The sequence below is a fragment of the Benincasa hispida genome, chromosome 2 (assembly GCF_009727055.1).
Source record: "Benincasa hispida cultivar B227 chromosome 2, ASM972705v1, whole genome shotgun sequence".
Taxonomy (NCBI): domain Eukaryota; kingdom Viridiplantae; phylum Streptophyta; class Magnoliopsida; order Cucurbitales; family Cucurbitaceae; genus Benincasa; species Benincasa hispida.
In genome coordinates this window covers 37,637,204-37,709,292 of record NC_052350.1, presented here as the reverse complement: position 1 = coordinate 37,709,292, position 72,089 = coordinate 37,637,204, and the positions used below count along the sequence as shown (strand labels likewise).

General features: G+C 32.9%; 1 protein-coding gene, 1 non-coding gene and 1 pseudogene across 2 annotated transcripts; 1 reads left to right on the top strand and 2 right to left on the bottom strand.

Moving 5' to 3' along the window:
- Positions 1-20,443: 20,443 nt before the first annotated feature.
- On the bottom strand, positions 20,444-42,255 carry LOC120072079 (annotated as a pseudogene).
- On the top strand, positions 23,576-23,647 carry TRNAG-UCC. The gene has a single exon. It is a non-coding gene; the product is annotated as a tRNA-Gly (tRNA).
- An 801-nt stretch (positions 42,256-43,056) lies between the features above and the next one.
- On the bottom strand, positions 43,057-45,146 carry LOC120072215 (expansin-like A3). The gene is made up of 5 exons (XM_039024627.1): positions 45,026-45,146; positions 44,747-44,859; positions 44,457-44,635; positions 43,509-43,641; positions 43,057-43,395 (listed from the first exon to the last, which is right to left on the bottom strand). The coding sequence occupies exons 1-5, from the start codon at positions 45,138-45,140 to the stop codon at positions 43,150-43,152; spliced, it is 786 nt and encodes a 261-aa protein (XP_038880555.1). The 5' UTR covers positions 45,141-45,146; the 3' UTR covers positions 43,057-43,149.
- Positions 45,147-72,089: the final 26,943 nt, after the last annotated feature.

Here is a 72,089-nt window from a genome sequence, read left to right as displayed (position 1 = left end):
TAAATATGATGGTGACTTTAATTCAAAAGTAATCCACATATTGATTTAGGTATATTTGCAGATTGTGTCAATTATCTACTTTTTAGACTTTTATCTAATTTTTTTTTTTATTATGTGTTTCCTTCGAGTTAAATAACCTTTGACAATAAAATATTTAGATTGGTTTGGTTTAGATTATCAAATTATTTATTTAAATTGGTTTTCAAAAAAGAAGTAAAATGTTATAAGAAAAAAAACTTATGTAATTATTTTCATATATTGAATTAAAATTAGTAACTAAATTTTTTATTTATACTATGAAATTTTGCTTTTTAAACTACTAAAAAGATAACTTTTAGAAGTTGTTGGAGAATGATTATCTAAAAAGTTCACAAAATTAAAATGAATATATGTATAATCATATTGTAAGAAATAAAATATATATTTTAAAATTAACAATAAGTTTGAATTTTTTGGGGTCGATTTGAGTTATTTTACCAAAAAGAAAAAATAATATTTATCATAATCGATGTTCTTGGTAAACGCAGTCGTCGGAATAGGATGTTCTTGGTAAACTCAGTCGCCAGAACGACTGACAACGGTAAACGCAAGCTGACAAGGCTGAAAATATATATTTTAAAATTAACAATAAGTTTGGATTTGTTTGGACATTCTTTACCGTTGGATAAGCCCTAACTGTCCCGTAAATGCAGTCGCCGGTGCCTCCCCAGCCCTAGCGCACACAACAGTTCAGCTCTCACGCTTACCGTCGGAACCCAACGTCTGACCAGCCGTCGTCGCCATCGTCCGAACGTCAGATCTTCCATCTGCATTAGCTGACCGTGCCTTCTATCTCCATCTGAATCCGTCGTCGGTTGAGCCTCTCTTCTTGACGACATTGTGCTGATCCTCCAACTAGTATCGTCCTTCGTATGTTGTGTCTTCTTTATTTTTCATGCCATTGCCAAGCCGATGCTGCCAGTCTGTCAGCCTTGTCAGTCGTTCTTTCTTTCTATCACGATCGTCGCCGTCGCCATCACCGTTTTTGGGTTTCGCCGAAATCTTGGATAATTTGGGTAAGATTTGAGTTTTAGGGTTTTTCTTTGAAGATTTTGGGTGTCACTTTGTTTTGGAATCAATTTGGATAAAACTCATTGTGTTTAGACTTTCAGAATAAAGAGTAGGAAGATTTGAGGATATTACTTGTCAAGGAAGAGACCAAATTTTGGCATAACAATTGTTAAGGTTTGATAAGTTTTGGGTGAGTATTTGGTTGGTTATCTTTTGAATTAAGAGCAATTGTGGAAAATTAAGTTGTCAATTTTGGATTTAATTTATGATTAGGTTGGCCATTTGAGTTGAGTTTTGGAATTTATTTTAGACGAAGCCACAACTTTGAAAGTTAGATTGTGGGACATTTGGGATAATTTGGTTAATTGGATTTATACCACACAGGATAAATTTAAATTTTGGATTTTTATTTTGGGCCATGAGTGCTAAAGTAAAATTTGTAATTTATGTGATAGGATTAATTCAAGTCTTCCAAGGATTTTAAGAAAATTAATTACTTGGATTAAGAATTATAACCAAAATTTGAGGAAAGTAATCTTACCATGAGAACCGTCTTTGTGTCAGACGATAATTTAAAAATAATTTTGAGGATTTTAAGATTGGTTGCATCGAAATGCATGAGGATAAATAAGTTGATTTTAATTGTATCTTGAAAAATGTTATGAGTGTAAGCGTTAACTAAATTGTTTTGTTTATATGATTTACTATATGAACATTGAGCATGATGATATGTATTTGCATGTTTGTGGGACTATGTTTTATAATGCATGTTATATTTATGAAAGCGATAATTATCCCTACCCGTCATTAGATACCCGCTGGAGGTGGTGATCTCGTCCAGGACTTCACTAGAGGTTTGTGTTTCCTTCGAAATTCACCAGAGATGGTGATCTCCTTCGGGACTTCACCATAGATTTGTGTTTCCTTCGGGATTCACTTGAGGTTTGTGGGTACATCTCCCTTATGGTAGGGAAAAATCAACTATCCACTAGATGGTCATCCCATGAATGTAAAAGTTTATGAATGGCCCACCAGAGATTGACATCTAAAGAATATAGATGTTTAGCCTCTTCCCAGTAGTGGGGTTACTTACTTTATACTCATTCTTTCTCATGTTTCTTTTTCAGATAAAGGTAAGAACACGATAATCTTTCCTTATTAAAAAAAAAAAAGAAAAAAAATTATGGGATGATTTGATTACACTCTTAATTTTAAACTTCAAATTAAACCATAAAACATTTTTATATTTTATTTATTTTGAATTCGATGATTTGATTATTCTCCTAATTTTAAATTTAATATAAACAAAAATATTATATTTTTCTATTTTTTATAAAAAAAAATCGTTAAAAATGATTTGATTATGCTTCTAATTTTAATTTGTTCTCAAATTTTAATTTAAACCAAATTATTATTATTATTTTATGCATAAATAAAATCTTAAAACTGAGTTTTTTTTTTCTTTGTGTAGATTTGCAATGATAATATTGATTTTAAACTTTATTTTGATTTTACAAATTATTTCAAAATTATACATAGATGAATAGATGTATATTTATAACAAATTTCAAAAGAGAAAAAAGTACAAAAACATGGAAAAACAATAAATTAGTATAAATACATTCATTGGTGTACATTTACAAAGATTAAAAGGCGAAAAAACTACAAAAGCATAAATTAGTCAATCAATCTTTCTTTGTTACTCTATTTGAGAAATTTTTAGAAAAAATTATTGAACCCCAAAAGCAAAATCTTCTTCTCTACCTCTTTAATATGTGAAGATCAATATGTGAATCTGTGTGCATAAAAAAAAAAAAGCTACAAAAATGCACCTAGAAGAGAGATACTTGAAGCAAAAAAATTGAAATAATACCTACTTCTAAAATAAAGCTTAACGAAGAAACAAGAAGATTAGGAAGGATGTTACTATTAACCAAAAAAAAATAATAATAATAAAATAAAAAAATAATTTACAAACAAAATTTCTAAAAAAAAAATGAGAAAGAATTTTTGTCTACCGTTTTTGCCCTTATATTTTTTTATAATTGTTATTTTACCCTTCCATTGGCCCACAATTAACTACCTTATTTAAATATTTTTTTTAAAAAAAAATTGCAACTCTCATGTAGTAAAAGAAAAAAGAAAATTTCTCACCACGTCAAAGTATAGTAACTGCCTTTTAAAAAATTCTCAACTAACTGCCCTACTTTTTTTTAGAAAAAAGAAAAAAAGATCCAATCACATAGTAACTTTATTAAATTAAAAAAAAAAAAAAAATCTCAACTACCTTGCTTATTTTCTTTCCAAATAATTTCATCACTCATTTTCAACAAAATTAAATCAAAATATCAAATAAACTACGTAAACAAAAAGATTGATACAAATTACAAATCTAACTAAAATAATGGTCCTCCATGAGAAGCAAAATAAAGTTTTCCTTTCCTAATGTTTATCATCATGTTACTAAACAACCTGCATTGCTATTGTCTCTTGATATCAATAGGACACGGTCGTTGGAGTTGATACTACTTTTCATAATTTACCTATAAGAAAAATTGTTGGTCAATATGCATAAAAATTATTTAAGCATGAGTTGAAACTTAAAAAAGAAAATGCATATTAAAATTTTCCTTCTTAAAGTTGAATTTTTCAATCTTTTAACTATCTTTTTTCTTAAATTTTTTGTGGGGTGCATTAAAATGTATCTTTTTTCCTATATGTTTTCTGAACTTGTTCTTCTATTAGAAAATTGAAAGAAAAAAAAACAAAATAAAAGATTATTGGGATGAAATTTAAGGAGTAGTTTCAAAGTATACCTTAGTTAACAAATATCAAGTGAAGTTATGAATTGTTTGTCGTCTAAAATTGGAAATTGTGGAGCATTTTGAGAAAGACTTCATAAAAAAATTGAGAAGATTTGAAAATTAATGTGGGAGTTGTTTTGAGATTTAGTTATTATATAATAGTTTTTTTTTTTTTNTTTTTTTTTTTTTTTTTTTTTTTTTTTTTTGGGGTTAGATATGGGTAGTTTCAAAATTGAGTAAGATATTTGTATAACTTATTAAATATTTTAAATTTGAATTCCATTATTTATTTCTATATTTCAATCAAATACAAACCCCTCTAGTACATTTTATGTTATTCATACTTTCTCTGTTTACTGTAAATTTTCTTTAATATTTAATGAGATTATAAAATTAATAAATAAAAAGAAAACCGTTTATTCCATAGAGAATACTAACAAATGATCAAGCTAGCCAAACGAATAATAAATTTTAAACTTTCATTTCGAAAAACAGCAAAAAAAAGTTTTAAAACTTGTAAAAATGGTAGAATAGATTATAATATTAGAAAATAATAATTAGTAATTGTCAAAGAACCCACATGCATAACGTTCAAAATTCTAAATGTTAAGGATTTCAAAACTATTTTAAAACAGAAAATACCCTCTATCTAAGCAGCTATCATGATGAACAATGCATTCTGACAAGCGTCTAGTCTAACCTTATTAACACCTTAAACAAGACATTCATTTAAATTAAAAACCCAATCAAATCTATTGCCAAGAAAATCAAATTAGGGTTTTCAAAAGGCTTAAGGCTCTCCCAAAATAGCTTCAATGGAAGAAAGAAAGCATTTATGGTGCCTTAAAAATAGCTTCATCGCAGAAAAATAAAGACGTGCTTTCGTTTCACTTAAATCATTAAGCCTCAAACACAAAAAGACCTTCTCCCCAGGTATTGACTCCTAACCATTGCCGAATATTTCTTTACCACATCAACGTAAAGAACCTACTTTAATGGGAATACCATATTGAAAGGACTCAAAATCTTGAAAATCAATGACTTCAATGTTGCCCTTAGAAGGTTGAGAAGAATGATCAATTTATGTTATTTCATTATTCAAATATAGTGTACTTCTAGTGTTCGGGGAAACACATGAGACATGGTCAACCACTACACATAAATTGGGGACTCTGATAAAACTGACATCAACCACAAAGTATCTCTATCTTCAACAATCCTAATAAGATTCAAATGGGTGAAACCAACTTGGTACACTGTCAAACAAGATATAGTTAACTCACCTGAGGAAAAAAAGCTTACCTTGGATATATTCCACAAATTGTTGCAACGATGAATCTGACGGACTATGCACATCGAAAGCTCGAAAATCAAGAATTCTCACACCATCAATCATCAAACAGAAGTCTAATTCGTTGAAGCCATAGCAAAAATAATAGCTTGAGAAGAACTAGTCACTTTCTGCAGTAATAAAAAGTTGTTTTATGATAGTGATGGCTATTTTTTTTCCGAATCGTTAAACTAATATAATAGGGTAAAACTTTAAATAAAATAGTGAGTAAATGTGAAATATGTATAAGTGAATCTAATAACATATACAAAACAATTTAAACCTTAAAAAATATGAAAAAAAACATCCGGTTAATTTCTTAAGAATACGTATAAAATAATTAAAAACAATTCCAACATTTTATTAAATTTAAATTTGATTAGTTAAAATGAATTTTGATAATATATGAATATTTAAAATATAAATTATTGGGTTGTATGTCCTAAACCTCACCGTTTGTAATATTAAACATATTCTATTTACAATAAATACACCATTGAGGTTTATTCAGTAAATATGTTATTGAATATGTAAATTGTACTTGTAAAGACTAAATCTAATAAACTAAAGATTCATGACTATTACATGAGTACTTGGACTTTATGTAAAGATATAAGAATGGATCAAGTTCAAGTAGATAGCCAAAACAGTCTATAGTATACAAATAAGATCGAGTACCTTATTTTGATAACTCTATCGGATGCGGCCCACTTTGTATTTGGTACAAACGATGTGATCCTGAATCTTTCATGTGGAGACATGTGAATGGGGGCATCCTATGCAATAAGTTTGTGTAATACCAAACCAAGAAACAAGTCACTCTTACTTTATAACGTCATTTACTGTTTAAGACTGACTATTTTAAATCGATGACTTAGGTAACTCGACCTTAATCCTGAGCTAAATATGAACTCTTGTTTATTTAGGATTATCTTTAGATCTGAGGGTTGGCTCAACAACACCGTCTCTATAAGCCTCAAACTTTAGGGGTAAGATCGAGTAGATAATAGGAGACATAGAGTGCAAGATGAAATTCACTCCTATCTGCGTTTAGGGATAGTAGAGAGGTTGTTCTCTTTGAGTACTGATTTCAGGTTTTAAACAAGGGCCCCACCCTCTCATTGGCCTGAGAGGGACTCGATTTAGTGATTGGATCACAAACCAATTGTCCATTAGAGGATCAGTGGGACTTAAGGAGCAAGATATAATATCAGATTAAAACAACATTTGACCCAACCATTATTACGAACAACCTTTGAAAGGTCGACTTACTGATTATGGTTAAATCAAGTGGATAGAAATATATCTACGGTCAGAGAGGAGTGCAACTACTGGGCTTTAGTGGAGTCTCGGTAGTTAACGAATGTTGATTAATTTGGTTTAAAGAGTTTAGCCAATTAATTTTGGATCGTTGGAGCCCATGATCTGTAGGTCCATTAGATCCCCTATTAGCTCACAAACGGATTAAATCTTGAAGCATTCAAATTCAAATTAAAAAAATTAGTAATTATATACAATATAGTTACACGTTTAATCGTCGAATTAAACCAAATTGGATAATTGGATAATGTTTAAATTTGATTTAAATATTAGCTACATGAATAGACTTCATGATTGTGGAATTGGTGTTTTATTAAATATATTGGACATTAAATTATTTTAATTAATTAAATAAATTTTATTTAAAATTAATTATTTGAATTAGTTTTATTTAAAATTAGAAATTTGAATTTTGAAAAATTAAAATATTCAATTCAATTTTAGTTTTAATTTAATTTTCTGAAAATTCAAATGAAAGAAAATTAAATCTAACAAAATAGAATTTTATTTTGAAAATTAAAAATCTAGAAAAATCCACTAGGTGGGACTTTCCCACTATTGATACCCAAAATTCCACCCATCTATTCAAGTAGGTGGTGTCAATCCATAGTGAAAAGGAATGACATGCTAAATTTGGACCAAAAACCAGACTGGTTAGCTGAGTTGGGGAGCCATATTTTTGGATTTTCAGAGTTGGTTGAGTTGATGAAGAAGATGTTCTTCTCTCTCTAGCTGAAAACCAGAAAAATCTCCTCTCTAATTTTCCTAAATTTCAACTCATTTTGAATCTCATAATCCAATCTAAGGTCCTAGAAAATGTAAGGAAGATCAAGTGGTGGTCTACATCTTACTAAAGCGAAGATTCAAGCTCAATTTAAAGATAGAAGAGTTGTACAAAGGTATGTTTCAGAAACCCTTTTTTTTTATCTTATGAACATGCTTATTTAGATGCTAAAGTAAATTTTGTAGAAAAATCTGGATATTTAATTCATCTGAGACTAATTCAAAAAGTCGTTAAACAGAATCTAAATTAATAATAAAATCTGTTTTGAAACGTTAACTACGTTAGGAAAATCAAGAAGGGTGTATTTTGAGGAATACAGCTTTTTAATTTTCAATTAATCAATTAGAGGTAAATTGGGTAACTAAGATATTAGCAATTAGTCTATATACTGAATCTGTCATTGTTTATGATTCTACACATACCATGTATTTGTAGTTTCATCAATAACAAAAGCAGTTTGAAAATTTGTAGCCATGTACATGTCATTAAAATCTACCATACGCTCCAATTTGCGTTATTTTTTTCCCTTTTAAACTAAATAAGTCTTATTTCCTTTTTTTCAAAAGAAATAGTAAGTTTTTTTTCCCATAGTTTTTATGTATAAGACTCACAAAATTTTTTTAAACAAAAAACTCCCCCACATCAATATTTCTTATAATGAATAAAATTTTCAATAAATATAAAAAAATGAGAAAATTCACATATATTTCCTTATTCATATATATATATATAGAACTCTTCTTTATGAAAAAAATAGAAATAACAAAAATGAAAATAAAGATTTTAAAAAAACAATGAATCTCAATATAAATTATAAAATCAACATTTTAAATCAATTAAATTAGTATAGTGTTTTACCATTTTTATTTTTGTTAAATAACTTAGGAATGACCCTCTATATTACAATTTAAAATATAATATATTAACTTCCTATAAAAATAAGATAAAATTGTAAGAACTATATATAATAATAATTATTATTATTTTTGTTAGTGAAAAAATTAGAAATGGAAAAGACAAAACTAAGGTGGAGGAAGAAGGAGATGACTCACCAAGGTAGTTAAGAATTTGTTTACCACTCAGTAATCATGTGATGCCACTTGTAATATTCTTATTCTTTTGTATCATTACCACTTGTAAGAATTTGTTTACCACTCACCAAACTAAGGTTGTAGCATTTAATATTGATTCATTGGAAATACAACAAAGAGAAGAGAAAAGGGGAAGTCCAAAGGAAATTCGAAATTCCCAGCCTACATTCAATCTTCAACTTGGTATCAGAGCCAAAAATGGCCGACGCCGCCTTCATCGGAAACAACTCCTCCACCGGACCAGTCAAGTTCACCACACCACTTCTCAATCAACTCCTGAATCAACTCACCACCATAAAGCTTGAACGAGGGAACTTCATGTTGTAGAAGACCCTTGCGTTTTCGATCCTCCGGAGCTACAAGCTCGAAGGTCACCTCTTCGGTCAGATGCCCTGCCCACCAATATTTATTCCAACCACCTCTGAAGCAACTTCAAGTTCTCAAGTGGCTAGCGATGACAAAGTGAGTTCATCAGAGTAACGATCACTCAACCCACAATATGAAGCTTGGCTTGCAGTCGACCAACTCTTGCTGGGATGGCTTTACAACTCGATGGCACCAGATCTGGCTGTCCAACTCATGGGATATGAAACTACCAAGGAACTGGAACTGTGGCAAGCTATTCAGGAGCTTTTCGGAGTTCAATAAAGAGTTGAAGAAAATTACTCAAGATAGCTATTCCAACAGACAAGAAAATGAGGCCAAAAGATGAGTGAGTACCTCAAATTGATGAAGCTATACTCCAACAATCTAGCACAAGCCGGCAGCCCTGTGTCGACAAGAGCCCTCATCTCATAAGTCCTTCTCAATTTAAATGAAGAATACAACCCGATGGTAGTAGGCATCTAAGGTAAACCGGGTATATCATGGTTAGATATGCAATCTGAGTTACTATCTTATGAAAAATGACTGGAGCATCAAAACTTTATCAAAATACATAGTTCTTTTGCACAATAACCCTCTGTTAATGTAGCATTCAGCAGGAATCTGAATGGTGGTAAGCCACACTTCAATCCTTCATACAATGGAAGTCGACAGCAAGGGAACAACTCTAAAGGCAGTAACAACAATCACAATCCATTTAATGGACAAGGAGGTGGTCGTGGTCGAGGAAGAGGCCGCAACAATAACTCAAATAGACCAACATGTCAAGTGTGTGGGAAGTATGGTCACTCAGCCCTGGGATGTTATCATCATCTTAACAAAGAATATTCACAAAGCACTGAACAAGGTAGAGGAAACCAAGGGTCAGTCGGCCCTAACAACAATACTACTGCCCTGTTCACGTTAGCTCAACCCTCTAACCCCTTCATAGCCACACCAGAAACAGTAACAGATCCTAATTGGTACATTGACAGTGGGGCTACCAACCATGTTACTCCATACTATAACAACATTAATAATCCAACTGAATATGAAGGTAATGAACTGGTAACTGTAGGTAATGGTGAACAACTACACATATCTCACACTGGTCAGTCTTGCTTGTCTGATGGAAGGAATGAATTTATCTTGAATGATGTCTTGTGTGTGCCTAACATAGCCAAGAATCTCATTAGTATATCAAAGTTAGCCCATGATAATGTTGTGATTGTTCAATTTCACACTAACTGTTGTGTCATTAAGGACAAGGATACGGGCAGAACGTAGCTGAAAGGGGAGCTTGATCGAGGGCTATACAGACTTCAAGGGGCTGGAGTGATACATGAGACTACAGAAGGTCGAGGATCTGCTCAGTACAAAAATAACAAGTCAACTGCCTTAATTCTGTCTCTTATACACATCTAGATGTGTATAAGAGACAGGTACATAGACAGTGGGGCTACCAACCATGTCACTCCAGACTACAACAACATCAATAATCCAACCGAATATGGAGGTAATGAACTGGTAACTGTACAGACTTCAAGGGGCTGGAGTGATACATGAGACTACAGAAGGTCGAGGATCTGCTCAGTACAAAAATAACAAGTCAACTGCCTTAATTCTATCAGGAGTTAGGATTAATGTAGTTGAATCAAGAGCTGTTTGGCATAGGAGACTAGGACATCCATCAGAAAAACCATAGATTATGTGATTAGAGAATGTAAACTGCTTGTTAAATCAAATGAAGGAAATGAGTTTTGTCAATCATGTCAATTAGGAAAGTTATCTGCCTTACCATTTCCTAATTCTCAATCTCATGCTTCTAACACACTTGAATTAATACATATTGATGTCTGAGGGCCTGCTTCTATTGAATCTATTGATGGATATAGATATTATATATCATTCTTAGATGATCACAGCAGATATGTGTGACCATATCCTTTGAAACATAAAATTGAAACACTGGCAGCATTCCAACACTTCATACAACTAATACAAACTCAATTCAACACTAGAATAAAGAAATTATAGTCAGATAATGGGAAAGAATATGACAAAATATACCATCTCGGTCAGTCCAAAGGAATTTCAGTTCGAAAATCTTATCCTTATACCTCAGCACAAAATGGTAGGGTCGAGCGCAAGCATTGACACATCATAGAAACAGTGCTCACGTTGCTTGCACAGGTATCCATGCCCTTAAGCTTTTGGTGGGAGGCATTCTCCACTGTTGCCTATCTCATTAATGGTATGCCTACCTCAGTTTTGGAAAGTAAATCACCCGCTGCCATTTTATTTGGTTCTAACCTTGATTTTCTTAATCTGAGGACCTTCGGGTGTGCTTGCTACCCATACTTACGACCTTATCACAGTAAAAAAAATTCCAATTACACTCGGAGAAATGTGTGTATATTGGTCCCAGCTCGCATCACAAAGGGTACAGATGCCTCAGTCCATCAGGCAGGATCAATACAAGCAGACATGTTAAGTTTGATGAAAGGAAATTTCCGTTTGCAAATCGACCGTGCACCACGATCGTCCAGACGACCGGGTTAACGATCGCTAAACAACCATCGTTTAGTCCGATCACCCAGACGACAAACCTTACAAGAGACACCACGATTGCTGAGACAACAGATTGCACAGACAACAGACAATACGTTCGTTCAGTTTCCATTGTGTAGAATGATCGCCCAGATGCCAGACGATACGATCGCTTAGCACCCACCGTTCAGAACGACCGCTCAGACGACAGACAATATGATCGTTCAGTCTCTATCATTTAGAACGATCGCTTAGCCGAAAGACAACATGATCATTCAGAACTCATCGTATAGAACGATCGCACAGACAAAAGACAAAGCGATCACTCAGTCCTCATCGTGTGACCGATTGTGCAGACCAAAGACAAGACGATCACAGTGAGTCCATTGATCATGGACAGTCCATCGTCTAACACGATCATCTAGGTGACAACCCCACCCATACCTACACACCTTAATGACTCAATAGTCTCGAGCCTTCAACCAATCCTCAATTCCCTACCTCAGTCACCATCTCTCCCTCAAGCACAACCAACCTATCAACCAAACCACACCTTACACTCCACAAACCAGACATCTTCACAACAGCATGCATTACACCAACAGCCATTAGAGACCCTACCTCAAACATTCTCTGAAAACCATATCAGTCTAACCCTGCCTCACATATTACATCCTAACACTACCTCAGCCTCTGCAAGCCCATCACAGTTTACCATCACTGCTCGCCCCCCACTGCTCTGACTCATCCCATGATCACCCGAGAAAAAGCTAGCATCTTTAAATCAAAGGCTTGGATAATAAGCAAATCAACTGATTGGTCTCAAACAGAGCCCACCAAGATCAATACAACACTTGCAACCCCTCAATGGAAAAAAGCGATGGATGAAGAATACATGGCACTAATGAGAAATAAGACATGGACATTAATTCCTCCATCTCCATCTCAAAATGTTGTTGGGAACAAATGGATATTTCGCCTCAAGTGAAAAATGAATGGCACAATACAAAGGTATAAGGCCCGACTGGTAGGCAAGGGCTTTCATCAACATCATGGAGTTGATTTCTTTGAAATATTCAGCCCCATGGTGAAGTCCTCAACGATCCGGGTAGTCACCAGTGCTGCTGCAACACACGGTTGGATGCTGAGGCAACTTGACTTCAATAATGCATTCTTAAATGGACGACTAATTGAGGAAGTTTATATGAGCCAACCATGGGAATATGTTAGCACTCAATATCCAAAGCATGTTTGCAAGCTGGACAAAGCAATATATGGTCTGAAACAAGCACCACGAGCCTAGAATACTACCCTCAGCTTAGTTCTCAAACAGTGGGGATTCTATCAGTCAAGATTCGACACCTTTTTGTTCATCTACTGCAAAGAAGGCTCGGTAATATATCTTCTTGTCTATGTGGGTGATGTCATGGTACAGGTAACAATAATAAACTTATTGAACATCTCATACAAACACTGGACATACATTTTGTACTTAAAGACCTCGGCCAACTTCGATAATTCTGGGAATTCAAGTACACTATCTTGAATCTGGCCTTCTGATAAATCAGTCAAAGTATGTTAATGATTTACTACACAATTTAATATGTCAGATGTGAAACTAGTACTCTCGCCAACAGTCCAAGGTGTACAAAGCTGCTGGCCAACCTCTATCTGAACCGTTTATATATCGAAGTACTATAGGAGCTCTTCAGTACTTAACGCACACAAGGCCGGACATCACGTATGCTGTCAATCAGCTCAGTCAGTTCCTTCAATCCCTAACTGATGTCCATTGGCAAGCGACAAAAAGGGTACTTCGGTATATCAGTGGCACCAAACACTATGGAATATACTTTCAACCGAGCCCGAACCTATACATATTTGCCTACTCGGATGTTGACTGGGCCTCTAACCTTGATGACGAAAAATTAGTGGTAGCCTATTGTACTTTTGTGGGAAATAACATCGTCTCCTGGGCCTCGAGGAAGTAAGCAGTGGTAGCAAGGTCGAGCATTGAATAAAAATATAGAGCATTTGCTCATGCCACCTCAGAAGTCCTCTGGCTTTAACAACTACTAGGTGGGATGGGATTACAATCCAAAACTAGACCAACTATATGGTACGACAACCTAGGAGCAGGAGTCTTAGCTGCAAATCTGGTGTTTCATTCTCGAACCAAACATATCGAAATTGATCTTCACTTCATTAGAGACCATGTTCACATCAATATTTCCTATGTACCATCGACCGATCAACTTGTTGACTGTCTCACAAAGCCACTCAACAACACACATTTCTATACATTACGAGCCAAACTAAAAGTACTTAAAGTACCCTCTGGTTTGAGGGAGGATGTTAGAGAAGAAATTAGAAATGGAAAAGGCAAAGCTAAGGTGGAGGAAGAAGGGAATGACTCACCAAGGTAGTTAAGAATTTGTATACCACTCACCAATCATGTGGTGCCACTTGTAACATTTTTATTCTTTTGTATCATTACAATTATAACAATTAGGAAAAAACTTGTATAAAGGAAAGGGCTGTAGCATTTAATATTGATTCATTGGAAATACAACAAAGAGAAGAGAAAAGGGGAAATCCAAAGGACATTCAAAATTCCCAATCTATATTCAATCTTCAACTATTTTTTTGTTTTTACAAACAAGAAAATTTTGCAAAATCTTAACATACCCACCCCTATAAATCAAATAGAATAGTTACACACCTAGCCTTTTATACAAGCTTAAATAATTATTTTTTTAAAAAAATCTATCTTCTTAATTTCAATAATCGAAAATTGACAGATTCAATATATATTTTAGTTATGAATTTTAATTTTATCAATCCATCTTTTTTTTTTTTTTTTTTGTTTCTCTTTAGTTACTTTTAAATTTTATCTAATCAAACTTAATATAAACAAAATAAAATCAGATTACGTATTTTACCCTACTATTTATGTTACAGAGATTTTAATTAACCCAAGACAAAATATACACAATTTTCTTTCATTGTTTTTCCAAATAATATCAAATCTTATTATTTTAAATGAATAAAAAAACATATTGCATTCAACATTAAAATTTTATCTTAAAAATCTATATCTAAGAAATTTAAATCACGTGCAATGCACGTGTTTGATCACTAGTTAAATTAAAAAAGAAAAAAAAAGAAAAAAAAAGTGAGTTACCTGATGGAAAGATGTTTAATTTAACTATTTATAGAGAAAATGTAGATTTCAAATCACAAATTGTAAATAATCAAATATCATAGATAACCAAATTTTAAACCAATTAAAATAGCGTGAATTACAAACAAATTAGAATATATTAGTGATAACCAACTTTTAAACCAATTAAAATTACGTAAATTATACACCATTTAAAATTAAAACATTTATTTTACCCACGTGAATGATTAGTTTTGTTTTTTTTTTTAATGATAAAGTTTGGATCTTCAATCAAATATTAGAATCAAATATTAGAAATAATCAAATTCTAAACCAATAGAAATTCATGTGAATTGTAAACTATTAGAATCAAATATTAGAGATAACCAAATTTTAAACCAATTTAAATTACGTGAATTATAAACTATTATTTAATATTACTTTTTTTAATGATTTAAATATCAAATTACATCATATAACCTTATAATCAAGGAGCAAAAGAGAAAGTCAAATATTTCTCCCTCAAAACTTTTAGATAGTATAGATTAGTTGAACATGATCCACCTACATGTTAACTACATAATGTTCAAGTGCCATGTGCATAACCTTAGATTTTGTTATATTAGATTTAGTTACGCAAATTTAAAACACAAGATACAATAAAGGATCAAATCCATTAAACTAGAAACATTACAAGTATTTAGTAGACATTGTTCCTGAAACCTTTATTTTTTGTTTTGTTCCTATCTGGATTAAACTAGAGTGTGTTCCCCTGGAGTTGTGGATGGATAGGGGTTTAACAGTGTTAGCTAGTGTCGTGGGTAAACCTGTCTCTTTTGATATTGCAACAAGAAAGCGGCGACGGTTATCGTTTGCGAGGGTTTATGTTTAAGTGGATGGGGATTCGTTAATGCCCTCTTTAGTCACGTTAGAATGCGGGGTCAAGAGTTTATTATTCCAGTAGTGTATGAGTGGAAACCTCGTAGGTGTGTGTACTGTGGATCCTTTGGGATTCTGGTGCTGTGTTGTAAGAAGCAGGGTGTGGAAAAGAGTCAGGAGTTGTGTATTGTGGCGGTAAATGAAGGGTCTTTAGGGGAGAATGGGGGTATTGAGAGTATGAGGAAGGGGCAGGACGTGGGTATTGGTGAAAGGAGAGATAACCAGTGGTTGGGAGTAAGGGTGTGGGAGTGTTGACGAGTTTACTATGGTCAGCCGTCGTAGGCGCGATAGAGAAGGTGTAGGCCATAGGGATGGCAGTGGGTCACCGGACTCGGTGCCTTGAGGAACAGAGCAGTATATGGGTCCCCTGGAATTACAGGGTTTGTGAAGCATGTTGATGATCGTAATAAGTTTTATATTTTGTGTGATGAGGAGGAAGACTCGTTGGCTTTGGTTTTAGTATAGGCAGATCCTGATCCTATGTCTATTATGGATGAGATGTTCGAGAGTTTGGGCAAAGGCCCAGTGGGAGGTGGTAGGTGTGATCTGTTACCAGGTCCATGATTTGGTGGTTCCTGGATTGTTAGGGGGTTGAACGACCCTGTTAAGTGTAGGGTGGTGGAAGACTTTCTGGCTTCATCCTCTGTTACTTTCTGTTGCTTGTTTGAGACGAGGGTTTGTCGTGAAAATTTTGGTATGGTGATGGGTAGGTTTGGTGATGCATGGAGTTTTGTGTGTAGCTATAGTGTGTGGGGAGTTGGGAGGATCTAGGTAATGTGGCAGAAGTCGATGAGTTTTCTATTGATGTCAGTAGGGATCAGTTTATTTCTGGGACCTTAGTGGATATTGTATCTACTTCTAGGGTACATATCGGTGTTGTGTATGCCTCTAATCATGTGAACGAGAGGAGGAACTTGTGGTCTCAGTTGATGAATGTGTGTGTCTCGTGGCAGCTTCCTGGAGTTGTTTTGGGGGATTTTAATGCCATTCGTAGTAGTTCGGAGGATTTTGGTGGTTGCCCTAGCTTGAGAGACATGGAGGAGTTTGATGGGGCATTATTGGAGGTGGATTTGGTTGAGTTGGGCGTGACAGGTAACTGGTTTACTTAGACTAGTAAAATTCAGAGGAATGGTATCTTGCGCCGATTGGATCGTTGCTTGTCTAATTAGTCGTGGAAGGTAGCTTTTTCGTATTCGGAGGTTAGGGTTGGTCAATTTCTGATCATAACCCTCTTTTGGTATCTACATGGGAGACGAGGAGTAGGCCGCCTCCCACTTTTCATTATTTTTAGTATTGGGCGGAGTCTGAGGGTTTTATTGATACTATCAGATCAGTGTGGAGAAGATCTGAGGATGTGTCCCCGATGGTTAGTTTTGTGCAAAATTTGAAGGCAGTGAAAAGAGTTTTACGTGCTTCATTTGGGAGGCGTATCTCTGTGTTAGATGATGAGGTGAGGGCGGCTAGGCAGGTTATGGAGATTGCTTAGACGAAGGTAAAAAGGGATCCTAATTCAGAATCGGTGTATGCAGAGGCGGCTCAGGCCACTGAGGTGTTCTGGTCAGTGGCGAGATGCCAGGGTGAGGTGGTTGGAGTTAGGTGATATGAACACAGATTTCTCTCATCGTTGTGTTTGTTCTCGATGCAGCTGCAGTGTTTTATTTACGATCATGGATGCTGGAGGGACTCACCAAATGGTGCATGACAGGGTGGCAAGGGTGGCAGTAGAGTTTTTTCGAGGATGTTTAGGGTCTCAGCCAGTGGGGTATACGGATTTTACTGCCCGAATTGGGGATATTGTGCATTTCAACTGGTCCGAGGAGGGGCTGGAGGCGTTTGGTCGTACAGTGAGTCGGGATGAGATTAAGAAGGTTTTATTCTCGATGAAGTCTGGGAAGGCTCCTAGGCCTGATGGGTTTTCGATTGATTTTTACAGAGCTGCTTGGAATGTGGTTGGGGATGATTTCTGTGATGCTGTGCTGAATTGTTTTGAGTTCTGTTACCTACCTGATGGAGTTAATTTTATTGCTATCACTCTTATCCCAAAGAGGAGGGGAGCAGGACGTATAGAGGAGTTTCGTCCTATTTCTTGTTGCAATATTGTGTATAAGTGGATCTCGAGAATCTTAGCTGAGAGATTACAGTTATGGTTGCTAGAAAGTAACCAGTCTGCGTTTGTTCCGGGTAGGTTGATTTTTGAAAAAATTTTATTGTGTCAAGAGCTTGTGGGGGGCTATAAGGAGGGCAAAGGGAAGTCACGTTGTGTGTTGAAGGTCGACCTTCAAAAGGTATATGATTCGGTAAATTAGGATTTTTGTTTAGTGTGTTGCTGACTATAGGTACGCCCCTTCAGTTTATTAGTTGGGTGAGGGCTTTTGTTACTTCACCTATGTTCTCTGTGATGGTTAATGTTTCCCTTGAGGGGGTTTTCCTGGTAGGAAAGGGTTAAGATAGGGGGATCCGTTGTCTCCTTTTTTGTTTGTGATGTTGATGAAGGTCTTATCTAGGTTGTTGAATAAGCCTCCTGTGTGGTTTAGGTTCCATGATCGGTGTGAGCGTGTGGGCTTGACTCATTTGGTTTTTGAAAACGATTTAATTTCTGTGCAACTGAGAAAAAGTCTTTGGAGTTTGTGAGGCAGGTCCTAGCAGATTTTTCCGGGTTGTCTGGGTTAGTTGTTAATGTTTGAAAGAGTTCCATGTTTGTTGCGGGTGTGGAGTCTGGGGAGACAGAGGAACTAGCTGCATTTATGGGTTTCTCTTTTGGTTCGCTGCCTGTTAGGTACTTGGGTTTACCTTTATTGGTGGGTCAGTTGAGGGATGAGGATTGTGCTCCTTTGATTCAGAAGAATACAGCTCGTATTAGGAGCTGGGCAGCGTGGTCTCTCTCATTTGCTGGGAGGTGACAGCTTGTTAAGCCTGTCTTACATTACAGCTTGTTAGGCCTGTCTTACAATCCTTTCAGGTATTTTGTGTAGCATCTTCTGTGTGCACTGCGTGTGTAACTCATGAGGTTGATTGTTTGTTTACGTAGTTATTTATGGAAGGGTAAGTACAGTGGGTAGGGGAGGAGCACGGGTGACTCGTGGGATGAGGTGTGCTTGTCTTGGCGAGTGGGTGTGTAGAGGTTGTTGAAGCTGTGGTATCTTGGACACAGGCTGCTATTATAAAGCTCTCTTGGTTTTCTTAATTAAATCAGGTTCATTATGGGTGGCGTGGGTGGAGCTTATGTTTTGCATGGGCGTCTCTGTGGGCTGTTCGGAGTGAGTTGGGAGGTCTTAGATATTGAGGGCTATATTGCGAAATAGAGATAGATTCAAGTATTTGGTTTGTTTGATGGTTGCGATGGTCTTCCTTGTTTTATTTGTGGGATCCTTGGCTGTCGCGGGTGCAATTTTGGATCTATGGGTCTATGTGGTTTATGTTGCAGGGAGTAGTTTGGAGGCACGGTTTTTTTCGGATTTCATGTGGTGAGGAAGGTTGGAGTTGGCCTACAGTGTTTGGAGCTTATTGAGATTTGGGTTCTATTCAGGCATGGGCCGAGGGTGAGGGGGGAGGATTATTGGGTGTGGGTACCGGATTGTAGTGTCGGTATTTCTATCGTTTAATGCGTGGGAGTGTTTTGCGTCCTCATCGTCCTAAGGGTGTCTTGGAATTTTTTTTTTGTGGGTGGAGGTTGGTATTCCGCATCACTCCTTTTGTGCTTGGTTAGCTGTAAGGGACAGGTTGGGTACATGGGATTGGTTGAGGAGTTGAGTGTGTTGTCAGAGGGGGGTGCTTTCTGTGTGGGGGAGGTGTGGAGTTGCGAGATCATTTATTCTTTGAGTGTGTGTTTGGGAGAGAGATGTGGTCTGGTGTGTTGCATCAATTAAGCTCGTCGCATCGGGTGGCGAGTTGGGATGTGGAGTTGAGTTGGTTGTGTCGAGTGGGGTCGGGTAAAGGGGTGCGTAGAAAGTTATTCTGTGTTTTTTGGTGTGCTTCCATATACTACATCTGGCAAGAACGCAATCGACGACTGCATGGAAGTAGACCGAGGTCGGTGTCAGCTTTGGTTCACCTTATGGTCTCTACGGTTCGTGGCCGTGCTTCTTCCTGGCGGGTTGATCTTTTTGATCTTTTATAGTGTATTTCAGATGTTTTTCTTGTTGTACTTCCCGTTGTTCTTTGTTTTTTTTTTCTCTCTATGACTCTCTCTAGTGGTCTGCGAGTTTGTTTCTTTTGTGTTGGTATTGTTCTGATCTTATCTTGTAGGCTTTGTTTTTGGGTTTGTTACCCTATCTTTGCTTGTGCTTTGATGCTTTGATGCCTTGATCTCGGGCTATGGGATCCCCGTTGTTATTGTATAATAATATCACATATTCTAAAAAAAAACATTACAAGTATTTATAGGTAAAAACAAAAAATAAACAATTAACACAATTACTATGAGTTACACATTAACTTACACCACTAAACTTAAATTTTTTATCATATTTCAACTTGACTATCCTAAATAAAAGCTACTAACGTTAATTCAAAGGGAAATTCTAATTCATTACTTGCAAATTAAGCTTGCACTAACTTTCAACAAAGTCTATAAATATGTAATTTTTTTTATCAGTTATATATATACACAAAAAAACACAAAGAATTTCTTTGTCCAATTCTTTTTCCTTTTCTATGCAAGTAACATACCATAGCGATCGTTGAGTCTTGTGGTTGAAATGCGAGACAATTGTTTAAGATAATCTTGAAACCATAAAAGAAACAAAATAGTCTTAGAAAAATAATGTGAATTCGTTAAGTTTGGATTAATTGTTTTTATTATTTCCTTATTCTCTTATAATACTTTGCTCTAACGCTGTCAAATGAGTTTTTTTCCATAGATTATTCATTTCAATGAAAGGAAACCATAATTCAAAACATCCCAAATATTTCATTATTTATGATATAAACCGAATTCTATTGAATTCTTTAACATTTCATTATTGTTTTAATAGTAGAATTCTATTGAATTCTTAAGAGACACTGGTATACAAATACGAAAGAAATACACATAAATTTGGTGAAGTTCCTTCACTTCCATGGCTCGTCTCCACATTTGTAAGGTGGACAATATTCAGCAGCAATATCTTTGATTTGAATTCCAGTGTCATAAATTTCTCCATTTCTCCAAGAAGCAGGAATAACATAATTTGCATAAATCCATCTCTTATTATATCCTGAAGTTATCATCATTGATATTTGTAATGCTCCTCTTGGTACGTCATTGCTATCCCAAATAGCACCTTGATGCTTTTTCATAGGGCTCCATTTTGGAAAACGAACCTATTAAATAATTCAATGCACAAATAACAACAATATTTAGTATTTTAATTAAAAAAATCGATTATTGGTGAATCATTACAATTAGTTATTGAGGAAGGTTGTACAGTTTCAAAGTGACCTGAGCTATATTAACTGCATGTATATCAGTTTGGCCACCTTGATATAAGAATTTGATAGCCAAATAGTATGGTTTGTTGCTCCATTCTACAATTTGCACCATCAAATTTTTGTTCTTGTATTCACATGGTATCCTGCCAAAAGGAAAAAAAAAAAAAAAAAAAGATTAGTTGACTAATTTTGAACTAACTTAGGCTCAACAAATAAAAAGTGCAAAAGTTATACATGAGATATATCTACCTCTTGTATTCGATATCCAGAATATCCATTTTCAAAAGTTCTTCAGCTTTGCCCTTTAAAGCCATGCTAGAGAAAGCTTTTCTACCCATAAAGAATTCTGTTTTGTTTTCATAATTTTGATCTGTCACAACTACTTTAGTCCCCATTGTGTTGCACAATCTGTTGTTCTTACATCTTACCTACATATTTATATTATGATATTTTCATTAATAGTTACAACCGTTAAAGTTAAACAATGTAAAAGATTAAATTGTATTAATTAGAATTTTTAAACTAATGGAGCATAGAAGGAGAAAATGGAGAGAAAACGAAGAAGAAGAAGTAATATAAATATATATATATATATATATATATAACCTTGATAGCATGCACCACATCCAACTCCTTTTTTATAAAAGGGATGGCCCAGCAGCTGTATAGTATCCTTGGAGATATCAAACTCCAGTTTCCATATCCACATGTCCCTCCATCTATTATATCATCATACCACTTCTCCAATTCAATTTCAATTTTCTTTTTACCAACTTTCTATTCTTAAAAAGATGTATCTTTCTATAAATTTATTCAAATTTTTAAATTAAATAATGCAAAACAAATAATTCAAAGTGAAACTTAAATCTTTACATGAGGTAGGTCTATTCGTCGTAATAATGAGTAGCCTTAGATTGATAAATACAACGATCACAAGCACTAACTGAAGAAACAAGAAAAAGAATAATAAACTAAGAAACCACCAATTTTATGAAGATATATATTGATATCTATATGATTTATGTAAAAGAATGAAGGAAGATGAGGTATATATAGTTGCTTCATAGATTTTTTTGTTAAAAAAAAATAAATGTTTGAATTTGAAATAATTATCAACAATGTTACTTCCAAGAAGGCAAATTGTATTTGATCAATTGATGTTATTTGTAGTTGGAATTATTTGAATTGTTGACTTTAATGCATGGCCTTAGAAAAATAAGACAAAAAGTTAATGGTTTGCATTTGAATAAAATGATGTAATAAATTAATATTCTTGAATCTAGGATAACCATGCTATCCAAGCTATAAATTATTGTAAGATTATTTCTCTTTGATCATGTTGGGATTCATGAATCAATTAAATTAATATTTGAATCCATGTGAAGTGTTGAAAAATAGAAATGAAAAGGTTAAATTTATATATTAACCTAAATAATAGATTAACTTGTGGGTCTATTGGTATTTGGAAACAAGGTTATAGAATAATAATGAATATAAAGATATATTACAAATCAAAATGATCTAATACTATATTAATAACAATTATTTAAATGGAAAGCTTTCTTTTTCTTTCTATTGTTCAGCCCATTGTATATATAAGAGCAATCCATGGGTTAGCAATATTATAGTAATATTGGTGTATGGGTTTTTTAAAAATTCATGAACATGCACATGGTTTTGAAGATCCTACCAAACTATTAATTATTCAGGTATTATATCCAAATTTTGTCAAATTCTTCAAAAAAAAAACCCTTTTAAAGGGTTAGAATACTAAATAATTATCCTACTATAATCTAATTAGCGATCAACTAATTTCATTAATATCACTTTGTTAGTTATATATTATTGTCTAAAGTTCATATATATATATATATATATATATATATATATATATAAAGTTTATTATTTTGAGTTAATGAATTTATGTATTTTTATATATATTATTTTAAAATTTTTATAATATTTTCATTTGTTTAAATTTTGTTTTTAACCTTTGAATTGTATGAGATTTTAGTTATTTAATTATGTGTTGTAGATAAATTTACATAAATTAATCCTGAAAAAAAAAAGTTTTAACCCGACAACCTAATATGAATTTAATGGTTGGGTTGAGTTGGATTGAAGATTTTATTTTGGGTCTTTTGGGTTGCCAACTCAACCAATCTAAATTTTCGGATTGGTCCAAAAATACCCTCAACCCAACCCATTTAAATATTTTAGATATTTAGAAGTTTTATTTGTATAAAGTGTAAAATCTCGACCAAAAAATTGGAGGTTCAAATCTTCCTCCTATATAATGTAACTTAAAAAAAAAAAAAAGTATATAGCTGATTAAATCATCTTTTAAGGTACAAGATCTTCATGATTTGTTGTAAAATAATAATAATAAAGAAAATTTAAATGCTTAGGATGATTCTATATAATTTATAGGAACATCAAGGTTTTGAATATATCTTTACCCTCAAGTAAGGTAATACATAAAAATTATCGTTGAGTATAATTTAAGCATAAATTACTACCAAATCAATGTCCTTAATAAATAAATATGACTTAGTAAGTAATATTTAGGTTAAAATAGTAATGTATTTATCACTTTGAGTTTCATTCTACTTTAGTTTCTTTAATTTGAATAAATCTTAAGTTTAATGATTTTAAAGTTAATTTCAATTCATATCAGTAAATAATAATAATAATAATAATAATAATCATAATAATAATGTAAGAAAAATGAAGAAAGAGTATAATTAAATCGTTTCTAATAGGCAGCATGTGGCGTTTGTAGTCCAACGGTTAGGATAATTGCCTTCCAAGCAATAGACCCGGGTTCGACTCCCGGCAAACGCATATTAACGATCATTTTTCTCCTTCGAGGTCTTATTTTGGACTTTTTTTTTTTGGGAAAATTGCATCGAGTAGCTTCTTTAACATGTATCTTGGTATCCATATCATCCTTTTTTAAAAAATTTCAAATATGGGAAACATATATAACAAAAAGATTTAGATTTTATTTGTTGTAGAAAATTTTTCTTTATTCCAAAATTACTCTCACAAGATATATTTCCCTAATGTTCATTGTGTGAATTGTCTCCTTCCACATTTTCCTTTCTCCTTTAGCATCAAAGTTTCTGCAACCAGTTGTAAGAATTGCAGTCAATTCCTTAGTCGATTTCGATTTTGCATTCAACTTTCTACCTTGTTTTCGAGTTTCTTAGGTTTTGATTTCTACTTTCTCAATCGATTTGTGGATTTTTTTGAAATCAAAGCTGAGAAATTCGAATTTGTGGATGGTTGTTACAACAACCAACCCTAAAAATTGTGCTCAATTGTTTCTGATTATGTTTTGATTCGAATACGTGAGGTTTGTTTTCGAATTTCTCAAATTTCGATTATGTTTTAATTTCAAAATTGTTAGGTTTTGATTTATAACTTCTCTGTCGATTTGTGGATATTTTTTTTTTCAAAAACAAACTTGGGATTTTAATTTTATGGATGGGTTTTTTCAAAAAACAACATGATATTATTGAAATTTGTGGAGGGTTTGTTTTTGAATTTCTCATTATCGATCTCTACTCTCTTATTCTCAATATCAAATCTCTTAATAAATTTGGAATAGAGAAGAATTTCTTAGTTTTTGGAGGGTTTGTTTTCAAATTTTCCAGTTTCTGCCTTCTTTATTTGTGATTTTTTCACAAATAGAGAAGAATCATATTGTTTCTTACTCTAAGATTGCCATTTGATTTCTATTTGATAATACGTAGTTTGTGTTTTTTATCTGATTGACATCTGATTTCTATTTAGTACTTAGTAATTAATGATTTTTATTTGATTGTTATTTGATAATACGTGGTTTGTGTTTGTTATCTGATTTCCGTTTGATTTCCATGTAAGGCAATCAGATTATGAAAATGAGTTATATATTATTCATTTTGTATATTTTGGCAGCATGTTGTAGTTATGGTTAAACTTCCAACCATCGTTTTACATAATGATCAATGGGATGATTGACAATGCTATGTAGGTTACAAATAAAGGGAAACCATTGAAGGTTTCACAGCGGAAGTAGGGACTGTTCCCAATTTTAATTTTTTATATGCATTATCAAATATAAATTACAACATGCTTTTGAGGGAAAGAATTAGAGAAGAAGAATTACTTACCCTTGAAGAATACATTCTTCGTGTAAATCCCTCGATCCACGATCATGAATATTTCGATCTAGATCTGATCTCCACACCAAGACACCACCACTTGAGAACCCTCTTTATTCTCTTGGGAATGAGAATATGCAGGAGTGGTGGGCTATGCACAAACTTTTGGAAGAGGGAAAGAAGATGAGAGGAAGAAGAAGAAAATGAGAATTTTTCCTTCTTTGTAATTTTCTTGGAAGAGAGAAAAAACCGATTGTGAGAGTAACCCACGTAACCCCCAAACCCATCAGATGAAGAAGGGGAAAAATAGGGAAGGAATTATTAATTCAAAAACTAATTAAATAATTTATAAATATATATAAATATAATAACAAACTTATTATATATATAATATATATAACTATATGTTATATCAAATATAACATATAACCTATAGTTATTATATTGTATCAAATACAGTATAACCTATAGTTTATATTTTCTCTCAACATTACACGATATTTAATATAAAACATATTTATATCAAATTCAATTATACGGATCTTATCCATATAATTAATATTCGAATCATATTCGAATATTTAATTTCTCTTAACTATTTATGGTATTTAACATAAATCATATTTATATTAAATTTAATTATATGAATCTCATTCATATAATTAGTATTTGAATCATATTCAAATCCTCTCAAAATCCTTTATATTATAATGTATCTAGTACATTATATTAATTATATCACATATAATTAATTTAAACAATTTTATCACATATAATTAATTTAAACAATTTTATCACATATAATTAATTTAAATAATTCATCATATATAAGTAATTTCCCTCAATTAATTTGAACACTTCAAATTAATCCAAAATTAATTCTCAATTTAATCCCTGATGAGCTACATAGGGGACTTTATGAACTTGTAGATTGAAGCTCCAATGGTACTTGGATAATTAATTAAGGATAATTAATAAAACTTTTTAATTAAATTACCCAACATTCTTTAACTGCTAGTCATTCCACTAAAAACTGACATCTGCACCTTTCGCAGTACATATATATTTCTGTGTCCATTGGATATAACCAGCCAACAGTGCGATGACCTTTCATAAAATACTCGTAAGTACAGTTGGGCAAAAATTATTGTTTTACCCCTATAGTACATCAAACTCCTTAAGTATCACTGATTCCTCTAATGAACAATAAGTCATAGTCCATCTATGGCTAAATCCCTCTCGGGTCAGGAGAGAGTATGCTCGCATTGTTCAAGCCCCGAAATCAACCCTTAAGAGAGAAATTTATCTACTTACCCAGACATCAGGGAAAGAGTAAGTTTCATCTTGTATAGCTGTATTCCCAGCTCCTCAATCAAACGAATCCTTAAAATAGTAGGCATATTGAGTTGGCAATCTGAGGACTACCTTCATACGCAGGAATTCAATACTCACTCAAGATTTAGGTTATGTCACCTCATCCTGGTGAAATGTAATTCTTTAGTATTAACGAAGTTATATAATAAGACTAATCATTTCATGGTCTGCTCTGATACAAACTCTTTGTATAGGATACTCCACTCATATGTCTCTGCATGAATGATCAGGATCAGATCATTTATAGCACTTTACAACACTTGTAACATCTACGAAGCGGACCGTATCCCTAGTATAACCAGGATAAGGTACCTAGTCTTATCCATCTACTACATACCATTTAAGTTATTATTTAAACAAGATCCATCTACATGTCTCTACATACTTGTTTAAATTATATAAAATAATCTAGGATCTTAGTTTATTGTATTGAGTGTATGCTCATAAAATAACAAATATTTTATTCATAATAATTTGTTTATACAATGTTTACAAACTATGAGAACAAAAGAGAGATTTATGACACTGGTCTCAACAATCTCCCACTTGTCCTAAAGTTAAGCGATCGTTTAGCTACAGAGGATATTAAACAATAACATGAAGTGCTAGACGATGGTGTTAAGTGATCGTTTGGTTCTATACGATAGAAGTAAGTGATGCGATGAAGAGCTATACGATAGCCCTGAGAGATCGCTTACTACGATCGTTTATCTTTGATTGGGAGCTAAGCGATGCGTCGAGTTGCTATGCGATAGCACTACACAATCATTTACCTCTATGCGGCAGCTCAGCGATGCGTCAAGTTGCTATGCGATAGCACTATGCGATCACATACCTTTGTGCGGTAGGTGGGCGATGCATTGAATGCTATGCGATGGCATTAAATGATCGTTTGCCTTTTTGTGCGCCTAAACGATTGGCTTCATGCGTTAGACAATGGACCTACGCGATAGTGTGTGACACTAAGCGATCGTGTAGCTTCCTTCGGCACTGACGATGACACTATACGATAGAAGGAAAATACTACACGATTGTGTAGCTTTGCTAAACGATCAAGCATTTACTAAACGATCAGGAAAAATGCAAGACGATGGTCGTCATTGCTAAACGATGAGACTTGGCGAGAATGTTTAACATGTGCAAAGGATGTCCGTTCGACCGGTTCTCTTATGGTCTGGTCCGGTTAAGCTTCGAATGGTTCTTAGCTTTTCCGGTTCAGACGGTTCGGGTCCGGTTCAAGCTACTTGAGTTCATTTTGGAGTGATTTGAGCGGTTCTGGAGCGGTCGGAAGCTGTTTTGTAATAGTTTGGCTTCTGTTTGCTTGTTTTTGTCAAAACTAAAACCATATCCGTCCGTGTTTAATTATTTATGCATTTGACATATGTTATAATTAAAAAATCTTGTTTGTGCATATAGTATGCCATTTAGATTTAAAATCCCACCATAGGAAGCATGTAACATGCATTGAAAGTATGTTATAATTGTTATAATATATAGTATACATGTTAGGGTTTCTTGTAGTTAATATAAATGTTATATTAAATTTGAATGCCTCATGTATGTTATGGATGAATAGCATGTCTAAAGTTTTATAAGTTGTTATAAAATTGGGTTAGACATTTAAAATCCATAAATGACAGCTGCGTGCTTATGTAGATTGACCACCTGTTTTAATTGTTAAAACTTATAAAACCTAGGTTACAAACTTAACCGGTATATAATCCCGTCTAAGGTTGGGGGTACTTAAGTTGACGGATTACGGAACACCTCCTACCTGGGGATTATGGCCGAATAATTGAGCATTGGTAACCGGTTTTATGAGCATACATGAGTGATGTGAGGTAATAAAATGATTTATCACCTAGACATCATAGGTTAAAATCCAATTATAAGAGTTATACTTGGATAAACCACATAGACTTAGGGTTGTTTTATTAGCCAAAAAGAACCTAAGTATAAATATACCCAAATAGAACGCTTCAGTGGCAGTTTAATAACTTTTATATGATAGAGTTATTAGAAAACTTCAGTGGGAGATTTATAACATATATGATACGTTATTTTTAGCTCTCACGTCTCTAAGAGTTCACAATCCAGATTTAAGCGGTACTTCGTGTCACCCTGGGAGTGACCTGCCTTCGAAAACTATTTTTTAGCTTAAATCTAGATTTCAGTGAATAAGAAGAAGTTGTTCAAATATAAGTCTATTATACGATAAATAGATTTCAACTACCACGTTTCCACATAGTTTACACCGTGAGATTCATATGACGCTTCGTGTCACCCTAGGAGTGACCTCCATTCGGAGATGTTTTGTATGAGTAAAAAATGGAGGAAGTAGTTCATAGTAAATGGGTGAAGAATATGTGTCAATATATCCTACGGTCTCCTCCATTAGTCTGAACCGTGAGATTCCTATGTTGCGCCTGCTGGTTTGTTTTAGGCGGCTCTTTGCTAGTCGTTTAGCGACGGCTATCCCCTCGAAGAGTTGTAACATAGGATTCGGAACAACACATGCTTCAGTAAAATGAATAGGGTCTTATAGTTTCGTCTTCTATGTTGTCTTCTATTTTTTAGGCAAGTTCAACCGTTCTATAAGATCCAAAAATGGCGGGTCACACTTACAAGAATTACTATGTTGTTAGTAAAGATCTTGGCCGAAAAGTATAACCAAATGACTATAGGAATAAGAGTTCTTCCAGAGACAACAGGAATAAGAGTATTCCGGGGATAGTGTAGGTCAAAATTGTTTGTTTTAGTGAATGAGTATCTGACTGCCCCTCGGTAGCACATAATGGTTATGGGTACATTGTTACTTTTTGGTAAAAATTTGATTTTGGATTTAGTTACAATTTGCTAATTAGAATTTGTTTGAATTTTATCAGCATGTCGAGTTCTATAATACTCACTTCCGACATTATTAACGGTAAAATTAAATCAACAAACAAATTACTAGCGATTGATTACACCAACAGAGTTTTAACAGAGGATTGTCCTCTATCTCCCAAGTCATCTAAAATTATGAATTGTGTAGATGAGAATGCTGAATTGGAACAACAAGATAAATATGATTTACTTGTTATTAAAGCATGTTTAGTGGAAAACGATAAAATCTAGATAATTGATTCAAGTGTTGTTAATCATGTATGTACTATCTCACAGGAAACAAGTTCCTATAGACAGTTGATAGAAGGTGAAACAATCTTTAAGGTAGGGACCGGGGAGATTGTTTTAGCCAAAGCGGTGGGAGATATGAAGTTATTTATAAGAGATAAGTATATTTATTTGAAAAATGTATATTATATTCCTTCTATGAAAATGAATCTAATATCCGTCTCTTGTTTGCTAGAACAAAATTATAAAGTTTATTTAAAAAATGGTGAAATGTTCATCAAAATGGGAAAATAAACAAATTTGCTCTGCAAAATTAGCAAATAACTTGTACATGTTAAAACCAATTGAGGTCAAAGCTATGCTGAACATAGAGATGTTTAAAACTAAACCAACTAAGGTCAAAGCTATGCTGAACATAGAGATGTTTAAAACTGTCGGGGCTCATAAGAAGAGGAAGATTTCTCCAAATGCCTATCTTTGACACTTGAGACTGGGTCACATAAATCTCAACAGAATTGAGAGATTTGATTAAGAACGGTCTTTTAAACAAGTTGGAAGACTGTTCATTACCACCACGTGAGTCCTGTCTCGAGGGTAAAATGACAAAAGGATCTTTTTTTGGAAAAGGTCTTAAAGCCAAAGAAACCTTAGAGCTGATTCACTCAGACATTTGTGGGTCTCTAAATGTTAGAGCTAGAGGAGGGTATGAATATTTCATCAGTTTTATAGATGATTATTCCAGGTATGGGCATGTTTACCTAATGCACCAAAAGTCTGAAACTTTTGAAAAGTTTAAAGAGTATAGGGCTGAAGTTGAAAATCAATTAGGTAAAAAGATTAAAACGTTTTGATCGGATCGAGGTGGTGAGTATATGGACATAGAATTCCAAAACTATTTGATAGAACATGGAATTCAGTCTCAACTCATAGCCCTTGGCACATCTCAGTAGAATGGTGTGGCAGAGAGAAGAAACAGAATCTTGTTGGACATGGTTCATTCCATTATGAGTTACACTCAGTTACCAAATTCTTTTTGGGGACACGTAGTTAGAACTGCGGTGTATATTTTGAACATGGTTCCCTCGAAAATTGTTTATGAAAAACCTTACGAGCTCTGGAGAGGACGTAAAGAAAATTTATATCACTTCAGAATTTGGGGTTGTTCAGCATATGTGTTGGTGCAAAATCCTAAAAAGTTGGAACACCGTTCAAAAGTATGCCTATTTGTAGGCTACCCAAAAGAAACTAAAGGTGGTCTCTTTTATGATCCTCAAGAAGATAAAGTGTTTGTATCGACAAATACAACCTTCCTGGAGGAAGATTATATAAAGAACCATCAACCTCGCAGTAAGCTAGTAATAGAAGAAATATCCAAAGAAGTGACAAATGTATCAACAAGATTAAGGTTCTGTAGTTTGTAATTGTATTGTACAAATATTTTATTTATTTAATAATATATGAGATGTTTTATTTGACGTTTAGTAGCATTAAACCCACAAACCAATAAACTAATATCCAAGGTTATCTTCTATAGCTTAAACATGTATGTATCTCAATTGTTTATAGTATGCTGTAATTTTTTATTTTTTCGAATGCATTATATTCTGTACTTTTCTGTAAAACTTTTAAACTTGTAAAATTTGGAATTTGGGTATGATTCCCTTTCCGCTCTAGGACCTTAACTGGTTCCTTCAGTATATGAGATGGATGTAGTCAATATGCCCATTTATTAGAGAATATCTTAGGAATGTTGGGTTTGAGAGATGGACTCATGTCTACTCTAAGCAAAGAAGATACCAAATGATGGCAACTAATAACTTTAAGAGTTTGAATTCAGTGTTGAAAAATGATAGAAATTTACCATTCGCTTCACTACTTGATGCAATCCGAGAGTTACTTCAACAATGGTTTTATGATTGAAGTAAATTAGATCATCTTTGAAGAGTATTTTGACTAGTTGGGCTGAAGGAGTGATGAAAAATCTAGCTGATGAATCACAGAGTTTCACTGTATGTAATTGCTATTTGATTTCTGTTTGATTACTGCAACATTATCTTATATTGATTGTTGTTAGATTGTTACCTAATTGCCATATTATATTGATTATATTAAACTTTATGAATTAGTTTAGGAGTTATTTTCATGTATATACCATGCTTATATTACTTATTTTGATTTTATAATTTTTTTAGGTTAATCCTATTGGTGATTATGAATATCAAATACTTAATGTAGGTAAAACCTTTTTGGTAAAGTTGAATTGTAATAGTTGCACTTGTCATGTTTTGGATTTGGAAGAAATACCATGTAGTCATGCTCTTATTGTTATTAGTGCTCTTGAATTAAATCCTTTTTCTTTTGTCACAAAGTATTATTTTACTAGCACATTGGCATCAACTTATAATTGTGTTGTTCGCCCTGTCGGTAACCATAATAAATGGAATATTGTAGTAGTGAATGACACTATATTGCCTCTGATTATTAAATATTCAGCATGAAGACCCCAAAAGCAAAGGATCCCTTCAATTGGTGAATTAGGAGAGTGCAAGAAGTGTACCCGATGTAAGCATAGTGATCACAATAAAAGAGCATGTAAAAATCAACCTATTTGAATGATCATATTGTGGCCATCAAAGATAGCTTTATAATTTGTTTTCATTTAAGTTTATTTTTTCTGATTTGAGTAAGAAAAGTCTATTTTTTTTAATAGGTTCAATACAATATTATATTGTTTTAGTGGTTTTTTAGTATATTAAAGGATTTATTTTGCATCTTTTTTTAGTATATGAATGATGTTGCTATTATCCTTTGAGTGAAACTCAAATTCTCTGCACCATATTAAATTTATATGTATGCAAGTCAAGTACTCTTGAATACATTAATATTAAAAGGTAATCAGATCGCAATATGACAAAGAACTATTATAATTTGTAATAGAGAAGAATTATCAAAAATAAAATGCAATCAAAACACAATCAGAATACAATTAGATAACTATCATAATACAATAAGAACGCAATCACATGACAATCAAAACGTTTTTTCGTTTCTTTATAGCAAATTTTCTTTCATAGAAATCTCCATCTCTAAACCTGTTTTCCAATCTTTAAATTCATAATCCACAAAGTGATATTACGCTTGAATATATTTCATTAAAAGTTAATCAGATAGTAATTAAAAAACAATTTAATAGCAATATCACTATCTGACAATGAATAACATTGCTATATATGTAATACATACAATTTAGATAATTAAGAACTTTTCATTCCCAAATAACGTATACATCTGTTTCACTATCAACATATGTGCTAATATCAAAGTCATTATCAACAAAATATTTTATCTGTCTAACATTATGTGACAAAATATTGTTGAAAAAATTATCAACAAAAAACTGACAGAAAACTAGTCTAGAAAGTCCACATCAGCACCAACGTCTACAAAAATTACAAAAAAATATTTGTTTCCATTTTGGTTGTGAAATGTTCAAATCAAAAGAAGGTGGAACAATAACAGTGCTTGTATTTCATATCTTCTTTGGAAATTTGTGTTTTTTCGCCATTTCCAAATCAACAGCCTTGGGTGTGGGTTTTAATTTTCTTCTTGATTGTTCATATTCCACTTCAAGCTTGTCTTGTGAAGACTTTCTTATCTGCGTTCTATTCTAAACAACCTAAAACAAATAGAGAATGAATTAGAAACAAATATAAGATAGTAACAAGAAGGTAATTGAAAAGCAATTACATGAAAATCCAAGAGCAATCAAATAACAATCCCATGGTAATCAAAAAATGGTTGTAATGAAGAGAATAATGTAAATCGATTTCTTTTCTTTGTCATGTTTTTTCTTTGTCCTTTTATCTTCATTTTATTTTTTGGATTTATCTTCTTCAACCTATTATCAAAACAAACATTTCCAAGTGTATTAATCAAAGTGTATCAGATGACCACTTAGTATGGAAAGAATGTTGTTACCTGTTTTTTCCCTTTGTCATTCTTTTTCTTTGTTCTTATATCTCTCTCTTCTTTTGTTTTGGTTCTTCTTCTTTTTTTCTTCTTCTTTAATATCTTTGACAAGCTATTATATAAAAAATCAGAAAATTGAGATTCTTAGTATTAACAATCAGATGGATTTTCAGAAGGTAATCAGACGAAAATCCGATGGAAATCAGATATAAAAAAACTGCTAACTATCTACCAAAAATAGAGATGTAATTGTATGGAAATCAAAATGCAATAAGATAGAAATCAAATATCAATTAGATGAAAATTAGAAACTAACTAATGCAATCATCTAGTTGATGATGACTATTTCATCAATTGATACGAAAAGATCTTCCAACTCTTCCCGTTCTTGTTGTTTTTTCCATCATTTTTTGGCACTTCTAGTTGTTGCTCTTCATCTTTTTCTCGTTCTATTTATTCTCCTTCATCTTCTTTATCTTGTTGGTCTTCTTGTATCTCTTCACTTTTATCTTCTTCCTGTTGTCCTTCATTTTCCCCATCCTTTTCTTCTTTCTATTCAGTAAGCAAAGAAAAGTAATCATTATCAATAAGTTAATGTACATCATATTATATTGGTAAGCAAATATAATAAATATTTTACCTCTTTGTTTTTCAATCATTGGATATTCATCTCATCTTCAATTCTTTGAAAGCTTGTTGTCGGAAGTCTATTAGGATGGATGGAGTCTTGAGATTGCTTCTCCATATTTTTTGTAGCTAATTTTTTATTCATGGAGTTGAACAATTCAAACAATGTAGCTGTATTTTTCAAAATCTCAATAGTTTCCTCCTTCAAAGATTCCAAGTTCTCTTTTATTTTTCCGATGTCCCCTTTAGTAGAACCATCTACACCCAAGCTTTGAACCTCTTGTTTATTCTAAACTTCTTTTTCATCATCCAAGCAGATTGACCTCTTATATTTTTATCTCTTCTCAATTATTTCTAGTGGCTCGTTTGCAAAATATTGGAAATAGTTTGAATGTAATTCATCTTTAGATGGATTCAAAGGGACAACTTTAAATTTTATAAAATGAACAAAAATGAATGAAGCAAAGAGTAAATTAAAGTAGATAACAATGAAATCACAATGGTTGATAAACTTACATTACTCGCTTTGAAGATGCACTCTTGGAGACGGTTCCAATTAGGCTTCTTTGTCGATCTCCATCTTAGCATTCTTGGGCACTCTTCATTCACTTGTATTACAATCCCAACATCTTGCCCATAAAGTTTTGGGATTATTTCATAGGCCCAACATAATAAGATTTGAGGGAATCCTTGTAAGGTACAATTTGTACTTTTGGTTTGAGTAGCCCTTCTAAAGAATTCTGCTGTCAAGGTGCAATCTGGTGTTTAAAATGTCATCATCTCATCTCTATATTCTTCTATTCCACCTTATTATGGTTTTGCTTACAGTTAAGAAAACGTTCTAAGATATACAATTTGGCAAGCTTAACCATTGAGTCATCGTCATATTTATGTATTGCTAAAGAAGGAACTACATTGTTGCTATTAATGACATCAAAGTTGTTGAAGACATTATCTCTCAACAAATGTGTTCTATCCTCCCGGTTACTTAATTTTATGGACTTTAGAAATGGATGACATCTAAAACCAGTTATCAAAGAAAAGACTTTCAAGGAAAATCAAACTTTATATCCTTCTAAATGAAATACCAGTCGTTCATCGTTGCTATCTTTTTCAGATAGTCTTCCTAATAGATGAACAAGTAACTAGCCTTGAAACTTATTTATCCCATAGTCTAAAAAGAACCCAAAATGGTCCACTTCTGAACTTTTGTTCTTGTTTTGGTGTGAGTGATTTAAGCAATTTTTCTATCATTTCAAATTTTGAATAATAATGCACATTATACTCATAAGGTGGAATGTCCTGTTAAAGTATGTTGATAATTTATTAGTTTTACTAAACAAGTGTAAGAAACAGTATTTAGTTATTACATGAAATAAAGCAGACGTAAATCAATAGGCAATTTACCCATGTTATAATATGCTAATTACTCCATTGTTCTTTTTGTTTGTTTTCTTTTATCTTTTTGTTGGTGTTTCACCTTTCTCAAATTTTCATGGTCCTTTTTATGTTTTTTTCTTCTTCCTTGGCCTTCCTATTTTTTTCAATAACAAAAAATAAACATATATCAATCACAATAGAATTAGTTGACTATCAAAAGTATGAAATAGTTGAGAAAAAATAGAAGGTAATAAGATAGTATTTGGTTGTCAATCACATGGCAATATTACGAACTAATATTATGCATCAACACATCATCAAATCCAATCAAATCTAACTCACAAACACCCCTATCTATTACCTCCAAAACCAAATCCAAAAATTCAGAAGATCAACAACGTCGAACATCTTCCGAATTGAAAGAATAGAAAAGCCAAAAAAAATTAGTGAACCTGTAACATCCCGAATTTCAAGAAAATTTAAGTTAATTATTTAAAATTATTGAGTTTAAATTTTCCTTTTATTTAGATAATTTGGGTTAAATTGAAATGATTGAAAAACTTTTATTGGTTAAATTGAATTTAATTGATTAGATATTCGAATTGATTATCTTGAAAATATTGAATTTTGCTTCCCTTTGATTTTGGATTTTAGGGCCAAATTAAAAAAAAAAAAATAAAAAAAATAAAAGAGTTAATTAATTTTATGTAGTTTTGAATTGATTTAAATATTTAGAATGATTTAATTTGTATCAAATTGATGGATCTTATGCTCTTTAATTTTGGTTTTTGAAGCCTAAATTAAGATAATTTGAAAAGTGAATTGATTTCTAAATTTAATAGAATCTTTGGAGATTTTGGAGATATTGTGATAAAATATTTTATTTATCTTTTCAAAATTTGGAAAAAATAAAAGAATTGAGATTTTTTTTGAAATTAAATGAGAGTGAAAAGAGGTCAAAAATTGGTGGAGAAAGCAATTCGGTTTTTCAGCTACAACTTCCACAAAATTGATCGTACTCAAATTTGGTCAGCCTGTTCGAGACATATAGAATTTCATTTTGAACGGTTGGATTGTTGTTTGAATATTTTATTTGTTCGTAATCGCTGCTGAATAAAATCTGTAAACTAGAAATTCCCCTTCTCTCCCACCCTCCAACCCTCCTCATGCAAGACCCTCACTACCAACCGCTAGCCTAAACAATTTATGCCGTCCGATAGTAACACACGCTACCTATCTATGATAGCCACAAGTCAATGCGCCGCGGCCGCCATTGTCCCGATCTTTTCCGAATTTTTGAGGAAAAACCTTAGGTAATACTTATTTTTCCTTATAATTTGGGAGATGAAGTTCACCCCTTTGATTTTGGGTTAAATTAGTAACCTCTCTTTGATTTGAAACTTAGATTCAAGGTTTGGAAGTTTTGAGGCATTGACCATCAAGCTAGATACCATTTTGTTTTGCAAAAATTGATGAAGATCGTTAAGTTTTATAAGTTGTTGGATGGTTATTCTTTTGGATTGAAAGTAATAGTGGGAAAATTAAGTTATTGATTTTGGATTTAATTCATGATCAAATTGGCTAATTAAATCGAGTATTGGAATTTGTCTTGAACCAAGCCACAACTTTAAGTTGATTCAAGTGTGCTAAAGAAGTTCTAGGGAGATTTTGTTTTGAGTTTTTTTATCAAGTTGAGGTAAGTAATATTACTATTGGATCCGCCTTTGTGCCGATAAATTTATGATTTATGTTGGGGATTGTTAACTAGTTACCAGGATAATTTTGACTGTTATGAAATTTAATGGACTATTTAGAAAAGATATATGAGCATGTGATAATATGTCTGAAGCATGTTAATGTACGAGCATGATTTAGAATTTTATGAGATATATTAAAAAGACGATTGAGCATGACCCTAAATTATGAGTTAAGCGACACTACTACGGGAATGTCTTAAAGTTAGGTAAAAGTTGGAGCATTTTGTTGATGTGCTTATTTATGTGATTTATTATGAAAGTGTGTAAGCTATATGATGTATTATGAAATTTCAAATGTTTGATTATTTACATGAGTTAGTGCATGAAAGTGATGTACTAGAGTGGATCTATTAATACTAGATTAATTCCATATGTTGAGGTTAATTAGCATGATCAAGACCTTGATCAGGAGATTTTAGAGAATTCATGATTATGTGAACGTTATATATAATATGAGGTTAGATGCAATATCTTTTCATTTCCAAACTATGTGACTACATGAAAGTGATGCACATCCAAGGGCGCTAGTACATGAAAGAGATGTACTAGGGCTGGTGTGTATGAAAGTGATACATACCTAGAGGGTACTAGGGTGTACGAAAGAGGTACATACTCAGTGGGCTATGTGTATACAAAAGAGGTGTATACATAACTATGTACGAAAGAGGTAAGCATCCTTACATTTATAGAGAGGATATAGGGTGTACGAAAGAGGTACATACTCAGTGAGTTATGTGTATACGAAAGAGGTGTATACATAACCATGTGTACAAACGAGGTACACATTCAGTGGGTTATGTGTATACGAAAGAGGTACACATTCAATGGGTTATGTGTATACGAAAAAGGTGTATACGTAACCATGTGTACAAAAGAGGGTACACATTAAGTGGGTTATGTGTATATGAAAGAGGTGTATGCATAACCATGCGTACGTAAGAGATTGTGTTTCCTTCGGGATTCACCAGAGGTTGTGGGTTCTACAGGACTTACTAGAGATTATGGGCATGCTTAACTATAGTAAGATAGAAATAAGTTTTTCATATATATGTGTCCCATGTAGATTAGAGCAGTTTATATGTTCCACTAGAGGTAGGCATCTAGAGGACATGGATGCCTATCATGATCCCAGTAGTGGGGTTACTTACTGAGTATTTTATACTCACCTTTTCTCATGTTTATGTTTTAAGTAAGAGTAGGGAAGTGCCAGCGAATGACAAGCGGAATTCTTGAACGAGCCACTAGGACCAATTTTATGCTTTCGCTCATGAGATTTAAACTTCTTTTCATGTTTTTCTTAGCTTTCAGTGTTGATGTTTAAAACTTACTATTTTAGAATCGCTTCTAGATTTATTTATTATCATTTATGATTTATGGGTACCCTACCGTTGTTTTTTAATATTTGGAATTAAATGCAAAGTCTTTTAAATTTACCTTATTTAATTAGCATTTATTTCACCATAACAGAGTGTCGTTTTAAGTTTCATGCATGCATGTGTTTAGTAACGGCCTAACTTAAGTCCTAGGGGGTCGGTCGTCACAGAACCCATCAATCTACACCATAAACAACAGATTTAGAACAAGTGTACATAAAATCAAAATCTCATAGTATAGCTAGTTAGTTACCTGGCTAAAAAACCTATGAACTTAAAACCCATATTGCTGAAATAGAGTCAAACTTGACAGCCATATGGGGGATGAGAAAACAAAAATAAAATAATAAAATAAAGATTTGAAACTAAAAGTACATAATCATAAGTTGAGAAGAATGAAGAATCATTAATAATCTCAACAACATATTGCATGGCAGGAACAAAGAAGCATGAAATTTCTAGTAGAAATTTAAAAATATAAAAATCGCACCTCATTCTTCTTTGGAACTTCAAGCAAGAACAGTGGCAGTAAGTACAAAATCAGAAGAGAAAGAAATCGGAGGAGAATGAAGAAGAAACCAAAGGGGAATGAAGAAGAAATCGAAGAACAATCTGTCGAAGAAGAAAGAACCGGTTTCCTAAACTTTAAACTTTTGTGAAGATGAAGAAGCTAAGCATGAATAGGTTTTCGATCGTGGGGGTATTTTTTGGACTTTTGCTTATTAATCCATCAGTGAAATTCGGCTAGGCTTATGTATTTTTCCATTTTTGAGAAATCCATATAACTGAAACTATGACCTAATTTGAATAATATTGTTAGACAATTGGCCTTTTTTTTTTTTCCTCTATTTTTTGGTAGGTATGTGCTTGGATAAATTTTGATAGTTTCGATCTTCTATTGAAATTGTAGGTTCATAATCAATTTTGTTGAGATGGTGTAATAATTTTTTATTTTTTTTAAAAATAAAAAAAAATTTGATATAATATGGTAGTAAATCTAGATTGATTGAAATCCTTATAAAAATGAATAAATCTAGTTTAGTTGTTTTCCTATAATCAACAACTAAACACCTTCTCTGATGCGCCCCCTTTACCCTGTCATGCATCCTGACCTCGCTTCATCGTTTCAGAATAAAAACCCAAAAAACTTATGTTACGAAAATATTTAAATGTATGTACCAACTGAGACAATGTCAAAGTTTTACAATATGAGTTAAAATTAGTCCTAATAGTCAACATTTTTTACCAAAAAAATGTAGAAATGTAGAAACTAAGAAATCCCAAATCAGTCTAATAGCTCACAGTCCCTAATTCACAGAAGATTTTATTTTTATTTTTTTCAATTAAACAAACTCAGATAAGATCATAACTCAATATTATCAACAAAGATGTATAAAAACTTATAAATGCATAGAATCGATAACAATTAAGAAATTTACTCCAAATTCCTAGTAAAATTTGTGAAATACTAACCAACGTCAAAAAACTTCTTAGGATAGATTGACGAAATTCGAAATCGAAACCGGATGAAATCCGACCGAAAAGTTGAATAAAAATTGAATGGGATGTGAGAAACTTGTAACATTCTACGAGGGGAAAGGAAGAATGAGTTTTTAATATTTGATATCAGTAAAATAAGGATTGTAATGGTCTTTTCATATGCCTAGTGAAAATCGAGGAATCAAAAAGACAATGTTTATTAAAAAAAAGTTGTATTTTCCAAATTAAAACTCTAATTTGGTACACTTTGTACAATCGAGCAGAGTGTCCCCATCTCTCCACAAATGCTATCGTAGGCTTAGATTTTGGTTCATTTTTGCAGAAATATGCTCATTGTTGCTTTATTGGTCTAATTTGTAGGAACTGGGTGTTTGGACTAGAAGGGCTAACTGGAGTACAAAATGACGAAGATACATCTTAGAAAGGCCAAAGTATGCCGTAGGAGAAGAAAATGGATGGAAAGGGACTGAAAAAGGCATGCATAGTGCAACAACCCCAGATGGTGAAAGTAAAACAAGCAGCACTACAACATTATGGAAGGTTAGTGTTTTTACAAATGGCATCACGGCGCTGTGTTAGAGTTCTTGTTATTTAATTTTCACATGCCATCATTTGAAGGAGAGATCGATTAGAATTTCACGAGTGCTTCCCCACAAAGGCTAAGAGGTGGCTATTCAGAGAGATTCTAGAGCTTAAACATCATGATTTATCGGATGTGGATCGTGAAGAAAATATTAATGTGGTGCCGATGACGAATATAGATCGATAGCTAATTCCCTATAATCTCTTGTTTTTCCTTTTATATTTAAGTATAGCATGACTATGTCGATTGTATTAGACATGATAAATGACTGATTTTATTCTAGTTCTAGGATTAGATAGATTTCAATCATGGTTGTAGATTCTTCTTAAATAATTTTATTTATTATTATTTTTTTTATCATTCTTCTTTTTACTAATGAAATGCTTGATCAACATTTGATTGAATCAAAACTACTAACAATTGTCGATTCCCTAAATAAAATTAAGATGGTTTCTAGCTTATAACTAGTAGTACCAAATTGCTAGTTTTCAAAAGACGATACTCTATCAAAAGGCCATTTTACTATACTAAACTCAATGCGTTCACTTACGCATGACAATACTAAGAAGGATGAATATCCCAAACTACTTGTTCAATAGATGGAAAAAAATAAGGGTAGAACTTGGAAACTTAAAAGGTATTAAACTCATGATAATACTTGTCCGATTTACTTTGTGCATTACAAAATATAAATATATTAATTGTTCTTTCTTAGGTCGAAGGTTTAATTCTCTGAATCTATAATTATTTTAACTAAAAGAAAATGTCAATTTTAATAAACTAATTAAACTCTTTGCATTGCCAAATTAGAATTTTTTTGCAAAAACTTTCCATATTTTGTCTAATGATATAGGTGTGCGATTAAGGGTTATTTTCATTTTAAATTTTATTCAGATGAGCAAAAGCCATTTAAAACATCCTTTCAAACATTTTAATTTATTTATACTTTTAAGTTCAATTTGATATCTATTTCACTTTTGTAGATTATACGTTTGTTTTTCTCATAAATTTTTAATAAACTTTTCATCTTAACCATCATAGGTTGACTTAATGATAAATAAAGGATATGAATTTTATAAAGGACTAAGAGGGAATAAATTCAATCTATAGTGGACCACCTACTCAGATTTAATATCGAGAAATTGCTAGGATTCCAAGACGGGAAACCTAAAAATGTTCATTTTTTGAATGGTATGATTTTGGCTCCCCATATCTAACGTTTTTTCTAACTTATTAGGAGAGATTTTGTTGGGATTTACTTTTTAATTGTTAGAGATGATTTTAAAATAAATTAAAAATATTGGATATCTCATATTTTCTCCTTCCTAAAATTTTTAATTTATATATTTTAGTTTCATATTATATTTTTAGATCTTCAATATTTATTATTAGAATTTAAGAAAATTATTTTAAATGGTAAACTGTTTAAAATATTTAAAAGATATAACAAAATTTTAGAATAGCCAATTTATAAATATTTTTATTTATTTTTCTATATTTAAAAACCGTCTTAATATTTATTTAAGTGATAATTAATTTCCCATTTGCTCAATCTTCAACAAACAAAGAACCCCTTTTCTCTCCTCCATGTTCGAATCACCTCCCTCCAATCATGATCATCATCCATTTAGGACTGATTCGGGTTTAGAAGACTTCGTCAGATGAAGATTTTAGCTTTTTTTAATATATCGTATTTAAATAAGATCAATCTTAACAAATTCGATATTTTTATTTGAGTTATATATTTATGTGGCTTAGAATGGTCAACAACTTTAATTATCTTTTTTAATACAAGATACTTATATGATTAAAATGATTAATTGTTAGTTTAGTTGTTTCAAGTTATTTGATAGGTATAGTTCTTTTTAGTATAAAATATTACTAAGTTTGACAAAAACAATATATTTATATTTATATGGAAAACACTCATAAAAATTTAGTTTTTTCTAGTGTAAAGTATTTGTGGAGCATAGCCTAATTGAAAATTTTAGCTTGTTTTAGTATAAGATATTTACTTTAATTTTCAAATTATTATTATTATTATTTTTTGGGATAGAAACGGTAATAAACTAATTTTTGTTTTCTAGTTGCATGCATTAGGATATTTTAAATTGTAGGTGAATTTTTCCTCTAATTATCTTGTATTTACATTTGAATACTTCTTTTATTATTTTATGTGATCAATGTAGATTTAGGAAGATTTTCGAGTTTGTTTTCGAAACTAAGTTGTTAGATAACAAGATTTTATCAATTTGATACGTAAAAACATAGAGATTTAATGAGTATACATGTCCTTTGTTTTCTTTCACATTTTAATATTAATATTAATATAGTAATAGAATTCTATTCAATTCTTTGAACATTTCATACACAAATAAAAGAATACACATAACCCCATTTTATTTGTCCTTCATCAAGAGGTTAGATATCTAAATTTTTTGAACTATGCTTATAAAATTTAAAAAAAAAAAAAAAAAAAAAAATCACCCAACTCATAAATTTATCAACTTTCCCTTCATTTCTATGGCTTGAGACCACAATTTTGAGGTGGGCAATTTTCCATAATAATATCCTTGATTTGAATTCCAGTATCATAGATGTTTCCACTATTCCAATCAGCAGGAAGTGCATACTTTGTTGAAATCCATTTCTTATTATATCCAGAAGTTACCATCATTTTTAACTTTAATGCTCCTTCCATTACATTTGGTATATACCAAATAGCACCAAAGTTCCTTATCATGGGACTCCATTTATGTAACTCAACCTGTAAAACATTGCTTAATATTGGTTTTATTTTATATGTAAATTCATGATCTCATCACTTCAACTATATATATATATATATATATCAAACATTTTATATGAATTTTAACTTACCTGAGCTATATTCACGGCTAGTATGTCAGTTTGGCCACCTTGGTATAGCAATTTTATTGCCAAAACTTCTGGTTTGTGGCTCCATTCTACAATTTCCACCAACAAGTTTTTGTTTTTGTATTCACAAGGTATCCTGTAACATAAGATTCCCATAAAATTAAAGTTTGGTTAGTTAATCATTTCAAGTTATAGACACTATATGCTTGGGTGTGATAACAAAAGTTATATGCATTCTTTCTATTCTCTATTTGAAAAATGTATAAGTGATACAAAAGCTTTGGGATCGAAGAGCATTGGTCGGATTGAGGATAGAGTTTTGTAGGACTATAAAATTTTTCCACTTATTGAATTTCTTTCTAATGGGATGTGGTTTTTCTCTGATCAAGTTATTTAGGTTTTGGACAAGTAAATTCTTGTATTTCTAATTTTTTTTTTTAATTTTAATTTCTCATATCTTTCTGTCTACTCTTGCAATAATAGTGTGGGAGGTTTTTTTTTTTTTTTTTTTTTTTTTTTTTTTCTTTCCAAAAAGCTATGTTTTGTAATCCTCTTTCTACTAAATATTGTTTTCAAAAGTTAAACCTAAGAATCTATTTCATAACCATTTCGCTTTTGGTTTTTTGTTTAAATTTATAGACACTATTTCCAACTTCAGATTTCTTTTTTTGTTATCGACTTTTTACCAATCGTTTAAAAAACCAAACCAAAATTTGAAAACTAAAAAAGATAATTTTTAAAAAAACTTGATTTTGTTATTGGAATTTAGCGAAGATTTCAACAACCATACTTAAGAAAGATGAAAATCATTGTAAAAAAAAAAAAAAAAAACAAGGAATTAGATTTAATTTTCAAAACCAAAAACAAAAAATGAAATAGTTACTGAACGGAGTCTAAATGAATTGGTTTTAGCTAGTTTCATATATATGAAATAGGAAAAGTATAATATACCTCTTGTATTCCACATTGATGCTATCAATATCCAAAAGTTGTTGAGTTTTGCCCCTTAAAGACATGGTAGAGAAAGCTTTTCTACTTAGGACAAAATCAGTTCCATTATTATAATGTATATCTGTCACAACTACTTTACTCCCTACTGAATTGCATAATGTCTTGTTCTTACATCTTACCTACAAAGCCATTGCATTTATCATTAACTTTTGAAGAGGATAAAAAAAAGTAAAAAAAAAAAAAAAAAACACTCTTTTCTAAAGGAAAAAATATATATATATATTAATTACTTGATAGCAAGCACCACAAGTAGCTCCTTCTTTATAAAGAGAAGGCACCACAGCTGCAAAGTATCCCTTGGAAATTTCATACTCTAACTTTCCATATCCACATGTTGATCCATCTGTATATATATGTGTACACCCAACAAAAACGATATTAACCAAGTTCTCGTCATGGTTAAAATTGTTTTTTTTTTCAAGCTACCGTTTGGATTGAAAGAAAATGAGCATATATTTCAAACAAAAAAACTAAGAACGAAATTTTAACAAACCGGACTAAATTCTCACATGAAACAGGCACGTCATAATGATAGTGAGTAGCTTTGGATCGATGAACGCAACGATCACAAGCGGTAGAATAAGATATCAAAAGGAAGAAGAGCAAACTAAGAAACAAAGCCATTTTGGGAAGAAAGTGATTAATTGTGAGTTATGAGAAAGAAGGAAGAAGAATGATGTTTATATAGTTAATCCATGTATTAAAAGTCAATATTTTGAATAAACATTTAACAGAGCAGCATTATTCCAAGAAAGCAAATTGTATTTGAATAGAGAACATTTTTGTGGGCCTTGAATTTGAATTGCTAATTTCAAAGAGAATGGAAAAGATGGGAATTATACCAACTGCCCCTAGAAATAGACTGCAATGGTTCCATTTGAATAAAAAGATTTTCAAGTTTACTTATTTGATTACATGTAGGTTTCATGATATTAAATGTCAATTAAATAACAATTTAAATTTTGTTTTAGCCCAATTTGAAAATAACTTGATAAACCATGATTAATTTGGATATACTATATGATAATTAAATGCCTAAATATAGATATATATTATTGAGGGGAAAGAGCAATTACTAATCATAGTTCAACTAGTTAATATATTAGTCATGTCCTTTAAAGATCATTAGATCCTTCTAACTTTCAACTTGTTATAATAATGAGGGGCACTTACAGATTTGACCATAATAAAATAGGATATTGCTGGTATAGAGCTATGCCTTTTCACTTTTTTAAATATAGCAAAAACACTTCATCTCAGTCCAAACAAAAGTTTACAAAGTATAAAATGTCCTTAAACCCCCAAAGCACGAGGCATTCACAGAAAGTGAAAACACGCTGCTTTCCAAAGTGTATATATTTTATATACTTCATTAAGGAATGATAAAGTATATTAGCTTATTGATATACTACTGATATATTTGGAATATTGATTTATTTTAGATATATTACTAATACACTCGTGTCTTATTTCAAATATTTACTAATTAATGTTTGATACACTCATATCTTATATATGATTTACGATTGATGTACTTAGAATATCAAGTTTATAAAATGAAACACGTAATATGCTTCAAAATAATTAAAATATCATACTTTAGATATATTTAGAATGCTGATTGGTGTTAGATATACTGCTGATGTAAGAACCTATTTAAAATTAATTTAGATGATGATGATGGAATGTCTTTAAAAAAAAGAAAAATGTAAATTAAAATAAAAAGGTGCATGACCAAAATTTTGAAGTGTGTGTTTTTAGTGGCACGTGTATTGGTTTATTTCAAGGATAAATTGGTCATTTCAATCTTCTTTTTAGGTAAAGAAAAAAAATCAATAAGCCATGTTGGTGGACTGTTGTTGGGTGGTAGGGATAGAGGGTTACACGTGGGATTTAAGAGATGAAGGTTTTGTTTATATAAGCAAACAATAATAACGGTATTAATAATGAAATTGAAGATAAAACTTTGATGGGTAACTCACATGTCAAGGAATGAATTAAATCTTCCATAAATTGAGATCAGAGCGCCTCTTACGGTCCAAATTTTACCCAAAAGTTCGGTGACTGGTTTATTTTATAAATTTATTTATTGTTTAACAATAACTATTACGAAATTTTATGAAAATCATCATTATAGACCACGTTTACTCTACTATGCATCTTGAGCTTGCTCGTGTATAGTATGACCATGTTTCTCTCCTATATACATCAAGTTCTTCTATATATAACATGACCATGTTTAGGTACTAATTTTAGTGGGAAGTTTTGTTATTCGTGTTTACGTTTTCAACAACAATTGCTCATGTTTATTTCCTTACAGTTTATTTATGAAAATTATGTTGCTATAAAATTGCACGTATTCTATCTCGATTATTTAGGGTTTTCAATCACTGTTTCATAGATTTTATGCTTTTAATTAAACTGCCATTCACTAGGCTTATTAGCTCAACCTTTCTTCCTTTATTTTTCCTTTAAAGCAAACATAAATATAAAAACTTGATTTGAATTAAAAGTAAATTTGGCATATCAATTATAAATATGATATACCTTGATTTAAACTAAAAAAACAAATTGATTCGTCAAAACCTAAATTAGTGAAAAAAATACTAAATCGAACAAAAAATATTAAAATGAAACACAAATATCTTCCATAGATGAACAAACAAATGAAAAATGAAAAAATTGTCCAACAAAAATAAAATACAATATATAGTGAAGATGAAAAAAGAAATTGGCATGGAGATAAAATTGTAAAAATATATATATAGAAGAAAAATGGTGATCAAGAGAAAAGAAATAAGATTAAAAAATTGAAAATAAATACGATTTAAAAATTTGTTATTTAAGAACATCAATGAACTGATACACTTAAAATGATGTATATCAATATTTGTTGCTAACAAAAGTTGAAATGGAGAGGAAAAATAGGAATAAAACCTTGGTTATTAAAAAAGACAAATTGGCATGCATAATAAACAAAAATTAAAAGTTATCTTTTTGCCACATGTGCAATTTTAAAAAGATGAAAGAGATGCTTGCCATTCAAGGTTTTTTTTTTACCCACTATAATTTTCCTAATAACAATAGGGCTTCTTGCATATTGAATTTGTTTTCAGCGAGACAAATTTCTTTTATTATATAATTAAATCATACTTATTTCAAAGATGTGGAACTATGTCAACATCTTATTTAAATATAATGTCTAAAATTAATAATATATATCAATATTTGAAAGACTGGATATGACATTCTTTGTTATATATATATGATAACGTATATGGTAATATAAATTTATCTAGTGTGTCTAATACTATATAAAATTTAATTCTCCCTTCCATGTTAAAGGTATAAAGAGAAATACCATGGACTAACATATTATAGAAAAATTCTTTAAAAGAGAAAATATTTATTACACTAATATTGACCAATGGGTTTTTAAAAATTCACAACTTGGACATTGTTTTATATTTTAAAAAAGATGCGTAGGAAACTCTTAATATGGCGTTCTCAAAAGTTTCCCAAATTTTTTATAACTTTGACCAGTCTAAAAGGATAATATATATTTTTTTTTTCTACAAAGGAAATAAAAATTTGGTGTCAAACATTTTGAAGATAAAACATTTTATTTAGTTCGAGGCAATATTGAGAGGTCAAAGGCTAAGAAAGTTGTTTCATTTGTTTTTCACTAGAAAAAGATGAATATACATGCCAACAAATTTTAAGGTAGTACTAAAGTACATTTAAAAATAAATAACTAAATAAAATATACAAAACATATATGAATTTCGAATGGCCAAAACCTAATGAACTTTTTCAAAAATGGCCGCCAAACTTTTTATTTGAATAAATGGGAAAACGATTTTTTTTTAGAACTTTTAATACAATTTACCAATTATAAAAAAAAATTGCCCTAACAAAATATCTAACTAAAATACTAGCAAATTTAAAATCCAAATAAAAACAAACAAGTCCCTCAAATTAAGGAATGTTGCTTATTTATTTTAGTGAACCAAGTATGAAAAAACAACTCCTAAAAACAAGAAAAAAAAATGGTTATTAACAACAACTTAACAAATATATCACTTAACATAAAAATCATGATTACCGTAAAAGTTTTAAAAATTATGTCAAAAAAAAGTATATATCTAACTTAGGATGCAAAAATATGTGAAGAATAAAATCTAATTTGAGATTCTCCATATGCCATACATCCACCCACTCACCCAACTTCTTTATTAATGAGCAAATGCTCTATGATTTATTAATTATCTATTTTTCATATTTATAAGAAGGGTATTTGTATTTGTCTTATGTTCTCCATTCCTTCACTTCATATTCATAACATGCCACATATATATCTTATACTGAAAAATGCTAAATTTTTCTTTATAATTTTGCTAGAAAAATACTTTATACTAAAATTAGTTAAAACTTTTATTAGCCTTTTAGCAACACAAAATACCTAAGACAATTTAAATCTTATACTTTGTAACCACTAAAAAAAACCTTTTAACTACTAAAATTATTGTGGTATGCCAATATCTTGTATTCAAAATACACAATTAGAAATCTTCCTAAAATCTAGGATGATAAGGAAAAAACTTTGGTCCATTTTTTAAGGAAATTATTAAGATCTACAAATGCAACATTCAAATGTTGATATAGTGGACTTGGATAAATAAACCATAATCTAGTTATTATAGTACATAACCTAAAACAACAATAAAATCAACATGAAATCAAATCAATAGTGACATTTTAATGCCTGGAAAAACCAACAAATCTCCTCAAACAAACCTTCCATATTCCAACGCTTCAATACACCATTCTTCCATATTCAACACAAACCCTCCCATACCCCCAATCTTTCATTTCCAACCTTCCAAATTCTATAACCAACGAAAACCCTCCCACCACTCACCTTTCACTTTCCAATCTTCTAGTAGAACATTCAGTCCTTTGAAACACCTCCATATCACAAAACTTTTAGAACTCATTACCAATGTTATAAAAACCAGAGGATTCACAATGATAGATATTGAAATTAATGAAAAATTAGTCAAATCATGCATTTGAATCACAAATTTCATATATCGGACGATTTAAGAAACCGTTCTAAATCGAAAAGTTCCAATTCATGATTAAAAAGCCATTTTTTGAGCTATAGCACGTTAGAAGAAGCTCAGAGAAGAAGCTTATTATCGGAGAAGAAACAAAAAAAGAATATTTGAGAGTTGAGTTGAATAGTTGATAACTTCAGACTGAGAGAAGAAGAAGGTTGGTTCTTGTTGTTTTTCCATTTAATCAAGTAAAAAAAGGGTTTTGAACAAAAAAAGGAAGATGAACAGTCTGTTCTTGAAATTGAAAGCAAATTAAAAGAAGAAACATAAATGATCTTCCACGTGTAGATTTGCTAAAATCATGGACAAATATAACTACTTGATGGAAGCCTTGTGGGGTCAGGATTGGAAAATTAAATGGAGAGATGAGTCCCTACACATAACCATTTTAACATAAGTCATAAAATTAAAAAATCGGTTATATGTTTCAGTTGGATATCCTGTTTTGGTCATCCTACACAATTTCTCATGAAATTCTATATATAAAACTTGTTGGGAATGACCCACATACACCATAGGCCCAAGGCCCACAAAGGCACGTGGCCGTGCACTTTTCACTTGTCTCTCATTGGAGAATTAAAGAGTGGGTAGAGGAAATATATAGAAGACTACTTCTAGCAACTTGCAAAAGTGGAAAGAGTGGGAGTAAATGGCCTTTCCCTAAGGGCTTTTTATTTAATTTTTTTTCTCAAAATCTTAAACATCTAAAAAGATAAGAACGATTCGTACTATGGTCGTGCCAAATTTTCTTTCAAGGCAGCGGTTTTTACGGCGTAATGATTAGCTTCTGGATCTGACGATGAATAACAATTTGAAAGAAAATTTTCAATGTCGATCAAATTCGGGAAAGTTATTCCAGATCTGTCCTAATTGGAGTCACTCGATGGAGTCAATAACCATAGCTAGTCCTTGAAGCAACAAATCTTCTTCAAACAACTTGAGGTAGATTACGCTCTAACCATGGAGTGCCCTACCAAATCCAAATCTGATGCTGATTCCTCTGAGGATGCTTCTGCCGTCACAAATCCAACAACCTCCAAAGAAGCTTCTACTGATCCAGTTTCCACTGTGGACACTGCAAAATTTTAGAAGGATAATAAAACTATTCGCAGGCACCTGCTTAACCACATGACAAATGATGGAATACAAAAACATGCAGCAGAAGAAAACATGATCATTAAGCATTCTAATTCCTCAATTTTGACATCAAAATAAGCATGTTCATGGGTTATCAAGAGAGTTTCATTACATACCTATGAAGATCCTCTTCTTCAATGAAATACAACTGCAATCTTCTCCAATTCAGGCTATGAACCACCACTAGAGCTTCTCTAATATTCTTTAGGAGCCTTAGAATGAGTTGTGGGACTCAAAACAAGCTTGAAGTTAAGAAAATTGGAGGAGGAGTTTTCTAGTTTTTCAGCTTGTTGAAGAACTTCTTCAACTTTCAAAAACTAAGTAATTCAGCAATTGCATATCCTTTTCCACTCAATCAATAGTGGTTTCATTACATGATTCTCATGCATACTAATCACTTGAAGTGATTCCAGCTACTCATTGAATTTGGTGATGGAATTATGTATAAGAATGTGACTCCTTCTTACTTGAAAGTGGCAAGATCCCACATTGGGAATTTTCTCAATTTTCAATTTCCCTTTTGACTTTGAAAATTTATTTTTAAAATCAATTTTTTTTTTCAATTTTAATTCTATTAAAATTGAAATTTAATTTTACAAAAATTAATTCAATAATCAAATTTTCTAATAAAATTAATAAATAATAGTTAATTAAACAATTTAATTAATTATATTAATTTAATATCAAATATTAAATTAATTTGTCACCAATTCTATTATTCATGAAATTAATATTTAAAGCATATTTATATATGAATTGATTCTCCAATTATGTTTAATTCTAAAATTAAACGTGTAATTATATCACATATACTTACTAATTCCCTTAACTCGAATTTGAACATTTCAAATCAACTTATCAAGCTATTTTAAGGCTAATCCGTTTGTTAGCTAGTAAGGGGACCTAATGGACCTACAGACCATGAGCTCCAACGATCCGAGATTAATTAGCTAAACTCTTTACATCAATTAACCCCCATTCGTTAACTACCGGATCACTTCACTAAAGCCCAATAGTTGCACTCCCCACATTGTAGATATATTGTGTGCACTCGATATAACCATAATTAGTAAGTTAACCTTTCACAGGTTGTTCGTAATAACGGCTGGGTCAAATGACTGTTTTACCCTCGAGATTAACTCTTGTTTCTTATGTTCTAGTGATCCTCTAATGAACAATTTGTTTGTGATTCAATCAACAAATAGAATCCCTCTCGGGCCAATAAGAGGGTGGGGCCCCTTGTTCAAGACCCGGAATCAGCACTTAAAGGAACAACCTCTCTACTATCCCTAAGGAGTGAATTCTATCTTGCACCCTATGTCCTCAGCTATCTACCTAGCCTTACCCCTAAAATGAGAGGTTTATTGAGCCGATGCTATTGAGTTAACTCTCACCCATGCAAATCTAAGGATAATCCCAAATAAATAAGAGTACATAGTTATCTCAAGATTAAGATCAAATTACCTAGATCATCATTTTGAAACAGTCAGTCTTAAACAGTAAACAACGTTATAAATAAGAATGACTTATTTCTTGGTCCGATCTGATGCAAATTCATTGCACAAGATGCCCCCATTCTTCATGTCACCACATGAACGAATTAGGATCACTTTGTTTGTAGCACTTTACAACTCCGTGTAACAACTACAAAGTGGGCCGCATCCGATATTGTTACCTAAATAAGGCACCCAACCTTATTCGTATACTATAGATCATTTTGACTATTTACTCAAACCTAATCTACTCTTATGTCTCCACATAAAGTTCAAGTACTCATGTAATAGTCATGAATATTTTAGTTTATTGGATTTATTTCTGAAACGAAATAAGCAATTCATATATTCAATAAACAACTTTATCGATTTATAGGATGAGTTTATTGTTTACAAATCATGATTTTTAGAACATAAAACCCAACAACAAATTCACTGTTCGTCTTGTTTGTTGTCCAGAAATACGCAAAAGTGATTTGGAATACCCTAGAATCCAGATGTAGAGGTGACGAAGTTGGCAAAAAGAAATACATAGTGGGCAAGTGGCTGACGATAAACCAGTGTTGGATCAAATTCATGAATACAAAAATTAGTGGCCAATGTACTTTTTGAAGGCATGAAGATGTGAGAGGTTCTTCAAGAAAATGTGTTGCTTAAAAAGTTTCCACTCACCTGGAGTGACTGCCATAACCACTTGAAGAATAAGAAGAAGGATCTAATGTTGTAAAAGCTCATCGGTCATATGCACACCGAAGAGGAAAACAAACAAAAAAAATAAGATGAATTCTTTATCTATGAATTCGATTAATGCTAACCATGTTGAATTTTCCAATGTGAAAGACAGGTTTAAAAACAAAGGGAAACAAACAATAAAGACATCATAGAAGAAAGGTCAATTAAAGAGCGTTGGTAAACAAATTGAGAAGTCTAAAGTGATCTGTTATGCCTGTGGGAAACCTGGACATAAATTCTACCAATGCACCCAAAGAATAGGAAGGCCAGATAAAAAATCTGTTGTTGCCAAACCAGTCCTACAGCCCAACATTGTCAAGGACGATATCATTGTTGCAGTGGTTGTGGAAGCAAATTTGGTAAAGAATAATTCTGATTGGATCATGAACACTGGTGCATCAACGTACTTCTACGCAAACCGGGAAATTAATCAATTGCTGGTATTTTTAGGAAAGGAAATATTTTATTGAAGTTCACTTTTGGAATTTACTTTTGGAAAAACTCAATCCCTTATTGATATACTTTATGTTCCTTCTTTGCAGAGGAATTTGGTGTCGGGTTGTCTGTTGAACAAAGTGGAGCTTAGGATTGTGTTTGAAGCTGACAAGGTTGTCATCACAAAAAATAGTGACTTTGTTGGTAAGGGATATCTGTCTGATGGTCTGTTTGATTTGAATGAAAATGCCTTTCGTTTTGCTTATATGATTGAATCATTTGATGTGTGGCATGGTAGATTAGGAGATGTTAATGTTGCATCGATTAAAAGACTTAAAATTTGCATCTTATCAATGTTTCTAATTCACATGAAAATAATAGATGCCCAATTTTTGTAGAAGTAAAATTTGCGAAAAAAACGTTTTAAATTAATAACGACATGTAGCATTGAATTACTTCAACTAATTCACACAGATTTAGCTGTTTTTAGAAACAATATGAGTAGAGATAGTAAAAAATATTATATATCTTTTGTGGATGATTACTCTAGATAAACAAAAATTTACCTTATAAAATCAAAGGATGAAGCTAGTAGCATGTTTGTAAAATTCAAAGCTGAAGTAGAAAATCAATTAGATAAAAAAATAAAAAGAATTAGATTTAATAGAGGAGGTGAATATAGTGAGACTTTCTTTAAGGAATTCTACAAATTAAACGATATAATTCATGAAGTAATTGCTCTGTATTCACCTCAACTAAATGGCATAGCAGAACGTAAGAGTAGAACTTTAAAAGAAATGATGAATGTTATGTTATTAAGTTTTGGATTATCCGATAACATGTGGGGAGAAGTTGTGCTTTCTACATGTTTTATACTTATTAGAGTTACGCATAAAAGGCTAGATAAGGCTCCCTACGAGTTGTGGAAGGGTTATCCACCTAACCTAGATTACTTGAGAGTGTGAGGATGCTTAGCCAAGGTACCATATCCAGAATTTAAGAAACCCATAGTAGGATCTAAAACTTTTGACTGTGTTTCAATTAGTTATGCTAATAATAGTACTGTCTATTGAAGGAACTCTTATCAAAGAGTACCTCTGAGCGGAAGCAAGATCATTTCAAACTCATTGTGATAGAATTATCGCATTCGCAATCAAACAGATTAGTTATGCATTAACAACAAATTACAGGCATGCTTTGAAACTTTTAATCGACAAAAAATGAACAAGATACATACCAGTTGAAGAACCCTTCTTCACAAAAATCTCACTCTCGTCAAATAGATTGCACCTCTCGCTCTCGCTGAGATCGTCCAAATCAATTGTCCACCAAATCGCTGTCGTCTACCCACGAACGAACTCCTCACGAACTTAGCAACAAGGAAGACACTACCACTTGGAACCCTCGGTATTCTTAAAGTGATAATCGTTTACCACGACCAAGCAAATGGGAGATATCAGGTGTCTATCGTATAGATGATGCTTGATCGTTTAGGTAAAGGTACACGATTGTTTAGTAAAAGGGGCAGATCGTATAGACGATCGTCGCGTAGGAAAAAAGCTAGACGATCGTTTAGTAAAACATATGCAATCGTTTAGTAAATCGTGTGCGTGTATACGATCATTTAGAAACTTTGAGCTGTCGTGTATGCTCTCGGTTTGCTATGTGATAGGCAATATACACAATCTGGTGAGTGAATATCTGATCCTTTGCAAAATGAAAACAATTTTCATTTTATCATTCAGTTATGAAAACTGAATGCAACCTTCCACTAACTCATTTGGTTACGGAGAAAAAGCCGGCACAATTATCCCATAATTGTTAAATTAAAAAATAAATATAATCATATTATATTTATAACCTATGGTTTAATGTCACATCAAATACAACATATAACCATAGTGTTTTTTCTCCTTTACTATATATAAATCATATTTGTATCATTTTCCTCCAATTAATGTATCTCATGCATCATGTCAACTATATCATATATAAATGACCAGTTCAATCATATCATATATAATCGAACTCCCTCTTGTCAATTTGAACACTTCAAACTGATCCAAAAACTTATTCTCAACTTGAATCCATTGAGTTACTAAGGGGATCTTATGGACCTATGGCTCGAAGCTCTAATGGTACGTGAATATCTGACTAAACTCTTTAGCCACGAGATCCACCATCCATTAACTGCAAAGCATTCCACTAAAGACCAACAATTGCACTCTTCTCACCACAGATATATTTTTGTGTCCATCGGATATAACCAATCAACAGTACGATAATCCTTCACAGATGCTTGTAAGTACAGCTGGACCAATTTACCATTAAGCCCCTATAGTTACATCTAACTCCTTAAGTACTACTGATCCCTCTAATGAACAATACAACATAGTCTAACTATGTGTGGACACCTCTTGGGCCATGAGAAGGTGTGTGGCGCCACATCGTTCAAGCCCCGGGATCAGCTCTTAAGGGAGAAATCTATCTACTTATCTCTGCTTCGGGGAAGGAGTGAATTCCATCTTGTGTGGCTGAGTTCCAAGCTCCCAAATAAGATGAATCCCCAAAGTGGTAGGTTTGAGTCAACGATCTAGCCACTCTCACCGATGCAAATCAAAGGACCACCCTCAAAGGCAGGAGTTCCCAACTCACTCAGAATTGAGGTCATGTTACCTATGGTCATCCTAGTGAAGTAAAGTTTCTGTCATGAACGACGTTATATAACGAGACTATCAAACTTTGTGGTCCGGTCTTATACAAACTCCTTTTTATAGGATACCCCCGCTCGCATGTCTTCATATGAATGATCAGGATCAAACCATCTGTAGCAAGTCACAACATTTGTAACTATTCTACAAAGCGGGCCGCATCCGTAGCGTTACCAAGATAAGGTTTCCCTCTTACATCCATATACTACAAAAGATTTTAGTTATCACTTAAGATATGATCAACTTGTATGTCTCTACATAGATGCTCAAGTTACTATGACAACCAGGGATCTTAATTTATTGGTTTGTGGTAAAGAAAATAAAACATCCAATGTTCTATAGACAAAAGTGAAGAAAATATCATATATTATTACATCACAAGCGTTTGTTCAAAACTGTGTTTACAAACTACAGGACCCAATGAGAAGGACATTATCCCACACAATCTCCCACTTGTCCTAGTCTAACCGCGGATTATAACTCGATGTGTGAATATAGAGCTTCTATGTTTTTTTAGCATATTTTTGCCATGATTAAAACTATTGATAATTAGTAGATAATTCCCTCAATAATCAAACTGATAATACTTTAAGCATTGATCAAATGTCTGAACTCCCTTTTTCTAACCTGAATAACATACTTGAGTTAGAGCCTAGAAGAAGTAAAAGACAAAGAGTTGGTAAGGATTTTAGACCTGATTTTCTAACTACCTTTCTAGATGAAAATTCAAATAAAACAATCAATTTGCTTGCATGTACTTAACAGATGAGGATCCATATGTTATCGGATAATTTAAATTGTTCAAATTCATTTGAGGAAACTATATACTAATATAATTAATATATAATTAATTATGGATATGATTTATAACTAAATTGGAAAGTAACATTTGAATAAGATTCAAATTAATTAATTCAAGTGAATTCGATTAAAAAGGAGTTAATTAATAAAGAGGTTTTGTACATATACACGTGAAGTATATGATCATTAAATATATACATTAAGTGATCCAATGCGTTCGTGTAGGTGACATGCGAGTGGAAGTATCCTATGCAATGAGTTTGCATAAGACTGGACCACGAAATGAGTAGCTAAACGAATGCGTTGAGCACTCAAGTTTCCTCAGCAGTGTCCATGTGTAAACCCCACTGAGTTTCTTGGTAAATCCAGGGTCGAACTCAAGGACTTGGGAAAACAGGTTGTGGTGGTAATTTTTAGGAAAATTTTGCGGTAACCAAATAAATCAATAGTTGTTGAGGTTATTTTTTGCGATGAAGAAAAATAAACAAATGCGGCAGAGTTTGGATAGTGTTGATAAAATGGGAGATACGATGAATATGTGGTAGACGGGTTGAGAAAAGTTTCGGCTAACACTTCCTAAGATGCGTTCATGCTATGCGATCATGCAACATGCATACAACAGTAAACCACCTCTCGGTGCGAATGTCACGGCTTCTAAGGCTAGAACGCATGCGATATATGCGATAAGTCTATAGGACCTACATATAAGCCTCTATTCTTATTTATGCGATGACAAAATGACACACACATAAATGAGGCGACCACATAATATCATTCCTATCTCTAGGATGCATGCGATGCAGGTTGGCAAATATAGCTTATTTCTAAGTCCCTATTTCTTGTTTATGCAGTTCTAATCTTGCTCTCTTGAGTCTAGATTCTAACCTAGCTCTTTCGAGTCTTAGGTTCTTTCTTTAGACTCTCTCTCGAATAGCTCTAAAGGGATATTTGGCACAGCATAACACAAGATAATCGCAAGCAATGAACTTCCTAAGTCATGTTAGCTTAGTTCTTCTCAACCCATTCGACTAGTTTAGTTACTCATGCGTACTAAGAGAGTGAACAGATGTAGAATAAGAACTTCCATTGTATAAATATAAAGATGAAGTACAAAACGAAAATGCAGAATAAAATAAAGAGTCTGGTAGAAATCTCTTGCTTCTCAGGCTTTTACACTGTCTTTCTACTTGTGTTCAAAAGATATCTCGCTCTCGCGAGAGTCAGCCCGCTCTCTGCTTCTATGCCTCAGGTTCTATCTCGAGTTGCTCTGAGCGATCTCTGGCGTCTCTACTCTTCTCTTGCTTCACCTTAAAATAAAAAAGAAAACTAAAGACAAGAGTGCGATTCGAACTTATGAATTTTTGAACCGATGAACCCCTTTTCGGAAGGATGCCTACGATATTTATAGAACCTCCAGGGTGAAAGGCGTTTCTCTCTCATGATTGCACATATGGGATGGCTTTAATTCCCTGACTGATGCGCCAAATATTTGTCATCGAAAAAGTTGAATGTACTTGTTCGTTAGTGGCTGTCAACTTAATTTAGATTCAACTGTCATCAGCTTTCTATCCCATCGTGATTAATTATACCTTTCACCCGATGCACCCACCAAGTTGCGTTGACTAAGTTGCGGCAATCCTTCTTGAGCAAATGTTTGTGATCACAATCACCGCAAAGCCTTGCGATAATGCTGCGCTCGGCCAATGATTTCCTATGATCGCAATTTCCGCCTTGCGTCAATGCATTTTCTGCACAAAAATAAAAAAATCAACTGTTCCTGTGCGATGAACGCATGCGACTGCAATATTATGAATTTAATACTTTTTATTCGCAATTTAACATGTTTTATCAACTTAAGCCAGCATTGTTTAAGAACTTAGCACTATGATAACGTGCATTTCTGCCCGTTATCATCTATGCAATGAGTTTTCATAAGACCGGACCACAAAATAGTTACCATTAGATATAACACTGGCTAGTCAAGTTTCTATTTCAATAGGATGACCTAGGTGACAAGTCTTAAGCGTGAGTATATTATGAACTCTTGTTCACGAGGGATTATCCTTTAATTTGAATGGGTGAAAGTGATCAGTTCACCGACCCAGTATCCATTATACTCTCTACTCTCCAAAATCCATTTTCTCCTCTCCTTCTCAATTGGTATCAAAGCCAATTCCTTGCATCTTCGTTCTTCTATTTTTCAAAACAAAATCGTTTAGAGGTGGTTTTATATTCTGCATTATGAATGTTTGAATGTTGGTTAGCAAAATTGGATGTTTTCGATTTTGATACTAGATTACTTTTTAGTTTGATTAAATTGTAAAGGCCTATTATATTTTTAGGTAATTTAATTCTTGCTTCAAGTCTGTAAGTCCGTGTCGATCGATAATGCAATGGTTGCTGAAGAGATCGGGAAGAAAAGGAAGTGTTTGGGGTAAATTCGAAGTAGAAAACGAGCAGAATAAAAGCATTCTGCCGTTTAGGATCGCAACACTACTATCGCAGCGTTGCAACACTCATAGGTGAGCATAGCGCTTCACAATCGTAGCATTGCAATGCTGCTTCTTCACATTGCAATGCAGTTTTGACGGACTCCAGGTTGTGCACGCGGGACATGATGTCTGCAAGTTTTAACCTAATTTCCTTAATTTTAATTTTATATTAATTAATTAAATTAATATAGTAGTTATATTAATTTAATCAATTAATTTTGTTTTAGAGTTTCAAAATGGTCCAATTTTTTATGTATAATTTAATTATGTATTGAATGTATGTTTTAAATTAATATTTGAATTCATATTACATATCATATGTCATATAGATTCAAAAAATTACCTACCTTAGGATAAACATGTACATGCATCGTAATTAAATATAAAGGGTTATAATTAATAGATGCACGATTGAATTAGCATGCCCATGCATCATACTAGATATTAAAATTGTTCTAACAAATAGTGGAATGATGTATGTGAATACTTGAAGTCTTATATATTTCATAATTCATTAATTTATAAAGAATTATAGTATTAATGAGATAGAATAAAATCTATAATCTAGATTGTATGCAAACATAGTTCCAAATTTTTTTAAATGGTTTAAAATTGATCTATGGTATTTCTAATGAGATTAGGAATAAGTTGATTTTTTCTAATTTATTTAATAGGATTAAAATGAATTTCAATAAAAGATTAAATTTATAAAATAATTGTTCATAAGGGACTTTTGTCTTAGGAAGGTTTTGTTTATGAGGAGGTATTAAAGCTGACAGAAATAGAATTCCTCCACCTAGAAACCGACCTGGAAGGTGAATTGGGCAAATATTTTATAAGCATGCAATAAATGATTGGTTTTATTAGAAGAGTTTGATAAATGAAATCAAGTATTGCTAAATTATTCAATATAAATGTTATGTTGAGAAAATTTAAGACTTAAAAAAAATTCATTTGTCGGGTTTTTTAACTAAGTATAATAAAATCCTAATAAAATATTAGAATACTATAGTGGGAGGAAGTTGGTGTATATGATATATCAAATTTCAGTTTTTATGTCCTTAAGAGTTCACACCGTGAGATTCATGCTCGGCTTCATGACGTCTTAGGTGCGGCCTCCCTTTAGAAAGTGTTTGCATGGGTCAATAACAAGGTGAATAGGGAAAGTATTCATAGTAAGTGGGAGAGAGATGCGTCTTAACGTGTCCCATGATTTTCTCCTAGGTTGCACCGTGAGATTTCTATGGTCCTTCTACATGTCGTCCTAGAGCGACCATCCCTTTGGAGGACCTGATTATAGGGGTCAAAACAATGCAAACTCCAACAATGGATAGAGTTTCTTCAACAGTTATTTTTCCATTCAGTAGTCTGTTGAAGCGTACCTTTGAGATTCGAAAATGGGAGAGTCACACTTACGGGATGAATTAAGTTAGTTAATAAATCCTTGATCGAAACAACGATAGCTAAAAACTATAGGAATAAGAGTTCTTCTGGTATTAGTGATTGGTCGAGATTATCTCAATTCAGGGGAGAAGTCGATTTCACCCTTCAGTGGCTGTTGCTTTAAATCTCTAAAGTATCGTTGAAAAAAAAAAGATCAATATTTTAATTTGGGTTCTATGATTAAATGTGTTTTTGCTAAATTTCTTGAATAATTAAGTAATGGGTTATGACAAAGATAACTAATAAGGTAAATTGATTGTTATATGTTTCAACATGTTTTCGACGGTCATATCTTTGCTTAAAAATGAAAATTAACCGGTGAAAATTCTGTGATGTGGAAATCTAAAGCGTTAAAGGATGCTTATGACTGTTGGATAAAGGCCAATGAGAAGACCCGAGTCTACATCTTGGCAAGTCGATTTGACGTTCTTACCAAGTAGCATGAGGCTATGTGACTGCACATCAGATCATGGAGTCCCTCCAAGAGATGTTATGATAACCGTCCACTCAGACTTGACACGAGGCCCTCAAATACATTTATAATGTGCACATGAAAGAGAGCCAATACGTGAGAGAACATGATATCAACCTGATGGTCCATTTCAATGTCGTCGAAATGAACGATATGGTCATAGACAAGCAGAGTCAGGTGTCCTTTATTTTGGAATCTCTTCCAAAGAGTTTTCTTCAGTTTTGCAGCAATGCGGTAATGAACAAAATATAGTACAATCTGACTACCCTTCTGAACAAGTTACAAAATTTTCAGTCTCTTATGAAAGATAAGGGACTAGTAGAAGGAGAGGCAAATTTTCCCATTCCAAAAAGTTTCATAAGAGTTTATCCTCTGGAACTAAGTCTGTTACTTCTGGTACTAAAAGAATCCATAAATAGAAAGGAGGGAAGGGGAAGGCCTCTGCTACTTGCAAAGGCAAGGGCAAAGTTAAGGCTGACAAGGGCAAATGCTTCCACTATAATGTGGATGGTCATTGGAAAATCAATTGCCCCATGTACCTTGGTGAGAAGAAGAAAGAGAAGGAAGGTAAATATTATTTACTAATCCTAGAAACTTGTTTAGTAGAAAATAACAATGATGCCTGGATACTTAATTTAGGGGCCACTAATCATGTTTGTTTTTCTTCATAGGGAATTAGTTCCTTCCAGTAGCAAGAAGATGGTGAAATGATGCTCAAGGTTGAAACGGGAGACGCCATTTCAGATCTGCAGTGGGAGCTGCTAAGTTGTCTTTTGGAAATAGATATTTGTTTTTACAAAACATATACATTATTCCTAAGATGAAGAGGAACCTTCTTTCTATTTCTTGTTTAATTAAACAATCATACTCAATTTGTTTTAATTTAAATGAAGCGTTCATTATGAAAAATGGTGTGACTATTTATTCAGTTAAATTAGAAGACAATTTATATGAGACCAACTTAATCAAAAGCACTTTTAAATCATGAGATGTTTAAAACTGCTAATACTCAAACTAAAAGGCGAAGACTTTCTCCAAGTAACAATGATACCTACCTTTGACATTTGAGATTAGGCCACAAAAATCTCGATAGAATCGGGAGATTGGTAAAGAATGGACTTTTATGCAAGATAGAAGATGGTTCATTAGCTCCATGTGAATCCTATCTCGAAGGAAAAATGACCAAAAGACATTTTAGTGAAAAATATTTTAGAGCCAAAGAACCCTTAGAGCTCATACATTCGAATGTTTATGGTTCGATATAAAGGCCAGAGGAGGGTACGAATACTTCATCTCTTATATAGATGATTATTCGAGGTATGGTTACTTATACCTAATGGAACATAAGTCTGAAGCCATTGAAAAGTTCAAAGAGTACAAGATTGAAGTTGAAAACCTATTAGATAAAACATTTAAAACGCTTCGATTTGATCGGGTTGGAGAGTACATGATTTAGAATTCCAGGACTATTTGATAGAACATGGAATTCAATCCCAATACTCAGCACTTGGTATACCTCAACAAAACGATGTATCAGAAAGGAGAAATAGAACCTTATTAGATATGGTACGTTCTATGATGAGCTATGCTCAATTTTTTTACTCATTTTGCGGGTATGCAGTGGAAACTACAGTTCACATCTTGAACAATGTTCCCTCGAATAGTGTTTTTGAAACACCTTTCGAGTTATAGAGGGGGTGTAAATCGAGTTTTTATTATTTCAGAATCTCGTTCAAGATTGGGCCAATTTGTTGGTTACCCTAATGAGACGAGAGGTGATATGTTCTTTGATCCTCAAGAAAATAAAGTGTTTGTATCGATAAACACTACATTTTTTTAAGGAATACCACATGAGAGATCATAAATCATGTAGCAAAATAGTATTAAATAAAGCCACTGCAGAATCAACAAGGGTTGTTGAGCTAGTTCTTCATTAAGAGTTAATGAAGGAGCCATCATTTAAGGTCAGTCTTGTCCTTCTCAATCGTTGAGAGTGCATCGACGCAATGGGCGGGTTGCGATACAACCTGACTGTTACTTGGGTTTTACTGAAACTCAAGTTGTCATACCAGATGATGGTGCTAAGGAGCCATTGTCCTATAAACAGGCAATGCATGACGTAGACAAAGACCAATGGGTCTAAGCCATGGACCTTGAAATGGAGTCCATGTACTCCAATTCAGTATAGGAGCATGTAGATTTACCTAAAGGGATCAAAGCCGTAGGGTGTAAATGGATCTACAGAAGAAAGAGAGATGTAGCTGGAAAGGTACAGTTCTTCAAAGCTAGACTTGTAGCAAAGGGTTATACTCAAAGGAAATGGGTTGACTATGAGAGAAATTTTTTTCCTATTGCTATGCTTAAGTCTATAAGAATTCTCTTATCCATAGCCACATATTATAACTATGAGATATAGAAAATGGATGTGAAGACTGCTTTTCTGAATGGCAATCTTGAAATAATATCTTTATGTCTCAGCCCGAGGGGTTCGTAGTCCAAGGACAAGAGCAAAAGGTTTGCAAGCTTAATCAATCCAATTATGGGTTGAAACAGACATCCAAATCTTGGAACATTAGATTTGATACCTCGATCAAATGAATTGGTTTTGATCAAAACGTTGATGAACCTTGTATCTACAAGAAAATCATCATAGATAAAGAAGCTTTTCTAATACTTTATGTGGATGATATTCTACTCATTGGGAATGATGCAGGGTACCTTACTGACTTTAAACAACAGTGTCCTAAGACACCTTAAGAAGCTAAGGATATGAGACGTATTCCCTATGCCTCAACTGTAGGCAGCTTAATGTATGCTATACTATACACTAGGCCAGATATTTGTTTTGCAGTGGGAATTGTTAATAAGTACTAGTCTAATCCAAAGATAGACCACTGAATAGTGGTTAGGAACATCCTCAAGTATCTTAGGAGAACGAAGGACTATAAGCTGATGTACGGAGCTAAGGATTTGATCTTTATAGGATACACCGACTTTGATTTCTTTATTGACAAGGATTCTAGGAAATCCACGTCAAGATCAGTGTTTACCCTGAACGGGGAGCTATAGTGTGGCATAGCACAAAGCAAGGATGTATTGAAAATTCCATTATGGAATCTAAGTAAGTGGCTACTTGTGAAGCTGAAAAGGAAGAAGTTTGGTTCAAGAAGTTTCTAAGTGATTTGTAAGTGGTTCCAAATGTGGACATGCCCATCACCTTATACTGTGACAACAGTGAGGCAGTAGCCATTGCTAATCTATTTACGAAGGCTCTCACAGCTAAAGTGTTTGAGGGTTATCTGGATAGTCTAGGTCTACGAGAAATCGAGAAATGTACATTGTATAATCTACGACATGTGGAAGATGTGTAATGGGTATATGGATGCCCTAGTTTATTGTATTTAGTTACAATAATCCCACCTTTTAGATTGTGAAAAACCCACTGATTAGAGTTTCAGTTCAAGTTGGAGTTTGTTGAATTCTATGTCCTAAAACTCATAGATAGTAAATGTTATGAATTAACCATCATCAATAAAGAGTTATGGATGTTAATTCAATAAATGTTATTGCTTGTATTATTGTCTATTTTGTCTTAATAACCCTAAATCCATTAAACTAACATCCAAAGTTGTCTTATGAGTCTTGAACTGTATGTGGAGACATACAAGGATTAATATTCTGGATACAGCCTAAAGAGTCTATGATATAAGGATAAGGTCAGGTACCTTATCTGGTAACACTATGAATATGACTCACTTTGTATTTGATACAAACGTAATGATCCAACGCATTCGTGTTGGTGACACGCAAGTGGAGGTATCCTATGCAATAAGTTTGTATAAGACTGGACTGCGAAATAGTAACAATTAGATGTAACACAGTTGACTAGTCAAGTTTCTATTTCAATAGGATGACCTAAGCGACTTAGTCTTAATCGTGAGTATATTATGAACTTCAGTTCATGAGGGGTTGTCTTTGATTTTCATGGGTGAGGGTGACCAATTCACCGACCCATTATGCCTACTATTTGAAGATAAGTAAATGAGTGTTCCTTTAAGTGGTGTCTCCGGACTTGAACAAAGGGATCTACCCTCTCATTACCCTAAGAGAGGTTTCTGTATATTGGTTGGACCATAAACAAGTTGTTCATTAGAGGAGCACTGACACTTAAGGAGTCAAAGGTAACCCAAGGGTAAAACGGTAATTTGACACAGTTAGACTTATGAACACTCGTGAAGGACCAACTTGTTAGTATTGGTCTATATCAATAGACATAGAAATATATCTGTAGTGAGAAGAGTGCAGCTGTGAATCTTTAGTAGAGTGTACCTGCAGTTAACGAATATTGATTAATTTGGTTAATGAATTTAGCCAATTACTCTCATATCGTTGAAGATTCTGATCTATAGGTCCACCAGGTCCCCTCATTAGCTCACTAAAGGATACTTAAGAGGAAAAATTTGAATTGTTCAAATTCATTTGAGGAAACTATATACTAATGTGATTAATATATAATTAATTATGGATATGATCTATAATTAAATTGGAAAGTAACATTTGAATAAGATTCAAATTAATTAATTCAAGTGAATTAGATTAAAAATGAATTAATTAATAGAGAGGTTTTGCACATATACATGAGATGTATATGATAATTAAATATATACATTAAATTGGGTTAATGTATAAATAGTTATTTAATTATTGTGCAAATTAAAATTAAATAAGTGTTATTCAATTGGGCTAATTAATTAAATAAATGTTATTTAATTAAATGGACTAATTAATTAAATAAGTGTTATTTAATTAATTATGGAAAAGAAAAATATTAGGAAAATGGCTTATTTGTTGGAACAGACTAGAGATAGAAGACCTCCCTATGGGCTTTTGGGAACAGACTGGAGACAGAAGACTCCTAATAGAGAAATGTTGACAATACACAACACCATGTGTTATTGTGCAGAATTTTCTCTAAGCCAAATCCTCTTACTTACCAAAACTCCTTTTCTCCTCTCCTTCTCTCAATAGTTGGATACCACCTATCTTTCAATTGGAATCCCAAAGAATAACGAGGTTACTCTTGTGGTAATGTTTGAGATTGTTCAAGAAGTTATTGTGATCAAGGTCGTTGGGATCTGTTCGTTGGAACTAGAAGAGGATTATTTGTGAATCTATAGAGGTAAGAATCATTCTAATATTTTCTCTAAAGCATGCTAATTTACATGTTTATATTTGGTTCTTAGATTAATGATTATGTTTATATAAAAATAAAATTGTAGGATGTAGTCTGGTAATTCAAAGTCTATGGTGTGCAAATTGAAGAAATTCATCTACGGTCTCAAACAATCCTCTCACCGATGGTATCACAAATTTCATGAAGTGAGGTGTTCTAACAAAACACTTCCGCTACGAGATTCGATCCCTTCAATATACTGGGTAACCCCAGATCCTGAAATGACGTAAACTATCTTTACGATCATTCTATAATTCCAAAGTTTTTTAGAAACACTCTTGGATGGAACACAATTCAAAATATAGGCTGCAGTTTGCACTGCATATCCTAAAACTGAAGGAACTCTAAATATAGAGGACCTATGAGTGGAAGGGGATCGTCCAAACTCCATTATGAAAGAACTCATACATTCACAGTCATACTAAACAGATTATGCATTAATTCATAAATTACAATATGCTTTTGAAAACAAAAGATCAAGAAAACAATATCTTTGAAGAACCTTTCTTCAAGTGTATCCCTCGATCAAACTCGAACACAACGAGCAAGAACTCGAACTCCCTCAAACACCAACAATGAGTATCAACTCGATCCTCAAACAGATCCAGATACAACCACTAGATTACCTTGGTATTCTCGGTGTGAGAGTCCAGGAGTGGTGGGTTCTAGCTTATTTTTAATTGAGGGAAGGACTGGAGTGAAGGAGGAAACGATCGAGTAAACAATGATACAATCGTGTAGAAGATGAATGTCTATTGCATAGACTCGATGCTCGATCTTTTAGTTAAGAGCACTATCATATAGTAAACTTGATCCTATCGTTTAATCATTCGATAGTTAATAGTGTCAGTCAACTGAGATTTTGAAATCAAATTTCCTTTTGTCTCAATTTGCCATAAAACCATACAACTACCCACTAAGGTCGGTTATTGAGAAAAATAAATTTCAATTATCATATAATTAATAAATTATAAATGAATACAATAACTAACTTATCATATTATATTTATAACCTATAGTTTTAATATTGCATCATATGCAACATATAAACCATAGTTCTTTTTCTATTTTATGACATTTAATATAAATATTATTTATATTAAATTTAATAACTATGAATCTTATTCATAGAATTTATATTTGAATCATATTAAAATACTAGTTCCTTCAATCAAATAATAATGTATCAAATACATTATATCAATATATCATATATAATCAAATTTCCTTTTGTTAATTTGAACATTTCAAACTAACCCAAAAACTGATTCTCAACTTGAATCCATTAAGCTACCAAGGGGACCTTATGGACCTGTAGCTTGAAGCTCCAACGGTACGTGAATAACTGACTAAACTCTTTAATCACATTATTCATCATCCGTTAACTGTCGGTCACTCCACAAAAGACCGACAGCTACACTTTTCGCACTACAGATATATTTCTTTTTCCATTAGATATAACCAATCAAAATACGATGACCCTTCACAAATCGCTCGTAAGTATAGTTGGACCAAATTACCGTTTTGCCCCTGTAGTTACATCTAACTTCTTAAGTACCACTGATTTCTCTAATGAACAGTAGATCATAGTCCCACTATGTCTAAACCCCTATTAGGCGAAGAGAGGGTGTGGTGCCATATTGTTCAAGCCTCGAAATCAGCCCTTAAGGGAGCAATTTATTTACTTACCCTTGCTTCGGGGAAGAAGTGAATTCCATCTTGTGTAGCTGAGTTCCTAGCTCCCCAAACAGAGAAATCTCCAAAATGGTAGGCTTGTTGAGTCAGTGATCTGGCCACTCCCACCCATGCAAATTAAAAAACCGCCCTCATAGGCAGGAATTCACAACTCACTCAGGATTAAGGTCATGTTACCTATGGTCATCTTAGTGAAATAAAAGTCTCAATTATGAACGACGTTATATAAAGAGACTAAACATTTCGTGGTCCGGTCTTATACAAACTTCTTTGTATAGAATATCCTCGCTTGGATGTCTAATATATGAATGATCAGGGTCAGATCATTTATAGCACTTTACAACCTCACCTAAAAAGCAGACCACACTCGTAGTGTTACCAGGATAAGGTATCCCTTCTTATCCATATACTACAGACCATTTAGGTTATCACATAAGACACGATCCACTTGTATGTCTCCACATACATGTTTAAGTTACAACGATAACCATGGATCTTAGTTTATTGGTTTGTGGTTAATGCAACTGAAATATCAAATATTTCAAAGACTAGAGTGAATAAAATATCATATATTAAAAATCACAAAAATTTTGTTTATACAAATGTTTACAAACTACAGGACCCTACAAGATTTAGGGCATCAAATCCAACAAAAACAAGTAAGATTAGGGAACGTAACTCATCATAGATCGAACTATGTCCAACAAGGTTCGGTTTCTCCTTTCTGATACACCATTCCACTGAGGTGTACAAGGTGCCAAGAGTTGGAATAAAATTCCATGTTCCGTTAAATAGTCCTGGAATTGTAAACACATATACTCTCCACTTTGAACAAATCGAAGTGTCTTTATTGTTTTACTTAATGTATTTTCAACTGCAGCCTTGTACTTTTTTAATTTTTCAAAGGTTTCAGATTTTTGATGCATTAAGTAAAATACCCATACCTTAAATAATCATCTGTAAAGGTGATGAAATATTTAATGCCTCCTCTTACCTTAACATTCGTAGGACCACAAAGGTCTGAATGTATAAGTTCTAAAGGTTCTTTGGCATGCGACCCTTTCTAGTAAAAGATCTCTTAGTCATTTTGCCTTCGAAGCATGACTCACATACAGGTAGAGAATTTTCTTCGAACTCACTTAAAAGTCTATTATTAACCAACCTCTCAATCCTACTGAGATTTATATGATCTAATCTTAGGTGCTAAAGATGGACATTGTCACACCCCGCCCCCAGACCACTTTCTTAGCCTGGGAGAGGGATGCGATTGCAGCAGTTATCAACCCTTGAGCTGACACTTACTGCCTAATGATTCTTGCGGAATAACTCTGATACCATTCTATAACTTATACACAGCGGAATGATTAAGTCAAGGAGATAAACTATAATGGATTACGTAGGCCTATCTTTTATTACGATAGTGAAATAACGTTTATACAACTTAAGAACTTAACAACAAAGTTTACAACGACAACCGTAAAAACCCATCCGAAGTGTAATTGGGGCACGTGGCAGACCTTGACCTTAGCAACACCTTGGAAATCCTCATCTTCCGCTATCTGGGGGGGGGGGGGATTAAGAAAACATTTTGAAGAGTGTGAGCTATTAAGCCCAATGAGTGGTTCTTTTAAGATGAAATTCACTTTGAAAATCATCATTTTTGGGAAATCAATCACATAATAATAATCACAGTGTACCCATGCATGATCATGGATTTATTCATGCAATGATTAACCTTTATTCCAAAATGCTACACGTGGCATGCATATCATATCATCAATCAATGCAATCACCTATGGAAAGCTTCCTATGACCCTAATTCTCGCCAATGTGTACATCGACCATTTTATTTATCCTGCTAGTCATGTAGTCGGTGACGACCGGCGAGAAATATGGTCAAGTACCTAAGCATGATTAGTGGGATAAATAAAATGGTCGATGTGCACATTGGCGGGAATTGGGGTTATAGGAAGCTTTCCATAGGTGATTGCATTGATTGATGATATGATATGCATGCCATGTGTAGCATTTTGGAATAAAGGTTAATCATTGCATGAATAAATCTATGATCATGCATGGGTACACTGTGATTATTATTATATGATTGATTTCCCAAAAATGATGATTTTCAAAGTGAATTTCATCTTAAAAGAACCACTCACTGGGCTTAGTAGCTCACACTCTTTAAAATGTTTTCTTAACCCCCCCAGGTAGGGGAAGATGAGGAGTTCCAGGGTGCTGCTAAGGTCAAGGTCTGCCATGTGCCCTAATTACACTTCCGGAGGGTTTTTACGGTTGTCATTGTAAACTTTGTTGTTAAGTTCTTAAGTTGTATAAACGTTATTTCACTATCGTAATAAAAGATGGGCTTACTTAATTCGTTATAGTCTATCTCTTTGACTTAATCATTCCGCTGTGTATAAGTTATAGTATGGTATCAGAGTTATTCCACAAGAATCATCAGGTAGTAAGTGTCAGCTCAAGGGTTGATAACTGCTGCAGTCGCATCCCTCTCCCAGGCTAAGAAGGTGGTCTAGGGGCGGGGTGTGACAGGCATTCTCTTTATAGTAAACCTTTTGTCTTTTGTTTTGAGTTACCATGATTTAAAATAATTCAGTATTAAGGAGGGCCTTTGATGCTAATGGCCTTAACACGTAAAGATTACTCTCTAACTTTGCATAACAAATCTCAACATCATTTTTATAAATAAACGCTTTATTCACATTAAAATTCAAAGTGTATGATTGTTCCAATATGCATTTTACAGAAATCAAGTTCCTTTTTAAATAAGAACTACATAAACATTTTAAAATGAAATCTTCTCACTGTCACAACTTTGAAGACGTGCCCAGTTCCTACTCACATCGTCATCTTACCAGTCTTCAACTACTACTAGGAACTAATTCCCTGAAATAAAGAACAAACATGGTTAGTGGCGCCTGAATCAATTATCTATGAAGAATTATCATTCTCTATTATACAAGTTTCCAACACTAATAAATCACATTTACCTTGTTTGGCCTTCTTCTTTTCTGCCAAATATTTGGGACAATTGTTGTTTTAGTGTCCCTCCTAGTTGCAATGGAAACAAATTTCCTTTGCAGCATTGGTATTCTTACACTTTTGGGTAGCAGCAGGGTTAGCTTTTACCTAACTTCCTTTTTTCTTATTCCACTTTGTGGTGTCAGAGGAAGAAGGTGTAGACTTTGTTCCAGAGGTCAAACCTCTATAGAAGTTTTTGGAGGACGAGGTAACATTTGCCTCATCCTTTTGTTCTTTGACTTTCATCAAGGATTAGTATGTTTGCAGCTCATTGAGCAGAGTGATCAGGTTGGAGTCAAGTTTGTTCATAACAACGTGCTTCAAACTATAAGAAACTTTTAGGTACAGTTTCGATGATGAAGCTAACTTGACTGCCTTAATCAATGACAGACCCGTTCATCTCTAATACATTGAAATGGACCATCATGTTTAGAAAAATTCCTACTCATATCGTCATCTTACCGATCTTCAGCTGCTACCAGGAACTAATTCCCTGAAATGAAGAATAAACATGGTTAGTGGAGCCTGAATCAATTATCTACGCAGAATTATCATTCCCCATTAAACAAGTTTCCAACGCTAGTAAATCACATTTACCTTGTTTGGCCTTCTTCTTTTTTGCCAAATATTTGGGAAAATTGTTGTTCCAGTGTCCCTCCTGGTTGCAATGAAAACAGACTCCCTTTGCAGCTTTGGTATTCTTACACTTTTGGCTAGTAGCGGGGTTAGCTTTTCTCTAACTTCCCTTTTTCTTATTCTATTTTTTG

What these genes read in the sequence shown, in the direction of transcription:
- LOC120072215 (XM_039024627.1), bottom strand. Translation starts at nt 45,140, where the DNA reads ATGGCTTTGTTTCTTAGTTTGCTCTTCTTCCTTTTGATATCTTATTCT. An exon ending in TTATGACGTGCCTGTTTCAT is followed by an intron (nt 44,860 to 45,025) that starts GTGAGAATTTAG and finishes ATATATATACAG; the next exon opens with ATGGATCAACATGTGGATAT. An exon ending in TAGCCGTGAATATAGCTCAG is followed by an intron (nt 43,396 to 43,508) that starts GTAAGTTAAAAT and finishes AATGTTTTACAG; the next exon opens with GTTGAGTTACATAAATGGAG.